Source organism: Scardinius erythrophthalmus, assembly GCF_964197995.2.
Source record: "Scardinius erythrophthalmus genome assembly, chromosome: 25".
In the NCBI taxonomy this organism is placed as follows: Eukaryota; Metazoa; Chordata; class Actinopteri; order Cypriniformes; family Leuciscidae; genus Scardinius; species Scardinius erythrophthalmus.
This window is the reverse complement of record NC_138245.1, coordinates 27,322,387-27,394,475: the sequence shown is the minus strand read 5'-3', so window position 1 is coordinate 27,394,475 and position 72,089 is coordinate 27,322,387. Positions and strand designations below refer to the sequence as shown.

At 38.3% G+C, this 72,089-nt stretch overlaps 2 protein-coding genes across 5 annotated transcripts; both read right to left on the bottom strand.

Moving 5' to 3' along the window:
* Positions 1–40,149: 40,149 nt before the first annotated feature.
* Positions 40,150–51,833, bottom strand: LOC308685457 (uncharacterized protein). Of its 3 annotated transcripts, XM_081357235.1 has the most exons (16): positions 51,710–51,789; positions 49,523–49,819; positions 49,136–49,441; positions 47,320–47,619; positions 46,870–46,920; positions 46,671–46,712; positions 46,516–46,566; positions 45,881–45,931; positions 45,723–45,779; positions 45,267–45,344; positions 44,048–44,153; positions 43,594–43,645; positions 43,398–43,470; positions 41,864–41,959; positions 41,448–41,497; positions 40,262–41,328 (listed from the first exon to the last, which is right to left on the bottom strand). In XM_081357235.1, the coding sequence occupies exons 1-11, from the start codon at positions 51,762–51,764 to the stop codon at positions 44,059–44,061; spliced, it is 1,383 nt and encodes a 460-aa protein (XP_081213361.1). In that variant the 5' UTR covers positions 51,765–51,789; the 3' UTR covers positions 40,262–41,328; positions 41,448–41,497; positions 41,864–41,959; positions 43,398–43,470; positions 43,594–43,645; positions 44,048–44,058. The 3 variants fall into 3 exon arrangements, with proteins under 3 accessions (XP_081213360.1, XP_081213362.1, XP_081213361.1); XM_081357234.1 differs by lacking the exon at positions 41,864–41,959 and having other exon boundaries at positions 40,150–41,328; positions 51,710–51,796; XM_081357236.1 differs by lacking the exons at positions 41,864–41,959; positions 46,671–46,712; positions 46,870–46,920 and having other exon boundaries at positions 40,257–41,328; positions 45,267–45,317; positions 51,710–51,833.
* Positions 51,834–57,911: 6,078 nt separating this feature from the next.
* LOC308685435 (uncharacterized protein) lies at positions 57,912–65,219 on the bottom strand. Of its 2 annotated transcripts, none has more exons than XM_081357207.1 (7): positions 65,095–65,219; positions 63,508–63,807; positions 63,304–63,342; positions 63,098–63,145; positions 59,062–59,115; positions 58,582–58,671; positions 57,912–58,509 (listed from the first exon to the last, which is right to left on the bottom strand). In XM_081357207.1, exons 1-7 carry the CDS (start codon positions 65,147–65,149, stop codon positions 58,412–58,414), a joined length of 684 nt encoding a protein of 227 aa, XP_081213333.1. In that variant the 5' UTR covers positions 65,150–65,219; the 3' UTR covers positions 57,912–58,411. The 2 variants fall into 2 exon arrangements, with proteins under 2 accessions (XP_081213333.1, XP_081213334.1); XM_081357208.1 differs by lacking the exon at positions 65,095–65,219 and adding an exon at positions 64,155–64,500 and having other exon boundaries at positions 58,202–58,509.
* Positions 65,220–72,089: the final 6,870 nt, after the last annotated feature.

Here is a 72,089-nt window from a genome sequence, read left to right as displayed (position 1 = left end):
CATCCCACAACTGCTAGAATCAGCTTCATGTTGCTTCTGACTTCATAGACCAATACCGATCAATACATTTAGTGTATTTGACCTTTCAGTGTTGTAAAGGGTTGTTGTAAATAGTATCCGTCAATACACAATACCATTCAACTTTTCTCATAGGTTTTTATTTGTTGTAAATACTGACTTATCAAACTTTCATGTTCTAATGACCTACATAAATCAAACTGGCTTAAGAATTCTGCAGGTGTCTCTGATTAAAAGTGTTCATATGTTAAAAAATGATTACAGTAAAAAGTCCTCACCTCTGATGGTGTGTGTGTCACTGCGCGGTGATCTGATCTCAGGTTCAGTGTTGATGTAATAATCACAGCTCAGATGTCTGCTGTTCACTGACCGTGTGAAGAGTTCACTATAGCTTGGATAAAACGCACAAAAAGGATGTTCTCCAAACTGACTCTTCTGAATGTGAGAGACACTTCTGTGTAGAAGAACATCCTCAGTGTAGAGACTACAGTTGAAATCAGCTCTGACTGAAGATGGTATTTCACAGGCTATGTTGATCTGGACATCATTGTCACTAACACTGATGATGGGTTTCTGAAGTGAACCTGAAGTGAAATAATCCAGAGTTATTAAAAACATTGTAATAACAGTTTGTAACGCAGAAGAACATCAGTGAAATCTCTCACCTAGAACCGTCACTGTAACAGCAGGAGAATGAGATGATGGTTTATCAATCCTGTGCTCAGTTATTGTGTAGAAGCAGTAAATGTGGACTGATGCAGGAGATTTTACATCTGCCCATCTGAGCACTTCAGCACCAGTGAGATCGAGTTCACATGATGGACTGACTTTTATATTCTTCTGTTCACTGTTTACGTAGAAATGACACTGATGCACTGGTACATCTGCTGGCGTCTCACAGATCATCTTCACTGAGCTGGACTCACTTAGGACATATGGAGATACTTTTACAGCAGGAGCTTCTGAAATAACAAAAATAGATCAATCCCTACATTACATCTTCTTACTGACCACTTTCCAATCAAAGTCCATGTTTTGATTAAACCTTTAAACAAATTGAATCTCATAAATGTCCTTGCAGCAGCACCCAACTACACAATGAATGGAAAATGTAGGGCTGGAGGTGTTTGTTTACTGATTTAAAGTTAATAATTGTATCCCTTAAAATCATCTTAGTTAATAAAAATTATATATTTAAATGTTTTTTACATGTGAAAATAGTTTTCAAGCGTTAAAATAGCTTGAATGTAACTCTAACTGTGTTTTTGAGACTGTCCTCTTTGGTTCACTGCAGTTTTAAGAAGAAAATACTGTTGGCTGGTGAATTTGCACATGCTTTGTCTTAAAATTATATTAAAAACACCCCATAGACATAAACACCATTAAAATCTTATTTTTCACCAAAGGGGCTCTTTAATTTTTTTTGTCACTTTCTCATGCACTTCAAAAATGTCATTCCTCTGATTCTGATAGCTTTTTAACAGGATATATATAGCACCAAAAATAAATTTTATATGAACAAGTGCAGATGTAAATTAATTCTCCTGTACAGTGGATATTCCAAATAGGGTATTTACGTGAATTACTCAAAATTCCAGTTAATGGATTAATCAGGTTATAGCAATCAGCTAAATTAATTTTCATGGCTAAAGTAAAACTTCCTAAAAGCAGAGGTTGTAGGTTCATGTGTTTGCAAATATTTTTACTACAAATGTGGACATTCAGTGTTAAATTAACATTAAATGACAAAGATCACTTACTGTCAGACTGAACCTCCATAAGAAGCTGAAAAGCAATGAAGATGAACAACTCCATTACAGCGAGAGTGAGAAATGAGACAAGACTCACACAATAGTCGAATTAGGAAGTAACACATTAGACCACAACCATTTAATGCTTGTGGAGTCAGTTCTATGAAGATGAACGTACATCATGAGACCACGTGTTCAGCTTTATTCACTGTAACAGAGGGCAGTTCTGGCCACAGGCATTAGAACAGTGGAAGGCAACAGTGTCTTCAAGCGATTCAATCTATCGTGTGAAGGGGCCGTTCACCCAAAAATGAAAATTCGGTCATCATTTACTCACCCTCATGTTGTTCCAAACCTGTATGAATTTCTTTCTTCTGCTGAACACAAAAGAATATATTCTGAAGAATGGCAGTAACCAGAGAGTTGACAGTAGCCATAGACTTTTATAGTATTTTTTTCCATACTATGGAAGTCATTTGGGAACATCAGCTGTTTGGTTACCCATATTCTTCAAAATCGTCCATATTCTCCATAATCGTCCCGGTGTTGCACAAGGCTTTAGTTTTGCGACCACAAGAAGCGCAGGTAATCCCCGTCATTTTCTTGGACATGGAACTGGTGGAACATTTTTTCGATGTCACATATTACAGCTATAGGATACCATCTGAACCTCACAAGCACCTGTGAGATTGTTTATCAAGTCTGGTCCTGATAACAAAAATTTTCATTGAGACTTGAACCTTTAAATTTCGCAGAACAATCAAAAACGACCCGTAATACGGTGTACATTTTAGGACATCGTCAGACCTCAGTCATACAATGACAAGGCGTCATGCCTCAGACTAAAAGGCTTCAGTCACAGGACAAAACGGCATCGTGCCTCAGACTGAAAGGCTTCAGGTCTCAGGAAAAACTACGACAGGTGTCAGGTCTGGTGCAATTAGACATCGGACAAAACGGACTCAGATTAAAAGTTATCAGACAAAAAGACATCAGCCGAAAAGTTATCAGACAAAAAGACATCAGACGAAACGGACTCAGATTAAAAGTTATCAGACAAAAAGACATCAGACGAAAAGTTATCAGACAAAAAGACATCAGACGAAAAGTTATCAGACAAAAAGACATCAGCCGAAAAGTTATCAGACAAAAAGGCATCAGCCGAAACGGACTCGGAATAAAATTTATCAGACAAAAAGACATCAGCCGAAAAGTTATCAGACAAAAAGACATCAGACTAAACGGACTAAGGTGGAGTGTGACATCCCGCCCCATATGACGTCACGGGGTTCATATCAGGCAAACTGGTGTGGAATGGTAGATGATGGCAGATGGAGGTAAGTCGCTCCTGATTTAATTTTAACAATAACTTGTTACTACAGTTTGCCAACGTACAAGCTAACGTTAGCTAATTGCAATATTACAAACTTTTAAACGTGCACACAATACTCATGAAATGCATGTTCTCCTGTGTGTACAACTGAATTAGTTTAGCATTTAATTAAAATCGTTAAAATTAAATATATCAGGAGCGACTTACCTCCATCTGCCTTCATCTACCGTTCCACACCAATTGTTATGAACCGCGTGACTTCATATGGGGCGGGGCAGCGCGACACGTCACACTCCACCTGAGTCCGTTTAGTCTGATGTCTTTTTTTCTGATAACTTTTCGTCTGATAACTTTTATTCTGAGTCCGTTTCGGCTGATGTCTTTTTGTCTGATAACTTTTCGGCTGATGTCTTTTTGTCTGATAACTTTTATTCTGAGTCCGTTTCGGCTGATGCCTTTTTGTCTGATAACTTTTATTCTGAGTCCGTTTCGGCTGATGTCTTTTTGTCTGATAACTTTTAATCTGAGTCCGTTTCGTCTGATAACTTTTTGGCTGATGTCTTTTTGTCTGATAACTTTTATTCTGAGTCCGTTTCGGCTGATGTCTTTTTGTCTGATAACTTTTCGGCTGATGTCTTTTTGTCTGATAACTTTTATTCTGAGTCCGTTTCGGCTGATGTCTTTTTGTCTGATAACTTTTAATCTGAGTACGTTTCGTCTGATGTCTTTTTGTCTGATAACTTTTTGGCTGATGTCTTTTTGTCTGATAACTTTTAATCTGAGTCCGTTTCGGCTGATGTCTTTTTGTCTGATAACTTTTTGGCTGATGTCTTTTTGTCTGATAACTTTTATTCTGAGTCCGTTTCGGCTGATGTCTTTTTGTCTGATAACTTTTCGGCTGATGTCTTTTTGTCTGATAACTTTTATTCTGAGTCCGTTTCGGCTGATGTCTTTTTGTCTGATAACTTTTAATCTGAGTACGTTTCGTCTGATGTCTTTTTGTCTGATAACTTTTTGGCTGATGTCTTTTTGTCTGATAACTTTTAATCTGAGTCTGTTTCGGCTGATGTCTTTTTGTCTGATAACTTTTTGGCTGGTGTCTTTTCGTCTGATAACTTTTATTCTGAGTCCGTTTCGGCTGATGTCTTTTTGTCTGATAACTTTTCGGCTGATGCCTTTTTGTCTGATAACTTTTATTCTGAGTCCGTTTCGGCTGATGTCTTTTTGTCTGATAACTTTTAATCTGAGTACGTTTCGTCTGATGTCTTTTTGTCTGATAACTTTTTGGCTGATGTCTTTTTGTCTGATAACTTTTAATCTGAGTCCGTTTCGGCTGATGTCTTTTTGTCTGATAACTTTTTGTCTGATAACTTTTTGGCTGGTGTCTTTTTGTCTGATAACTTTTAATCTGAGTCCGTTTTGTCCGATGTCTAATTGCACCAGACCTGACACCTGACGTAGTTTTTCCTGAGACCTGAAGCCTTTCAGTCTGAGGCACGATGCCGTTTTGTCCTGTGACTGAAGCCTTTTAGTCTGAGGCATGACGCCTTGTCATTGTATGACTGAGGTCTGACGATGTCCTAAAATGTACACCGTACCCGTAGCTTTTTCGGGTAGATGCTATGATGAGGTATGTACCACTTTCATCCTCAGTTCCTTCATCATTCACTGTTTCCACATCACCTCTCTCAATGACGTCGTTCATGTTAGTAACGTAGTCTGTCATGTATTTCTCGTTTCTACAGAACTTCTTGCTGAAATGATTGAGTCTGACTTTGGCGAGCTCTCTGTTGTCAGGTAAGAATGGCCGTTGTTTGAACGGAAGAGGCATTTCATAATATCCTTGAGCATTTTTCTTTATGCCTTCTTTGAGGTTGTCTAGGAACGTGATATCATTTTGAGAGATTGTCTTGTCATCTGCTGTGAAATACACGGATTGCATCCACAGGTGTCAAAGCTGGTATCTCCTTTGTGGCTATTCTGTGACAAAAACTGACTTCTGTTGATTCATTGATGCCTGGTGTGGAGCAGCCCTCAATACTCCATCCTAAATGTGTTAGAATAGCATAAGGTTCATCATCTTTACCTAGTATGGCTTGCCTGTGAGCTAGCACTCTGGGGCAGTTATAGTCGATTACACAGCTGAGAAGAGGCGACATTTTGTCTCTGATTACCTTCACCGTTTCCTGTGTTGCAGTGTGTGATCACGATTGACAGGAATACACTCTACACTGTACGATTGATATGTACTGAGGAATTGTACCCTCTCACACGATGATCAGATACTCTTTTACTTTTAATGATCATATTGTCTCCCATCATGGTGGTAAGTTTGTGTTTTATTGGTTGAGTATTTACTTGCAGTACATTACTCTTTTCTTCATCAATGAAAGTAGTGTCACTCTGAGTGTCTAAGCTAAGTTCATTGGGTGGATTTTTCACAGACGACACCCATACAGGGACAATCATAGATGCAATGACTCAATGACCTTCACTTGTGATATTACAGTAAGTGACTGTAAGTGACATGGCATCCGTAGCCAGCAGTGGGTGTGATATGTTCCCTTATTTCTATATTAGCTATATTCTGCCTTGGCTTGCTGATCAGTATATTCATTGAATAGCTATACAGTAGCCAACATATTGTATCATTATTTCTGTATCATTTTATTTTTTCTCTTTAGAGGTGCAACAAGTGAAGAAATGAAACGGTTCATCCATGTTTTGAGGAGCATAAAAGAGATGTTGTTTCTTCCTGGCAGGAGGTGTAGATTCTGTTGCTGTTTTCAAAGTTTCACCAGTAGAGGTCGCCACTGAATCAGCAAGAGTTCAACAATGTCCATTTAGTTTGGAAAATATCACTTTAATTATAGCAGGCTATTGGTATCAGTATAAAAGCATAACATCATCGTAAAACATCAGAAACTCTCTACTTTATGAATGTTCCACTTATACTCTGCAGTTCAAATGTTGAGATGGTCCTCACTGCAGAACATGAAATCCAGGGGGAGGAGTTGGATCCAGATCCAACTCCTCCCACCTTACATATACCTAAACCTACCCATCTCCATGTAGCTGTTCTTCAAGTTTCTTTCACACACCTCAACTTTAGGCTTAATCTGTACTGTTAAGCACAGACAAAACTGAGCAGAAATGTTATTTATAGAATTATTATGTGCCTGCTTCTCAGATTGATTCGGCATTTCATTTGAAGTCTTAAGATGCATGATGTAAAAGAATAGGAATATTTCATACACTGTCATCAAAGGATGAGATGTGGATTCTTCACAAACTTTATAAGTTTTGCCTGCCTAAAAAAAGTACTTGGAAAATAACTTTTAATTGCCTAATCCCTTTACATCAAAGGAAAGCCATGTTATGTAAATAAAAACATATTTTCCATCAGTTTTCTATCATTCACTCTCAGAAAAAAAGGTACAAAAGCTGTCACTGTGGCAGTACTTTTTCAAAAGGTACACCAAAAAGTGCATTTAAGTCCCTCAAAGGTACATATAACAAACGTGAACATATTAGTACCTAAATGGTACATATTAGAACCCTTTTGAAGGGTACTGTCCCAGTGACAGCTTTTGTACCTTTTTTTCTGAGAGTGTTTATTTTAATTATCTGAATGCACTATTTGTAATTTATGGGTTATAATAAGGCAGAGATCTCTCATTTCTCTTAGAGGACCAGCAACTTGATTTTTAGCACTAGTCATGAAAGCAATCAAATCTGACAACATTGATATCATAGCTTTTTCAGAAAACTTAAATTTATGGTAAAAGGCGGCAGCATGGTTGCCAGAAATTCACTTTAACTAATACTGTGAGAGTATTTGTTTACAGTATGGCATATTGGTGCCTGTATTTTGTAAAACTGTATATTCAATATTGTATAAAGTTAGTATACCAATTGACTTGAACAACCAAAATCAGATTTTATTTTGTAATGATAAATGTACTGATAACTATGGAAGCTTGTTTCCGCCACTGAATAAAACATTTTAAAAGATAATTGCGACTTTTTATCTCACAATTGCGAGTTTACATCTCGCAATTCTGACTTTATTTCTCAGAATTGCGAGATATAAAGTCAGAATTGCGTGTTTTAAAGTCGCAATTGCGTGTTATAAAGTCAGAATTCTGAGATATAAAGTCAGAATTGCGTGTTATAAAGTCAGAATTCTGACTTTTTTTCTCGCAATTGCGGCTTTATATCACGCAATTCTGACTTTATATCTCAGCATTCTGACTTTATATCTCAGAATTCTGACTTTATATCACGCAATTGGGAGATATAAAGTCAGAATTGCATGATATAAAGTCGCAATTGCGTGTTATAAAGTCAGAATTCTGAGATATAAAGTCAGAATTGCGTGTTATAAAGTCAGAATTCTGACTTTTTTTCTCGCAATTGCGACTTTATATCACGCAATTCTGACTTTATATCTCAGAATTCTGACTTTATATCTCAGAATTCTGACTTTATATCACGCAATTGTGAGATATAAAGTCAGAATTGCATGATATAAAGTCGCAATTGCGTGTTATAAAGTCAGAATTGTGAGAAACTATTCTGAGGTAAAAAAAAAAAAAAGTCCGTCTTTTTTTCCCCCCCTTAGAATTGGACTTTATATCTCACAATTCTGAGAAAATATGTCAGAATTGTATGGAAGCTTGTTTCCGCCACAAAATAAAAAAAATAAAAGATAATTGCGACTTTTTATCTCACAATTGCGAGTTTACATCTCGCAATTCTGACTTTATTTCTCAGAATTGCGAGATATAAAGTCAGAATTGCGTGAAATAAAGTCAGAATTCTGAGATATAAAGTCAGAATTGCGTGATATAAAGTCAGAATTCTGAGATATAAAGTCAGAATTGCGAGATATAAAGTCGCAATTGCGTCTTATAAAGTCAGAATTCTGACTTTTTTTCTCGCAATTGCGACTTTATATCACGCAATTCTGACTTTATATCTCAGAATTCTGACTTTATATCACGCAATTCTGACTTTATAACACATAATTGCGAGTTTATATCTCGCAATTCTGACATATTTTCTCAGAATTGTGAGATATAAAGTCCAATTCTAAGGGGGGGAAAAAAGACGGACTTTTTTTTTTTTTTACCTCAGAATAGTTTATATCTCACAATTCTGACTTTATAACACGCAATTGCGACTTTATATCATGCAATTCTGACTTTATATCTCCCAATTGCGTGATATAAAGTCAGAATTCTGAGATATAAAGTCAGAATTCTGAGATATAAAGTCAGAATTGCGTGATATAAAGTCGCAATTGCGAGAAAAAAAGTCAGAATTCTGACTTTATAACACGCAATTCTGACTTTATATCTCAGAATTCTGACTTTATAACACGCAATTGCGACTTTATATCATGCAATTCTGACTTTATATCTCCCAATTGCGTGATATAAAGTCAGAATTCTGAGATATAAAGTCAGAATGCTGAGATATAAAGTCAGAATTGCGTGATATAAAGTCGCAATTGCGAGAAAAAAAGTCAGAGTTCTGACTTTATAACACGCAATTCTGACTTTATATCTCAGAATTCTGACTTTATAACACGCAATTGCGACTTTAAAACACGCAATTCTGACTTTATATCTCGCAATTCTGAGAAATAAAGTCAGAATTGCGAGATGTAAACTCGCAATTGTGAGATAAAAAGTCGCAATTATCTTTTAAAATGTTTTATTCAGTGGCGGAAACAAGCTTCCATAGAATTGCGAGATATAAACTCGCAATTATGTGTTATAAAGTCAGAATTGCGTGATATAAAGTCAGAATTCTGAGATATAAAGTCAGAATTGCGTGATATAAAGTCGCAGTTGCGAGAAAAAAAGTCAGAATTCTGACTTTATAAGACGCAATTGCGACTTTATATCTCGCAATTCTGACTTTATATCTCAGAATTCTGACTTTATATCACGCAATTCTGACTTTATATCTCAGAATTCTGACTTTATTTCACGCAATTCTGACTTTATATCTCGCAATTCTGAGAAATAAAGTCAGAATTGCGAGATGTAAACTCGCAATTGTGAGATAAAAAGTCGCAATTATCTTTTTTTTTTTTTTTTTTGTGGCGGAAACAAGCTTCCATAGATAACCACTATAATAATACAGATGGTAAAACAGAAAGTCACATGATGAATCAGAGTGGCCTGTCCATAAAATGTAGCCAATACTCATGTTTAAATGGTGCACAGGGTCATACACACAAAGACACTAAAACAATGCAATAAACATTAACTAAATAACTTAAAATGTAACACAAAACATCTCAAATGTACATTATTCAAAGAAAAAATAAGCAAATATAAAATATAGCCCAGACCTAATCGTATAAGAGATGTCACGCAGGGACTTGTCCTTTTACTGTTTTTCACAATAAATACATATAATTCGTGATAATATATGATAATTCATTGTTTTTATTTCCAAAACCCATACATTTGACAGTATTTTACAGTTAAAGGGTCAAGATGACAATGACAAGATTACATCAGATTTGATCTTTTGACATATTTTTGACAAAAGGTATTTGTCTCATGAAAACATCCTGCAAGTTTCATAGCCTAAAACGTCAATATAATTAGGATATTGAGGCGTCACATGGGCGAATTCATTTGCATATAACTGCAAAAAACATCAACGAATCGTTTAGGACCATAGGCCCCGCCCACTGGTGTTTACTTTCTAATTGATCGACACCTGTCTTCACAAGACACAAACACAAACGTCGCGTCATGTCAAAAGAAAATAGAAGCCATTTATAATAACTCACAAGATGTACTCCATGCGCTACTGACAAGGACGAGTAGAGGAACATTGCTTAGACTGTTTAAACAGTATTTGCGTTTCTGTACAGACTTCAGAAGGACATTTTCCACAGGAACAAGTGGATGGATTATTTTTATTGGCATACTGGATTGCGTCAAAGAATTATATGTTTGTTCAGATTCAGAGCATTTTACTGCGTTTTTTTACAGTATAATGGAGAGTTCACACTAAAACTTTTGTTGAAATATGAACTTTCAACTAGCCTATATTAGGGATGCAACGATTATAGATTTTGTTGGTACGATTATAGTCTGAGGAATAATCACGGTTTCACGGTTATCACGATTATTTTGCATTCATTAATTTCACAACACTATTAGTTTATAAAATCACACGAAAACTCCTTATATTTTAAAGTGTTATTTATTGCTGCTCAGCAACCAAATAATACACCACAAAATAACAATACAAACAAACAAGTCCATTTCTCTCTTTGGAATTAAAGAAAAGTGAAAAAAAAAAAGATTTTTGACTTACTTTAACACTGAAAATAAATAACAATAACAATAAAAATAGCCTTTTGAACTAGTTCATAGTTCTTTTTTTTCTCCATGCTTTTTTTTTTTTTTCATTTTTCAAAATGATTGCCACAGCCCATATTGAACCACAGACAATTATTTTATCAGTTTTAACACTGAAGCTATGCGTCAGATGTTTGTTTCCCATCCTCACCGACCTTGTCATAAAACTGGTTTAAATACGACGACTCCTTGCTGCTTTTTGTTTTGATTTAACGTAAGTGATGAGTCGTTCATGAACGATCCATTCATTGCGCCTGTCACGTGACAAATGAACGAAAGACTCTGAAGGTAAAGTAATTATTGATGTTTCCTGTAAACGATATTTGACGGCATTATAATGATTTCTTAATTCAGAATATGATAAAGATTGCAGAGGTGGATATGTTCTGGGAATTTTGCAGTTAATAGTATAACATTTAAAGCCCCTTAAATGAACGAAATGACTCGAAAAAAGATTTGTTCATTTTGATGAACGAGATCGAACAAGAGAATCAGTAGTGGCTGGTGTTGCCAGATTGGGTGTTTTTTCCCGCTACATATTAAGGCCGGTTTATGGTGTGTTTTAGCTGTGTTTTCGCCTGGAAGGCTCTTTAGAAATCTGGCACTCTATTGAAGGAAGTTAAACTGAGAGCGCGGCGTTCACAGACCAGAATGGACGGGACATTCTAAAACGCTTAACGTGAAAAACGCTTAACGTGGCTTACTGTACTAAGACATTAATATTAAATTACCAAACTCAGCACACATCATATTAATAAACCATACTATGTATAAAAAATAAGATAAGCCCAGAAATTGAACGCAACGCGTTTAATTACACGTTAAGCGTTTTCCTCCCATAGAAAACCATTATAAGAAAACGCTTAACGTGGCTTACTGTACTAAGACAGTGATATTACATGACCAAACTCTGCACACATCATATTTATAAACCATACTATGTATAAAAAATAAGATAAGCCCAGAAATTGAACGCAACGCGTTTAATTACACGTTAAGCGTTTTTCTCCCATAGAAAACCGTTATAAGAAAACGCTTAACGTGGCTTACTGTACTAAGACAGTGATATTAAATTACCAAACTCTGCACACATCATATTTATAAACCATACTATGTATAAAAAATAAGATAAGCCCAGAAATTGAACGCAACGGGTTTAATTACACGTTAAGCGTTTTCCTCCCATAGAAAACCATTATAAGAAAACGCTTAACGTGGCTTACTGTACTAAGACAGTGATATTACATGACCAAACTCTGCACACATCATATTTATAAACCATACTATGTATAAAAAATCAGATGAGCCCAGAAATTGAACGCAACGCGTTTAATTACACGTTAAGCATTTTTCTCCCATAGAAAACCGTTATAAGAAAACGCTTAACGTGGCTTACTGTACTAAGACAGTGATATTAAAAGACCAAACTCAGTACACATCATATTAATAAACCATACTATGTATAAAAAATCAGATGAGCCCAGAAATTGAACGCAACGCGTTTAATTACACGTTAAGCATTTTTCTCCCATAGAAAACCATTATAAGAAAACGCTTAACGTGGCTTACTGTACTAAGACATTAATATTAAATAACCAAACTCAGTACACATCATATTTATAAACCATACTATGTATAAAAAATCAGATGAGCCCAGAAATTGAACGCAACAAGTTTAATTACACATTAAGCATTTTTCTCCCATATAACCGTTATAAGAAAACGTTTCGGTTACTCACGTAACCTCTGTTCTCTCTAGAAGAGGGAACGAGTATTGCGTAGTTGCTTACGCTACGGGAAAGCCTTTCTTTCTCGAGATACTGAAGCCAAAAATTATCCTTAATTTTTATAATCTTGTCAACGCAGTGCGGCAGCCTGCAGACCTAGGGCAAGCTTACTAGCGTGCCCATTGGCTGCCCTGCGGCAACTGCAGCAGCCTACCGCTGAGCCCTTGGCGTGACGTCACGACCAATGAGCGCGCTTGGCGCGCTTAATGCGTCACAGCCCGCGAAAAGGGGTGTGGCTTAGTGTATATAAACAGGGCTCGGAGGCTGCTTCTCTGGTTTCTGTCGCATGAAGCGAAATGAGCTCGTGGTGCGAGCACGGCGGGCTACGCAATACTCGTTCCCTCTTCTAGAGAGAACAGAGGTTACGTGAGTAACCGAAACGTTCTCTTACGAGAGGTTCTCTCGTATTGCGTAGTTGCTTACGCTACGGGAACGCCCTTGTCAACGCCGTGCGCGCCCAGCATCCACTGAATGAGTCCCAGGGAGAGCCCGGGGAACGTGATAGCAGAGAGCCGGGCGGCCCGAAGAGGGCTAGCGCCGTACATAAGCACACACTAGGGGGTTAGGAGCGGCACGGCCGGTCCGAACTGACAATTCCCTGCATAGTGGAGCTCAACCAGTAGAGCTAAATCACACAACGTAGCCCGCGCACAGATAGTGGGCTGGCATACACGAGACTTAGACTGATAACACTTTCGCCTGCAAGGCGGGAACATCCAGGTTGTAAAACCTAACAAATGTGGAGGGGGAGGCCCAGCCTGCCGCTGCACAAATGTCATGAATGGGAATCCCGCTGGACCACGCCCACGACGAGGCCATGCCTCTGGTGGAGTGAGCTTGAATGCCCAATGGGCACTGCAGGTCTTTAGACGCATAAGCAGCAGCAATAGCGTCCACTATCCATCTGGACAGGCTGTGTTTCGAGGCGGCGAGACCCTTGGTGCGCCCGCCAAACGAAACAAAGAGCTGTTCCACCACTCGTTTGACTGAAGACAGTGCTATCAGAAAAACGGTTTTGAGCGTGAGGTATTTCATATCCACAGTTTCCAAGGGTTCGAAGGGATGCGCTTTCAGGGCCTCCAAGACCAGTGAAAGATCCCACATAGGAACCGAGGGGGGTCGCGGGGGGTTCATCCTCCTGGCTCCTCTAAGGAAGCGGATGACGAACTCGTTCCTTCCTAATGCGCGGCCCAGCTCTGAACAGAGAGCGCTGAAATGGCCGTGACATAGACTTTGAGCGTGGAGGGGGACCTGCCCGCGTCCAGTAACTCTTGAAGGAAACACAGTACTCGCGATACCCCACATGTCTGTGGATCGAGCCCCTTAGCAGTGCACCATCTGTTAAACACTGACCATTTCGACATGTAGAGCCGCCTCGTAGAGGGGGCTCTAGATTGTATGATCGTGTTCATGACCCCGTCTGGCAGATCAGCGTGTAATCGTTGAGGCTCCACGCATGCAGAGACAGCGCTCTGGATGGGGATGCCATATCGAGCCGCGGGCTTGAGAGAAAAGGTCTCTCTTCACCGGTATCGGCCAGGGGGCTGAGTCTGCCAGCTGTATTAGATCCGGGAACCAAGCTTGGTTCTCCCAGTATGGGGCTAAGAGGAGCACTGTGTGGCGCGCTTCCCTGATTCTCTTGATGACCTGAGGCAGCAGAGAGACCGGGGGAAAAGCATACAGCGGGCCGCTGGGCCGGGTCTGGGCCAGCGCGTCCTCGTTCTTCGAGAAGAACTCTGGGCAAAGAGCGTTGTCTTTTGACGCAAAAAGGTCGACTTTCGCTTTGCCGAAACGGCGCCACAGTGACTGGACTGTTTGGGGGTGTTGAAACCACTCCCCAGGGGGAACGCTGTCCCTGGACAGTCTGTCGGGGCCCTCGCTCAGGTGGCCAGGCACATGCGCGGCTCTCAGCGAGCGCAGAGAGTGCTGAGCCCACACGAGGAGGCGTTCCGCCAGGGTGCAGAGCGTCTGATCTGACACCGCCCTGGCGATTCACATAGGCCACTACCGATGTATTGTCCGTGCGGACTAGAACATGGTGACCGTGGAGGAATGGGAGGAAGTGTTTGAGAGCTTTCTCGACCGCGAGCATCTCTAGACAGTTTATGTGTAGGAGATTCTCCTGGTCTGACCAGCGGCCATAGACCGGTCTGCCTTCGAAGAGCGCTCCCCAATCTAGGTTGGAAGCGTCTGTCGAGACAACTTTCCGGTGTGAAATCACTCCCATAGTCACTCCTGTGTGATACCATTCGGCTGCCAGCCAGGGCTGCAGGGCTGAAAAGCAGCTCTGATTCACTCTGACTCGCAAGCCGCCGGCCGCCCAGGCTCGGTGGGGCACGCGCGCTTTCAGCCAGCGTTTAAGCGGGCGCATGCGCAGTAAGCCCAGCTGGAGCGCTGCTGCAGCTGAGGCAATATGCCCCAGGATACGCTGGAATGTCCTCAGCGGAACCCGGCTGCCTATTTGGAGGGATGTGGCGAGGAGGCGGATGCGGCGCGCGCGCTGCTCCGACAGTCTGGCCGTCATAGCCACCGAGTCCAGTTCTATTCCAAGAAGGAAATTGACTGAAGGGGCGATAGCGAGCTCTTGGTCAGTGACCGAGAGACCCAGATCCTCCAGATGGCTGAGAAGCGCTGTTCCGTGAGACACAAGTTCCGTCTCTAATAACAGTTTGTAACCCAGAAGAACATCAGTGAAATCTCTCACCTTGAACCGTCACTGTAACAGCAGGAGAATGAGATGATGGTTTATCAATCCTGTGCTCAGTTATTGTGTAGAAGCAGTAAATGTGGACTGATGCAGGAGATTTTACATCTGCCAATCTGAGCACTTCAGCTCCAGTGAGATCGAGTTCACATGATGGACTGACTTTTATATTCTTCTGTTCACTGTTTATGTAGAAATGACACTGATACACTGTAACATCTGCTGGCGTCTCACAGATCATCTTCACTGAGCTGGACTCTCTTAGGACATATGGAGATACTTTTACAACAGGAGCTTCTGAAACAACAAAAATAGATCAATCCCTACATTACATCTTCTTACTGACCACTTTTCCATGCATCATTTTCCAATCATGTTCCATGTTTTGGTGAAACTTTTAAACAAATTTCAATTCATAAATGTCCTTGCACCAGCAGCCAACTACACAATGAATGGAAAATGTAGGCCATCCCATGAAGGTATTTGTTTACTAATTAAAGTCATACACTCAATAATTGTATCCCTTAAAACTCATCTTAGATAATCAAAATGACATAATTTCTTCAACCCTTAAAATTTTACTTTACACCCATGCTTAATTTAATTTACGCATATCTATAAATATGCAAATTAGCCCCGCCTCCACTCAATCACATCAGCTCAGGCTACCTGATCCACTCTGTCAACTTAAATGCAACACAATGGCAAGTGGAAATATTGGTTTAATTCAGCCATACATGTTTGAAACAGAAACTTCAGAAGAAGAAGAATTTACAGGGTTGTCTACAAGACAATGTATCAGAATGGTAATGCGTTTTATGTATCGCTCTCTACAATGTTGGACATATAACAGTAGGCTAATTGAAATCCCTAGTAAAAAAAAACCTGTTCCAAAATGTATTTAAAATAAATTCATTCATACTAAGTTTACTACAAATTCATTAACATATTTACTGACATATCGCTTGAGACTTACTGAAAAAAAAAATTGTGATTAAACTTTATTTGGAGTATTTTTTATTTTTTACCAATGCACATTTCTTAATATTAAGCCTAAAATGTGTTTTAATATCATTATTAGTAGATCTCTGTATAATATCAGTTTTTAAATGCAAGATATTTAAAGTGTCCTTAAAGTACATTTGCAATAGTTCCATTTGAGCACAATCAAATATAAGTATATCTTTATTTGAAACTCATTTTGCAGGATAACTAAAGTGCATTAAGTACAGAAATAGTTGTACCAATGTAGCAGACTTTTAAGTTTAGTATAGCAAGAGTTGAATTGCAATGTATGCAGCGTATTTATATTAAGTAAATAAATATTTAAATGTATTTGTACTTGGCATAAAATAAATGTATTTCAAATAAATTTTAATATATATATTTTTTCACTAGGGGTGATTAGCCTTTGGCTTCACTACGTTATTTAACAGCTAATAATGTGATCCATATTTTACACAAGCCATGTTCCTGTTCACCATCTCAGAGTCAGACAGCTGCCTTCTAACCATCAGTGTCCTTAGAAACGCTTTGAACAACTCAGAACGTCAGTGAAGAAAGAGTTCATCAGAACATACATCATATACATAACTCACCCACTATATTGCTACATGTACACTCTTTTTCCTGTCCTGTCTTAAAGGTGATTTTGTGCTCACTGAGTTAAAATACCAGCTGAGCATGATAGAAAAGACAGGCCAGCACTGCACTTTGACAGGATTCATCACGTTTGTGACGCTAGGAAACGGGTTTCTAACTGTGTTTTTGAGACTGTCTTTGATACACTGCAGTTGTAAGGAGAAAATACTCAGCAATGAATTTGACTTTAACTTTTATGTGCAGATGTAAATGAATTCTCTTGTACACAATATAAGGTGTTAACGTGACTCATAATTCTAATTAATGGATTAAATAGGTTATTGCAATAATTTTCATGAATTTTGATGGCATATCTAAAGTAAAACTGCTTTAAGGTTGTAGGTTCATGTGTCTGCTGTGTTCTACTAAAACACAAACGTCCTGATCACACATGCTATATTTTAGACAAATGTTTTTTCACTACAAATGTGGACTTTTAGTTTTAAATTAACATTAAACGACAAAGATCACTTACTGTAAGACTGAACCTCCATAAGAAGCTGAAAAGCAATGAAGATGAACAACTCCATTACAGCGAGAATGAGAAAAGAAACAAGACTCACAAAATAGTTGAATTAGGAAGTAACACATTAGACCACAGGAAACAGTCAGTTCTATGAAGATGAATGTAGATCATGGGACCACATGTTCAGCTGTATTCACTGTAACAGAGGACAGTTCAGGGCCACAGGCATAATTTACGTGTGGGACATGATGTCTTTTTTGGGGGAAAGCTCCACAGATTCTGCCTTGTCTTGCTGATCAATATGAATTGAATACAGTAGCCAACATATTCTATCATTATTTCTGTACACACAAACACATATAGAAAAGTTTTTTTTCTCTCTCTCTCTTTAGAGGTGCAACAAGTGAATAAATGAAATGGTTCATCCATGTTTTGAGGAGCATAAAAGAGATATTTCCACCTGGCAGGAGGTGTAGATTCTGTGGCTGTTTTCACCAGTAAGAGGTCGCCACTGAATCAGCAAAGAGAATTCAACAATGTCCATTTAGTTTGGAAATATCATTTTAATTAGCAGGCTACTGTTGGTATTAATATTGCAGCGTATAAATATCAGAAACGCTCTACATGAATGTTGGAGGAGGAGGGGTTGGAGGAGCTATTATACTCCACACAATGTTTCTGTGACTGTCTAAAGGACACGATGAATAAGACAAGTGCCATTCACTGATGACATCTAGCTCCAGCTCCCCCTCTCTGGACGTAATATGGGTGGAGCTTGCCCTAGTTAGGTTTAGGGTTAGGGGTGTGCGTAGGGTTAGGCTGTGGCTGGACCTCCATTGTCTCTGCAGTGAATCCCAAGCACTTCTCACAAGGCAGTATTGGGCTAGAGAGCCTTTCCAGAGAAAGTCTTCTGCGTGGTCACAGAGGTCACAATGCATTTCATGGCAAACACTAAATGATGAAAATAAAAACCTATTTGACAGCAAGTAAAGATAGTTTATTTATAATGAATGTACATAATGAAACACGACTTGAGGCTCATCAGTGCATCTTCACCAAACTGTAGACTTGATCTCCTGTGTTTGAGTGAACTGGTTTGTCAGGGATCGTGCAGTACAGGTGGTAAACATTCTTGAGGAAGACAACAGAAAGATTGATAAGACAGACAAGATCAATGTTTGTAATTTGTTCATTATGGACTTCTCGTTTGGTTGTGTGGGTTTGTGGTGTGACTGTTCACATATTACCTCATTTTCCTCTGTATTACTCTCTTTCTGTCGAGTATTGACCAAAACTTCTGTAAAGAAGAAGCGTCATTTAACTTTTTTTAACTGCAAATGTGGACATTTAATATTTAATCAGCATTAAATAATAGCAGAGATCACTTACTGTATGACTGAACCTCCATAAACAGCTGAAGAGCAATGAAGACGAACAACTCCATTACAGCGAGAGTGAGAAAAGAGACGAGTCTCACACAATAGTTGAATTAGGAAGTAACACATTAAACCACAAGAAACCATTTAATTGCTTGTGCATTCAGAACTATGAAGATGAACGTATATCATGAGACCACATGTTCAGCAGATCTGGGTCACTGGTAACGTTTCTTATAGGCTCACAGACTACAGGCACATAATGTCTGTCACACTCTGCCTGTTTTACTTTAGTTTTCATGGACTTTTAGTTTGTTTCTCTTATTAACGTGTTTCCTGTGTTCCTTTGTTCCCGTCAGTCCTTAGTTGCTGGATATTCATTTAATTATCACACCTGTCAGTTTGAGTTCATCACCCTGTGTATTTAAGTCCTTCAGTTTCCTCACTTCATTATCTGGTGTTGTTTGTGCATTGCACGCTGTTTGTGTTATCATATTGGACTGCCTGAGTTTTGCTTTAGTTAATAAAAAAGCTGTTATTTTGATTTACTTTTTCTTCTTCTTAATTCTCCTCCATCTTCGGACTAAAACGTTACACAAAGTCAAGCATTGCTCATTGAATAGACAGTTGTTTAACAGAAAATAACACTGCAAAAATCTTGTCATAATGACTAAGCAACGGTTGCCATAATTCTGTAAAAATGCAGTAAAAATGTTAGCACATTTATAGAACAACCTGTAAATTGTATCATTTAAAACTAGTTTACAAAAAAAACATTTTAAACGTAAATACGACAGCTCTTTTCTGCTGAATTATCAATGTCACTCTGATACTAAAATATGTTTTGTACTTTGAACATATACTGACAACTAACACAATAACACTAGCAGTAAAGAGGAAGTCACATGAATTATAGTTCAAGTAGTATTCGATATAGCACTGAAAAAGGTTGGACTGTAATAGGTGATGGTTTATATAGCTTTCCTCTATGGGGTGTCGATCAGAACACACTGGATTCGATCAGTTCCATGCAAAGGAGGTTTATTGTTCACAGTCTTTGGCTGTACATATTATAACACAGTAGTAAACAGGCTTTACATCTTAATAGGGTATTTAGATGTGTGTGTGGTCTACAAAGGGAAAGGAATATATATATATATATATATATATATATATATATATATATATATATATATATATATATATATATATTAACAAATGTCTTGAGTATTATTACACAAACATTATTTCCAAAGCTGCCAATCTCTCAAATAAAGAATTATCAAGTTCAGTTCTAGAATAAATAAAGAAATCAATATACAAGCAAGCAACAAAATGGTATATGAATTCAGTAGCTCTGAACTATCATTCTTTCTGTACATAATTGTTTCTCTTTAAATTAGCAAGAAGTGAAGAAATTAAACAGTTCATCCATGTTTTGCGGAGCACACAGAGGAAGTTAACAGAGATGTTGTTTCCACATGGCAAGAGCTGTAGATCACCTCTGTGAGAACGTCATCAGAACCTGCACAGATACAGACTTTATTATATGTTTCTATATCACACAGCTCAGTTTATGCATATGTAAACTTACTGTCAAAGTGGCAGAGACAGATGAATCTCATGAGTCCAGACAGAAATAAACCAATACCAGTGAAAACCAGCACTACTAAAAGCCATGAGACTGTCAAAAGACAAAAAGAATTATCTCACTCTCAGGAAAAGGATTCTTCTTATTTTACATTTAAAACAGATTTAATATTCTCTTAAAAAAATAAATACGCAAAAATCCACTTCCATGTTTCTGACTCTCTCAGGCAGAGCAGAAGCTGGTATGAAAACAGCTGATAGAATCAACAGTGTGTCAGAGTGAGATATGAGAGATATTAAACTACCCAGCAAACATTGGTCCGACGGCAACGTCGTGTCCCTGGCCAAAAATAGTCGTGGTATGACGGCATAAATCGGTAAAAATATGTAACACAGAACATTTCCTAAAAATGCATTCAAATACATGTGTGCATGTCTACAGTTATCTGGTTGCATGTATAATTGTTATTTTGACTTTTAGCTACGTGTAGTTCAATATATACCATGTTGTGTTTCGGGTGAGAGAGGACGTCACCATGGCGACGTCTTTTACACGTGCATTTATAGTCCATCATGACCCTCTATGAAATCAATTGTGATAAAGCTGTGCTTAATCCTTGCGTGGTTAATTCTGCAATAATTAATTAAATTTTTTATTAAATTAAAGTTTTAATAAGTTGTGTGAATACGTCCACTGACGTCCTCGGCGTCGTCTTTTACACGTGCATTTATAGTCCATCATGACCCTCCATCATGGAATCCTTGTGAAATATGCAAAAGCTGTGCTTAATCCTTGCATGGTTAATACTGCAAAAATTAATTTAATTGCCCAAGTAGTTTTTAAGAGGTTGTGAAGACGTCCACTGACGTCCTTTACACGTCAAGGCTGTGAATACACGTCCACTGACGTACACGTCTAGTCAAGCAAGACAGAGGAAAAAAAAAACCCCAGGAATTATCTTTATGAAATACACGAATTGTATACAAAGTAAATATATTTACTTTATCTTGTTTAAATAAATTATAATCACACAGTTCCCAGTGTGGTTAAGTGAATGCAAAGCCTCTGCATTTTAGTCATTATTTCAACCTGTAGCCTACCTGATACGTTGTTTTTTTTTTTGTTTTTTTGTTTTTTTTTTTATGGAATGTATGCATGTAAAACAGAAATATATCTGGTCACCATTTATGTCTGAGTTGGATGTAATTGCCAAAACTGTGCTGCCAAGATGTAACAAAAGATCTCCCGACATTACCAAATCCCGCGATAGGTTAGATTATCTCACGAGATGTTACCGCGTTTTCCCCATAGACTCACTCCGGAACACTGAAGTTTGAATAACCACGAAGAGAGGAGGAATTGAGGTCCATATTGTTAGAAATCTACTGTTGGGTACGTACATTTTGTATTATTAGATTCACGTGCTAGAGTTTTACTTGTTTGACATGAATGAACCGAAAGAAATGATGCCCACATTGTCAACTGAAATTGGCTAACTGAGTTTGGCTAAAATTAGCTAGTAGGCTAAAAGTTGCTTTGAACTTATACAACGGTATACCATAGTATAAAGTATGTTTAATGATACAGTCAAAGTTATTACTGTAAATTATTAATGTAGCCTTTTGAGAGTTTCTTTCAGAAAGTAAATTATCTGAAGTAGAATGAAATGTTTAGCTGGATTTGAACATGCATGTTTTCAGTAACTGCTTTAAAATTTTTGTAATTTTAGAATTGCTAAACATGTCTATTCAGGGGACATCACAGCCCACCTGTCTTTATCAGAAATGTCCTGTTCACTTTCTCACTGTTACACACCTAGTTAAGGGTCTTTCTCAAGGGCACCACAGTGGTATTGAAGAGGCAGGGGACAAATGCTGTTTTGAATTTAGCTGAAGACCATAAAAATATTTTGAAAATAAGTGCATGTCACCTCAAATTTTTAATTTTCATTTATTTTAAAAATAAATATATTCTCTTCCCTTAGATGCTGTGATGAGGTGGAGCCCACATGCTACAGACACTGAAATTGATGCAGCAATGGCAGAACACCTGAAACACACTCCAGGAAGAGCTGGGGGTGGTGGATACAAAAAATGAGCCAAACAATGTGTTTAAGGGATAGTTCACCCAAAAATGAAAATTGTCAACATTTACTCAACCTCATGTTTCAAACCTGTATACCTTTCTATGCTAAACACAAAGATGTTTAGAAGAATGTTTGTAACCAAGCAGATGTCGCTTCCCATTAATAATAATTTTTTCTCCAACAATGGTATGGATGCTCTATTTGCTTGGTTACAAACATTCTTCAAAATATCTTCTTTTGTGTTCAGCAGAAGAAAGAAACTCATACAGGTCTGGAATTTGGTGAGTAAATTACATAATTTTCATTTTTGGGTGAACTATCTTTATATAATAATTCAGTATTTTGCAATTGGTATTTTAGTTTGGTTAACAAATCGAGAGCTTAGAATTATAAGGTTCTATCTCCGTTTATTGTAGTTTATTGAGCATCAAAGTTTTTAAACTCGGTTTATGTTTTGTGAGATGGAACCTTTTATTTTATTAATAACTACTAACAATTTTTTTTTTTACAAAAATAACACCACACAGGCATTAATAAACACCTAATGGATCAGATTGTCAAACTCAATTTCAACCAAAAGTGGAGATAGAACCTTAAAATTCTAAGCTCACGAAATGTTAAACATTGAAAAAAATAAAGAGAAATTTTGGCTGTTCAATATCAATAAAATGTTGTGCTTAATCAGAACATGCTTCTTTTTTGCTTATGTCCACAAATAATGTGTTATTGTTTTTGATGTACACGTGATTAAAACGTTTTATTGACGTTCAGGTCTGACTGGACCAATTTTGGACCTTTTTAGAACCTTTGTCAAGATGTGTAGGCTAAACCTCAAGATTTAATTGTCTTTCACGATGTTACACAATAGGTGTGTGATTATTTTATATGCAGGCTTATATATACACTTAAATTATGCAGCAACACATTTAAACACATATGACGACGCATTTAGACGTCCAGGGACGCGCAGAAGAGACGTGGAATTCACGGCCAGAAGAGACGTGGAATTCACGGCCAGAAGAGACGTGGAATTCACGGCCAGAAAAGACGTCGGTTCAACTTCCATTTTGGAACTATTTTTCAACCATGACGGGACGTCTCGGACGGACGTCTTTTCAACGGTCATTAAACGTCCAAATGTTTGCTGGGTATTAGCCTACAGCTAGTATGTAGTAAATCAGTTGCCAGAATAGAATAGAATAGAATAGAATGAGGCATTTATATAGCGCTTTCATATGTACTACTGTACACCCAAAGCGCTTTACAATCATATCAGGGGTCTCTCCTCAACCACCACCAGTGTGCAGCATCCACTTGGATGATGCGACGGCAGCCACAGTACAACGGCGCCAGTGCGCTCACCACACACCAGCTATAGGTGGAGAGAGGATAGAGTGATAGAGCCAATTCAATGTAAGGGGATTATTAGGAGGCCATGATTGGTAAGGGCCAACGGGTGGAATGTGGCCAGGACACCGGGGTTACACCCCTACTCTTTACGAGAAATGCCATGGGATTTTTAATGACCACAGAGAGTCAGGACCTCGGTTTTACGTCTCATCCGAAGGACGGTGCTCTTTGACAGTATAGTGTCCCCGTCACTACACAGGGGCGTTAGGACCCACACAGACCACAGGGTGAGCACCCCCTGCTGGCCTCACTAACACCTCTTCCAGCAGCAACCTGGTTTTTCTCAGGAGGTCTCCCATCCAGGTACTAACCAGGCTCAGCCCTGCTTAGCTTCAGTGGGCAACCAGTCTTGGGCTACAGGGTGATATGGCTGCTGGAGACAATGATCAATAATACAGTTTAGCTGTAATTTTACAATAACAATATTTAACTGCTAAATCCTGCAACTGACTAATCATAGTCACATAGGAAAGCTGTGCAATAAACACAATCATTTTTGAAGCAATTTAAAGTGAAGTGAGAAAAATGCCTGTGCTTGTCAAGTGTTTTATTTTCAAAATAAAATTAAATCAAATTTTGGCTGTCAAAGTTTCACCAGTAGAGGTCGCTGTTAAAGATGCAAAGAGAATTCCTCGATGTCAAAGGAAGCATTTAGTTAGGAAATACAACTATTTGGTTTCGGTATTAATACAATATAACATACAATATTACAATATAAATATATTTTAAAAACTGAAAAGTAAGCTGGGAAGAATAATTTAATGTAATAATCATTATAAAATAAAAAAACATCCACCTATCATTGGTTTCATTTCCTTTTCATTTGCATGTTTCAACTCATTTATAATACACAGCAAACAGCAGAAATGAATATGCAAAGGTGTTTTAAATGCATAGTAAAATCTGTGATGATGTGTATGTTGTAAGGTGTATGTCACAGATATGTTTAATTAAAACAAACAAACAAACAAACAAACAAACAAATAAAATAAACGCCACTCACAAGTTTTTATGGCTGTTGTCAAATATACAGTAGATGAGGTGGCTGTTGAGACGGAAAAAAGATATCAAGAGAAAAATCCAACATATTGAAATGCTATTTAAACTTTTTATTATTATTCTTCTGAGACAAAATTGAAAGACTGCTACTCCTCCTAGGACTGTAATGCTATAAGCACCAAACTCGCCACAGACCTTGGGCCTGTTCTGAAGTTTGTTGCTATATCTTTTCAAACTGTTCAGACTTACAGTTTTCGTATAATTAATAATCAAAAGTCAAAAAATTCCCATAGACTTACATTGGCTGAGCAAAAATGCCCCCTCTAGTGGATCAGTACTACTGGAGTGAGCCCTATAAGAAATCCCAGAAATCCTCCCCCTTACATTCATTACCCATCCGTTGAAAATGACAAATAAATGCATACTCCGAGAGCGCTCAACAAGTTATGTTTGCTTATACCATCTGGATGCTTAATATTGATCGGGTCCATGCTTGCCAGTTTGAACATTCAAGTGATTTAAGAGAATTTAAGCACAGTAGAATAGAACCTTTTTATCTCCAGACCTTGTACGAAAAATCTATGCTGAGGGAGGCATATAAGATTTTACATGATGATACAACACACACCCTGAACTGTGAGTTTGAAATGTTGCCATCGGGAAGGAGATTAAGAATGCCAATGTGTAGATTTGAAGGGAGGGGTGTGTTTCTTTTGAGTAAGGGTTTGTTTGTTTGTTTGGGTGTTGATTTCTAATATTAACAGGGTTTTTTTTTTTTTTTTTTAAAATCGCTTACCACACCTTTAATTTAACATGTATTAATTTCCACCACCACCCACCACCTCCTTAACTGCTGACGATTTTGCGATCTTCTTCACCAACAAAACAACATCTATCAGCAGTCAGTTCGCAGCTCCACACACGCAGGAACCCAGACCGACCCCTTCCACAGCCAACATCCCTCTGCCCTCTTTTTCTCCACTAACCGAGGAAGAAGTATCTATACTTCTCCTCTCCAGTCACCCACCTGCCCTCTTGACCCCATCCCCTCACACCTTCTACAAGCCATCGCTCCCACACTTCTACCAGCACTCACACACATCATCAACTCATCCCTCCATACTGGCATTTTCCCTACAGCATTCAAGCAGGCTCGGGTTACTCCACTGCTTAAAAAACCAACGCTAAACACATCATTTGTAAAACATTACAGACCTATCTCTCTCCTACCATTCATTGCGAAGACACTTGAAAGAGCTGTTTTCAACCAAGTAACATCCTTTCTGTCTCTCAACAACCAGCTGGATGTCAACCAATCCGGCTTCAAGAAAGGGCATTCTACTGAGACTGCATTACTGTCTGTCACAGAAGCCTTACGGATCGCAAAAGCTGCTTCCAAATCCTCAGTCCTCATCCTCCTGGATCTGTCTGCTGCCTTCGACACTGTGAATCATCAAATCCTTCTGTCCAGCCTCTCAGCACTGGGCATCACAGGAACTTCACTCCACTGGTTCAAGTCCTATCTCACAGGTAGGTCCTTCAAGGTCGCATGGAGAGGCGAGGTATCCGGAGCACATCAACTGACCACTGGGGTTCCCCAGGGTTCAGTTCTTGGTCCCCTCCTCTTCTCCATCTACACCACATCACTGGGACACATCATACAGGCACACGGCTTCTCCTACCACTGCTATGCTGATGACACACAGCTCTTCCTCTCGTTTCAACCAGATGATCCCACAGTAGCTGCACGGATCTCAAGCTGCCTGGCGGACATCTCGACGTGGATGAAGGAACATCACCTGCAGCTCAACTTGGCAAAGACTGAGCTTCTCGTCCTCCCTGCCAATCCGTCTCTACAGCACAACTTCACTATCCAGCTAGAGTCATCATCAATCACCCCATCAAAGTCGGTGAGAAATCTTGGAGTAACGTTTGATGACCAGCTGACCTTCACAGATCACATTTCAAAGACAGCTCGATCATGCAGGTTTGCTCTACACAACATCAGGAAGATCAGGCCTTTCCTAACTGAGCATGCAACACAACTTCTCGTCCAGGCCCTGGTCATTTCTAGGCTTGACTACTGTAATGCTCTTCTGGCCGGACTTCCAGCATGTGCAACTAAACCCCTACAGATGATCCAGAACGCCGCAGCCCGTCTTGTCTTCGACGAGCCAAAGAGAACCCACGTCACTCCTCTGTTCAGCTCACTGCACTGGCTACCTCTCGCTGCTCGCATCAAGTTCAAGGCATTGACGCTTGCTTACAGATCTATCACAGGCTCAGCTCCCTCCTACTTTCACTCACTCCTACGAGTCTACATCCCTACCAGAAACCTACGATCGGCCAACGAGCGACGTCTCGTGGTTCCATCCCAGAAAGCCACAAAATCACTTTCCAGAACATTCTCATTCACAGTTCCATGCTGGTGGAACGCTCTCCCCACCCTCATCCGGAATGCAGAATCCCTGACAACATTCAGAAGACAGCTCAAAACCCATCTCTTCCGGGAGCACTTAACCTCATAAAAAAAAAAAAAAAAAAAAAAAAAACCTCCCCTTTCCCTCTAAACCTCGCTTATCGGGCTTATGCTACTCTGAATAATGCCTGAACTTTGTATCTGGAGCACTTCTTGCGCTGCTTTTTGTTTTTGCCTCTTCATGATGACTCGCTTAATCTAGTCCTACTTTGTAAGTCGCTTTGGATAAAAGCGTCTGCTAAATGACTAAATGTAAATGTAAATTTTTGTAGTCACAAAAGGTTCCGTAGAACAGAATGACCCAATCAGCTTCCATAGATTTGATCACATGATCAGCTCATGACTCCTCCTTCCTGCCTAAATTGTTCCCTTGCCAAAGTCTCACTGTGGTCACAGATCTCTGTCTACTGACTATCTTACAGCATCCCACAACTGCTAGAATCAGCTTCAATATGTTGATTCTGACTTATAGACGGATATCAACCCATGTTGAGTGTCAACGCACCACAGGGATTATGATCAATCATATTCAACTCTTTCTTGTATTTAGTATATTTGTGTTTTCAGTGTTTTGTTATACAGCCTACGGTCTTTATAAATCATAGCGGAGCCATATAGGTGTAACATCATCGTCACTATTACTGATAAGATTCTCAAGTGAATCAGTTTGAAGTGAAATAATTCATAGTTACTAAAAACACTGCAATGACAGTTTCCAAAATAGCAGGGAAATCTCTCACCTTGAACCGTCACTGTAACAGCAGGAGAATGAGATGATTTATTATTGCCCCACTCATAGAAGCAGTAAATGTGGACTGATGCAGGAGATTTTACATCTGCCCATCTGAGCACTTCAGCTCCAGTGAGATCGAGCTCACACTTAAAACTGGCTTTTGTATTGTTCTCTTCTCTGTTTATGTAGAAATGACACTGATACACTGGTACACCTGCTGGAGTCTCACAGATCATCTTCACTGAGCTGGACTCTCTTAGGACATATGGAGATACTTTTACAGCAGGAGCTTCTGAAACAACCCAAAACAGACAAATCAATCACTACATTACATATCGACCACATTTCAATCATTTTCCAATTATGGTCCATGTTTTGGATTAACCTTCAAACAAATTTAAACTCATAAATATATTTGCAACAGCACCCAACTACACAATAAATAGGCTTAATTGAAAACAGTTTAATGTATTTTTTCATGACGAAGTAAAACTAATATACCTCACACATAGAGGATCATGAGTTTGTAAGTTCATGTGTTCGCTGTGTTCTACTAAAACATACTGATCACATGCTGAAATATGTTATGACGATTAAACTTTTTTCATTACACTTTTTTAACATACTGTATTTTATCAACATTAAACCGCAGAGAACACTTACTGTAAGTCTGAACCTCAATAAGAAGCTGAAAAGCAATGAAGATGAACAACTCCATAACAGCGAGAATGAGAAAAGAGGCAAAATGAGTCTCACACCATAGGTGAATTAGGAAGTAACACAGGAAACCATTTAATGCAGTCAGTTCTATGAAGATGAATGTAGGCTACATCATGAGATGACATGGGGGAGAGCGGGGGCAGTTGTAACATGGCTTATTTCTCCAATCAGGAATGAGCTAGAGAGATGATATTCATATTACACATGCTCAGTTAGCCCCTATTCCTTCATGGAAGAAAACAGCCACATGTGACCATTCCTTCTGCAAAAAAAACCCCAAAACATTTCAAGTTAAAAAAAGTTTGTTTTTTTTATGATCAGATTTTTTTGTCATAAACTGTTTGCGTGAAGCATTGTAAAGTCATATCATTTTAATCAGTGTTTTCTTAGCTTCTAAAAAGCATCGCTGGCATGTGTCAAAGCTACTGTGTCAAGCTAACATAGCAAGTTTTACTATGGATGTCAGTATTGCAACATGCTTTTGCAACTGTCCCTCATCACAACACTGATGTAAAACCTTGTCATAAAATAACAAGATTATAATTTTATGTATGAATAAAGAACCCCTGTTAATAGTCAGGTATCCCCCCCCCCTTTTTTTTTTTTAAGTAAACGTTTTTTAAATAAAATTCAGACTAGGCATATTTGATCTGTTCTGTGTTTTCAGTACGCCACAAGAGAGGAAATGCACAACAGATAGGGATGTCCCTCTGTTCTGATGTTAGCAGCAAACATTGTGAAGCATAAAGAACACTGAGGTCTGAGGCAAAAGACTTTGCCATTTTCCACATAACCTTGCAAAAATATATAAGAATATATTCCAACATTCCCTTAAACACAGAGTTCTGTAAGATTCTGCAGAATTTCACAGAAGTATTATAAAATTTCAGTTGATTCTGATAAAAATAAAAATAAAAATGTAGTTAAAAACATGAACATGTTAAAATGTATTGTAATAATTTACCAAAACCTGATTGTTACTTAGAAATTATATTTTTTTTCATAGGCTACATATCAATGCTTTGTCTTTATACAGCCAATTTAAAGGGGACCTACTATGCCCCTTTTTAAGTCTCTGATGTCCCCAGAGTGTGTCCCCACATATATTTTTTATACCACTTTATAAATAGATAGATAATAGATCCCCTTTAACTTAGTGGAGACCCTGACTGTGCACAAGTTAAATAAATTTGAAAATTATGTTAAAAAATTATTTCATAACACTTTAATGAATGTTGCAACTGCCCCTGTGGACTACTGTGGGCTCAGTTGCAAAATTTGACTTTGTCTATTCAAGTATAAATTGCACATATATATAATGTATATATATATATATATATATATATATATATATATATATATATATATATATATATATATATATATATATATATATATATATATATATATATATATAATTTGGACTCTGTGCATGCTCTTTGAGACAGTGACCATAGACCTGCATTAAATGACTGACAGAGAAGAACGGTTTGACCTAAAAATATCAAAATTGAAACTACTGTGGGAAAAAAAGACACCTACATCTTGGATGCCCTTGAGGTAAGCTAAAACATACCAAAATTTAATTTCAAAGTGAACTATCCCTTTAATATTTTTTTCTTTTCTTTTTTTTTAAGAAAATTTTTTCTGTTGTAAATAAATCAAGAGATGCAAGAACTTGTGACAGCTTCGCAGTGTAGTAGCAGGTTATTCTCACAGATGAACTCTGATCTTCTGACCAAATACTGATCTGAGATCCAGTGAGTGAGAGCTGACATGATGAGCTCTGTTCTGAGTAACTGCCTCTTCCATTTATGTTAAATACACACATCTCCATCTTCAGATTTTCAGTATTCTCACAGCTCAGCTGAACTGTGTCTGTTTCCTTAATAACTGAAGCAGATGCTGTTAACTTGGCCGGCCAAAGAGCTAATGAAGAAGAAAGGAAAAGACAGAGTAATGATCTAAAAAGCAATGGGACATCTTGATTGCTTGGTTTCTGTTTTTAAAAATAGCTGGCAGAGAAACCTCATTGATCCAAACAGTCTCATTGCTATTTTCAGGATTCACCGATTTTTGACTATGAATTTCCATGACTTTTCCATGATCTTCCCTGTCATTCATGATTGTTAGATTATTGTATTATTACAGAAATATTTGGAGAGATTTGTAAATGACTTTCACATTTCACTTTGCAAGTAAATTTCACTCACAAGCTCTCGCATATACGGATATCCAGTTGCATGATGACAGGCCATGGCAGATGTTCACAAGTCTTGCACCTGGAGTCCGAGTCAAGCCTGAAGTCTTTGTCACTGGAGTCCGAGTCAAGCCTTAAGTCTTTGTCACTGGAGTCTGAGTCAAGTCTGGAGTCGTTTTTCACGAGTCCGAGTCGAGTAGCATATAGCTTGCAATCCAAAGGAATATGCAGCTACACCACAGCATAATATGTAATGTGATTAACCTTTGTGGATGCGATGTCTCATCAAATTTGAAGTTGTCATTCCGGTATCTTTAATTGTTTTCTCACATTCTTTGCATCTAGCCGATTTGACGAATGAAAGAACATATGGTTTCTCCCGTCATGTTTCATGCGACTTTCATTATGACATTTCGGAGTTTACGCGCAATTTACGGACATAGTCTACTACGTAATCAAATTCTATGACAAAGGGTCCGAACTACCGCGACACTGCGAAATATATGTGACGCATGTAGCCTATTATAAAACCATTCAAATAAAACACAAAATTATTTCTTTAGTAGTAGGATATTAAGAATTAAAGACTTGAGTCGTTTTTAAAATATTCACAAGTCTTTTTGTCGAGTCCTCCTGGTCAAGTCAGAAGATCATTTCAGGTCGAGTCCAAGTCAAGTCTGAAGTCTATTAAAATGCGACTCGAGTCAATAATTTGACTCAATAATTTGGCAGCTAGGGAGTCGAAATTTGGCACAACACCTGTGTGTACCGGCCCAATTGAACCAATAAGCTTTCCATTGATGACTGGTTTGTTAGGATAGGATAATATTTGGCCGAGATACAACTATTTGAAAATCTGGAATGGGTGCAAACAAATCTAAATACTGAGAAAATCGCCTTTAAAGTTGTCCTTTTTTGTTCGCGATTTTGCTGCCAGCATCCACTATAAATATGGACTTATTTTAAAAGACATTAAACAGCATAAATCACTTAGGCTACTGGTCGACTGAACCTCCATAAGAAGCTGAAAAGCAATGAAGATGAACAACTCCATTACAGCGAGAGTGAGAAAAGAGACGAGACTTCAAGTAACACATCAAACCACAGGAAACCATGTATTGCACTGAGCGGTTTTAAGTAGGCCTAGATGAAATAGATAAAAAATACTAAACTTATAGCCATGTGCAAAGAAACGTGTATCAGTGTGCATAAGAATTTCTCATATAGTTTTATAATGTCCAATGAATACTGACAACCTACTGGTGACTTATTATCTAAAGCTATCCATTCTCTGACTAATAAATCCTCTTGTTAATGTTTTGCATATTAAATATAATAGAACTTAGTATTTTTTGTAAACCCCCTGAATAGAAAACATATAGGCCTGGTTTCACAAACAGGGTTTACATTAAGCTGGGATTAAGCCTTAGTTCAATTAGGAAATTTAAGTAGCTTTTATATATGCTTTAGAAAATAAACATTACTGGTGTGCATCTTGAAACAAAACAATGGCACTGCCATATGTTAAGATATATTATTGCAAGTTGCTTTCAGTTAAAACAGCTCAAACATGCATTGAAGTCAGGGACTAGGCTTAAGGCTTGTCTGTGAAACCGGGGGATAGTGTACAGATCTTATTGTCCTTATTGTAATGTACATCATGATCAGTAGGAAACAGAAGTTAAAATGTTCATGCATGATATAAATAGACAAACAATATCTGACATGCATTTTAATGAATTGAATATGACCCCCCCCCCCCATACACGCACACCCCCACACACACAAACACACAACAAATTTTGCTCCAAACTATATAAAAACTATATAATCATAACTCCAAAACTGTAGCAAGGAGAGTCAAAAAGGTAGTAGGGTCATATATAGCAATTCCGTGACCTCCGTGACGTGGAGAGGGAAGGTTCATTTCTCACTGGATTTGTCATCTATAAAGGTTAAAGAAAAAAATTAGTCGGGCTGCCCCTCACAAAAATGTGGGGAAAATCTTTGAGAGCCCTATATCCAAAATGGCTGCCGTCAGCCAAGCTGGAAATTAACTTTTTAATGGTTTTGGCCACAGTTTTGCATAATACATGGTTTCTGAGGCTAAATTATGTAGATTTATTGATTTGATCTATTTTTGACCTTCAAATTCAAGATGGCCACCAATTTTTGGCTCTTTAAGGAGAGACACTACAGGTGAATAGGGTAAATTTTTTAACTTGCAGATATCACCATGAAACTTTGCCAGTTGATTACTCACATGAATAGGAGAAAAAAATGTATTGCAAGTTTTCTGTAATTTTTTGTTTAAATATGCTAATCGGGCTATATCTAATTAAATATGCGCTAATTTGAATATATTTTGAAGTGATGAATCTGACCATTGAAAAAAACAAGGTTCAAAATTATTTGTGCATTTTGTTGATATATTCAATGAAAAGACATTACAAGATACATTACAAGAATATCTCCTTTTGAACCCTGTAAATCAGAAAATACTGCCAATAGCCTTAAATTCATTTCGGCCCTATTTTTAGCCATTAAATGTCATATAAATCAGGCCAAGAATGATGTATCAACAAATCCCTGTAGACAAACCACAATATAGTTGCGAATACAACTGTAAAGTTTGGTGTATGTATATTCACCTATAAAAGACAAAGGAGATTATTTAGCTTGGAGTTGTTTTTTATTAACATTTTAACAAAAAGACTCTTCATCTGAATCTGTTGAATCTCCACACTGACTCCTCTCATCATCACTGCTATTCTCATCTGAGCAGTCATGAGGTGCGAGCTGCTGGGGCAAGGGGGGCAGGGTGTGACGCACTGGTCGACACTTTCCGTTCACTAGCTCCCAGCCGTGACCAATGGGAGAAAGATGCTCTTGCAGGTTGTAATGGAGCTGGCAATATGTAAGGTAGTTTGTCCTTTCCATATGAAGATTCAAAGAATCCTCATCAGGTGGGAGACGGATTGTATACTTATTCTTCAGTTTGTGCCATTTGGAAAGCATGGCCTGCATGCCCGCAGCTCACATCTGCACTCTCATCATAAATGATGGAGAGGACAAATGCCTTCATATCTGCTCTGACTTCATGTTTTAATTCCAGACTCTCACCCACTCGTCCCAGGAGCTCTCTTGCCTCAGAATTGATCTTCATGAGAAGATCATAGCACAGATTTTATCCAAGTAGTCACCCCAGTGGTACTCTGAACCGTCCCGCTTCCGAGACTCGCGGTCTTCAGGTGTGGGGGTGGCAAATCTCAAAAGCTTACAATGACTTCAGTCAATATTAGGTAGTTATCATGTTTTTCACTTTAGAATACTGATCCAAATAATTAGTAGTTCCTTTAAAATGATGTAGTAATACTTGAGTCATTACTAGTGGGTTACCATTACCTTTTATTATAAATTATGCATTATTCATGTTAATTATGAACCTGTAGATAGTAGTTCTCTGGGAGGTATGAAAAAAAATAGTAGTTATTGATTAGCTAATAATAAACTACTACTACATTCATCTGAGCGCTATTACTTACTAATTTGTTAATCAGAGTTTCTTGTTAATTAATAGTAGTTACTGGAATGTTAATAATACATTACTCGTTTGTTCCTGTGTAATTATTCATTAATGAAGGAACAGTATTCTAAAGTGTTACCTACAACTTTATTATGCCATATGATGTAATTCTGCCCTGTACTGGTTTAAATCCAATAAGGATACATTTTTAAACATTATCAATATATAAATCTCAAGACTTACTCTGGATTGTTATTGTCACTGGATCGAAGTGAGGAGATGGTATGAGAACTTGTGACTTCTCCACAGTGTAGAAGCAGGTTATTCTCACAGATGAACTCTGACCTTCTGACCAAATACTGATCTGAGATCCAGTGAGTGAGAGCTGACATGATGAGCTCTGTTCTGACTTTCTCTTCCATTAATGTTAAAGACACACATCTCCATCTTCAGATCTTCAGTATTCTCACAGCTCAGCTGAACTGTGTCTGTTTCCTTAATAACTGAAGCAGATGCTGTTAACTTGGCCTGAGGAAGACCTAATGAAGAAGAAAGGAAAAATTGATGTATTCATCTAGAGATCTCAGATTAGAAGCAGGTGACTATTCTGAAAGGTACAACAACTAAATAAAAAAATAAAAAACAGTGTCCTAAACTTTCATCATTTTAGCATTTTGTAATTTTAAACTATTAAAACTATTAAAAAACAGTTTTTTTATAACATCATCCTTGAGGAAGTGACATTATTTTTGGAGGGGAAACTACAGCACAAACATCAGCATTAGCAATTGACGTATTTTCTGTGATTACTTGTGTATTAGTTGTGTATCAAAAATCTGTTTGATAATATCAACACGTCAAACGTTGTTTTAAACTGACTGTCAATCACTCACTGTGCAAATCATAATTAATCCAGTCATAATGTCATGTGATGAGTTTAACCAGATCAGAGCATATTTCTGAATATAGGCTTCAGCACAAGTTTATTAATATGTGTATTAATAAAAAGAGTTCAAGAAGTGCTGCAGAACAGGAATGACCCAATAAGAACTTGCAAAGAAAGTTTTAAAATATTAAATAATTTGCTTGCCGTTTCTCCTCTCTCCATCATATGAGATGTAAACAAGCTTCTTTCTATAGATGTGTCAGATGTTGTCTTGCTCTCTGACATGATCAGCTGAAGCGACTCTTCCTTCCTGCCTAAATATATCAGTTCACTTGCTGAAGTCACACTGGTTAAGCGTTTGTCTGAGAAGAACCTGCAAGTTATTCAGTGTAAGAAGATTTCACAGATCTCTGTCTACTGACTCACTCTTACAGCATCCCACAACTGCTAGAATCAGCTTCAGTATGTTGATTCTGACTTCAGATACCGATCAATACATTTAGTGTATTTGACCTTTCAGTGTTGTAAAGGGTTGTTGTAAATAGTATCCGTCAATACACAATACCATTCAACTTTTCTCATAGGTTTTTATTTGTTGTAAATACTGACTTTTTCTTTTATTGATCAAACTTTCATGTTCTAATGACCTACATAAAACTGGCTTAAGAATTCTGCAGGTGTCTCTGATTAAAAGTGCTCATGTGTTAAAAAATGATTACAGTAAAAAGTCCTCACCTCTGATGGTGTGTGTGTCACTGCGCGGTGATCTGATCTCAGGTTCAGTGTTGATGTAATAATCACAGCTCAGATGTCTGCTGCTGTTCACTGACCGTGTGAAGAGTTCACTATGAGTTAAATAAAACACACAATGATTCTCTCCAGACTGACTCTTCTGAATGTGAGAGACACTTCTGTGCAGAAGAACATCTCCAGTGTAGAGACTACAGGTGAAATCAGCTCTGACTGAAGATGGTATTTCACAGGCTATGTTGATCTGGACATCATCATCACCAACACTGATGATGGGTTTCTGAAGTGAACCTAAAGTGAAATAATCCAGAGTTATTAAAAACATTGTAATAACAGTTTGTAACGCAGAAGAACAGCAGTGAAATCTCTCACCTAGAACCGTCACTGTAACAGCAGGAGAATGAGATGATGGTTTATCAATCCTGTGCTCAGTTATTATGTAGAAGCAGTAAATGTGGACTGATGCAGGAGATTTTACATCTGCCAATCTGAGCACTTCAGCACCAGTGAGATCGAGTTCACATGATGGACTGACTTTTATATTCTTCTGTTCACTGTTTATGTAGAAATGACACTGATGCACTGGTACATCTGCTGGCGTCTCACAGATCATCTTCACTGAGCTGGACTCACTTAGGACATCTGGAGATACTTTTACAGCAGGAGCTTCTGAAATAACAAAAACACATCAATTAATCATCTTCTTACTGACCACTTTCCAATCAAAGTCCATGTTTTGATTAAACCTTTAAACAAATTGAATCTCATAAATGTCCTTGCAGCAGCACCCAACTACACAATGAATGGAAAATGTAGGGCTGGAGGTGTTTGTTTACTGATTTAAAGTTAATAATTGTATCCCTTAAAATCATCTTAGTTAATAAAGTTATATATTTAAATGTTTTTTACATGTGAAAATAGTTTTCAAGCGTTAAAATAGCTTGAATGTAACTCTAACTGTGTTTTTGAGACTGTCCTCTTTGGTTCACTGCAGTTTTAAGAAGAAAATACTGTTGGCTGGTGAATTTGCACATGCTTTGTCTTAAAATTATATTAAAAACACCCCATAGACATAAACACCATTAAAATCTTATTTTTCACCAAAGGGGCTCTTTAATTTTTTTTTGTCACTTTCTCATGCACTTCAAAAATGTCATTCCTCTGATTCTGATAGCTTTTTAACAGGATATATATAGCACCAAAAATAACTTTTATATGAACAAGTGCAGATGTAAATTAATTCTCCTGTACAGTGGATATTCCAAATAAGGTATTTACGTGAATTACTCAAAATTCCAGTTAATGGATTAATCAGGTTATAGCAATCAGCTAAATTAATTTTCATGGCTAAAGTAAAACTTCCTAAAAGCAGAGGTTGTAGGCAAATATTTTTACTACAAATGTGGAAATTCAGTGTTAAATTAACATTAAATGACAAAGATCACTTACTGTCAGACTGAACCTCCATAAGAAGCTGAAAAGCAATGAAGATGAACAACTCCATTACAGCAAGAGTGAGAAATGAGACAAGACTCACACAATAGTCGAATTAGGAAGTAACACATTAGACCACAACCATTTAATGCTTGTGGAGTCAGTTCTATGAAGATGAACGTACATCATGAGACCACGTGTTCAGCTTTATTCACTGTAACAGAGGGCAGTTCTGGCCACAGGCATTAGAACAGTGGAAGGCAACAGTGTCTTCAAGCGATTCAATCTATCGTGTGAAGGGGCCGTTCACCCAAAAATGAAAATTCGGTCATCATTTACTCACCCTCATGTTGTTCCAAACCTGTATGAATTTCTTTCTTCTGCTGAACACAAAAGAAGATATTCTGAAGAATGGCAGTAACCAGAGAGTTGACAGTAGCCATAGACTTTTATAGTATTTTTTTCCATACTATGGAAGTCATTTGGGAACATCAGCTGTTTGGTTACCCATATTCTTCAAAATCGTCCATATTCTCCATAATCGTCCCGGTGTTGCACAAGGCTTTAGTTTTGCGACCACAAGAAGCGCAGGAAATCCCCGTCATTTTCTTGGACATGGAACTGGTGGAACATTTTTTCGATGTCACATATTACAGCTATAGGATACCATCTGAACCTCACAAGGACACCTGTGAGATTGTTTATCAAGTCTGGTCCTGATAACAAAAATTTTCATTGAGACTTGAACCTTTAAATTTCGCAGAACAATCAAAAACGACCCGTAGCTTTTTCGGGTAGATGCTATGATGAGGTATGTACCACTTTCATCATCAATTCCTTCATCATTCACTGTTTCCACATCACCTCTCTCGATGACGTCGTTCATGTTAGTAACGTAGTCTGTCATGTATTTCTCGTTTCTACAGAACTTCTTGCTGAAATGATTGAGTCTGACTTTGGCGAGCTCTCTGTTGTCAGGTAAGAATGGCCGTTGTTTGAACGGAAGAGGCATTTCATAATATCCTTGAGCATTTTTCTTTATGCCTTCTTTGAGGTTGTCTAGGAACGTGATATCATCTTGAGAGATTGTCTTGTCATCTGCTGTGAAATACACGGATTGCATCCACAGGTGTCAAAGCTGGTATCTCCTTTGTGGCTATTCTGTGACAAAAACTGACTTCTGTTGATTCATTGATGCCTGGTGTGGAGCAGCCCTCAATACTCCATCCTAAATGTGTTAGAATAGCATAAGGTTCATCATCTTTACCTAGTATGGCTTGCCTGTGAGCTAGCACTCTGGGGCAGTTATAGTCGATTACACAGCTGAGAAGAGGCGACATTTTGTCTCTGATTACCTTCACCGTTTCCTGTGTTGCAGTGTGTGATCACGATTGACAGGAATACACTCTATACTGTACGATTGATATGTACTGAGGAATTGTACCCTCTCACACGATGATCAGATACTCTTTTACTTTTAATGATCATATTGTCTCCCATCATGGTGGTAAGTTTGTGTTTTATTGGTTGAGTATTTACTTGCAGTACATTACTCTTTTCTTCATCAATGAAAGTAGTGTCACTCTGAGTGTCTAAGCTAAGTTCATTGGGTGGATTTTTCACAGACGACACCCATACAGGGACAATCATAGATGCAATGACTCAATGACCTTCACTTGTGATATTACAGTAAGTGACATGGCATCCGTAGCCAGCAGTGGGTGTGATATGTTCCCTTATTTCTATATTAGCTATATTCTGCCTTGGCTTGCTGATCAGTATATTCATTGAATAGCTATACAGTAGCCAACATATTGTATCATTATTTCTGTATCATTTTATTTTTTCTCTTTAGAGGTGCAACAAGTGAAGAAATGAAACGGTTCATCCATGTTTTGAGGAGCATAAAAGAGATGTTGTTTCTTCCTGGCAGGAGGTGTAGATTCTGTGGCTGTTTTCAAAGTTTCACCAGTAGAGGTCGCCACTGAATCAGCAAGAGTTCAACAATGTCCATTTAGTTTGGAAAATATCACTTTAATTATAGCAGGCTATTGGTATCAATATTACAGCAAAACACCATCATAAAACATATCAGAAACTCTCTACTTTATGAATTTTCCACTTATACTCTGCAGTTCAAATGTTGAGATGGTCCTCACTGCAGAACATGAAATCCAGGGGGAGGAGTTGGATCCAGATCCAACTCCTCCCACCTTACATATACCTAAACCTACCCATCTCCATGTAGCTGTTCTTCAGGGGTTCTTTCACAAACCTCAACTTTAGGCTTAATCTGTACTGTTAAGCACAGACAAAACTGAGCAGAAATGTTATTTATAGAATTATTATGTGCCTGCTTCTCAGATTGATTCGGCATTTCATTTGAAGTCTTAAGATGCATGATGTAAAAGAATAGGAATATTTCATACACTGTCATCAAAGGATGAGATGTGGATTCTTCACAAACTTTATAAGTTTTGCCTGCCTAAAAAAAGTACTTGGAAAATAACTTTTAATTGCCTAATCCCTTTACATCAAAGGAAAGCCATGTTATGTAAATAAAAACATATTTTCCATCAGTTTTCTATCATTCACTCTCAGAAAAAAAGGTACAAAAGCTGTCACTGTGGCAGTACTTTTTCAAAAGGTACACCTTTGTACCTAAAAAGTGCATATAAGTCCCTCAAAGGGGACCTTTACCTTAAACTTACCTTTTTTTCTGAGAGTGTTTATTTAAATTATCTGAATGCACTATTTGTAATTTATGGGTTATAATAAGGCAGAGATCTCTCATTTCTCTTAGAGGACCAGCAACTTGATTTTTAGCACTAGTCATGAAAGCAATACAATCTGACAACATTGATATCATAGCTTTTTCAGAAAACTTAAATTTATGGTAAAAGGCGGCAGCATGGTTGCCAGAAATTCACTTTAACTAATACTGTGAGAGTATTTGTATTAGTATACCAATTGACTTGAACAACCAAAATCAGATTTTATTTTGTAATGATAAATGTACTGATAACCACTATAATAATACAGATGGTAAAACAGAAAGTCACATGATGAATCAGAGTGGCCTGTCCATAAAATAGCCAATACTCATGTTTAAACGGTGCACAGGGTCATACACACAAAGACACTAAAACAATGCAATAAACATTAACTAAATAACTTAAAATGTAACACAAAACATCTTAAATGTACATTATTCAAAGAAAAAATAAGCAAATATAAAATATAGCCCAGACCTAATCGTATAAGAGATGTCACGCAGGGACTTGTCCTTTTACTGTTTTTCACAATAAATACATATAATTCGTGATAATATATGATAATTCATTGTTTTTATTTCCAAAACCCATACATTTGACAGTATTTTACAGTTAAAGGGTCAAGATATTGGATTATTGGATAAGTGGATGGATTATTTTTATTGGCATACTGGATTGCGTCAAAGAATTATGTTTGTTCAGATTCAGAGCATTTTACTGCGTTTTTTTACAGTATAATGGAGAGTTCACACTAAAACTTTTGTTGAAATATGAACTTTCAACTAGCCTATATTGGATGCATAGACTGTAAAAAAAAGTTGGTTTAGGGTTTAGTTTTAACGATGCCGGATTGGATCTGACAGCAGCTACATCACAAACTGTAAGTAAACAATTTATTCTTTCTGTATGATGGTTTTATATGGATAATGTTTTCAAAGCAATAGCGAAGGACTGACGTTACGGTGACAGTTTACTGACAAGCCTTAAAGGAGCCGCCCATTAAAAAATGGATCATTTCAGACAGAGAAATGGTTAAAAATAAATTGTATTATGTTTAATATTTTAAGTTCAATATTATAAGTGGTTCCACACTTAACACTGAATACTGAAAGTAATCACAATTTATTTCTGCAAGTAAAGATCCTAGATATACTGTAGCCTATAGTGAAACGACAGAGACTCATCAGTCATTCACCAAACTGTAGATTTGATCTCCTGCCTTTGAACGATCTGGTTTGTCAGGGATCGTGCAGTACAGGTGGTAAACATTCTTAAGGAATAAAACAGAAAGATAGAAAAGAAACACAGGATAAATATCTTGGCATTCAGTTCATGATGGACGTCTCATTTGATTATGGGTTTGGTGTGTGACAGTGTGTTTACACATACCTCATTTTCCTCTGTATTTCCCTCTTTCTGTTGTTTATTGACCAAAACACCTGTAATGCAATGCAGAAGTCATATCACTTGGTGGCCTTCATGAACAAGCTCTTTGTCATAAAACTTGAATGTATTTTATGCTTTGACACTTTGCATAATTATGCAGCAGTATTATCTCTTCTCAGACTCAATCTGTGCAACACTGTTGTGATGAATTTAATATTTGTCCCACTCCCTCTGTATGAGCTCATCGTGACTGAGTGGGCCAAGTTTCACAGTGCTTATATGTGAGCATCAAAAATGCTGTTTTTGGACTAGTGTGGAAATTTTGAGTTTGAAACCAGTGTGTTTTCCTAGGTTTACTACTATTGGTAGATTTGATTCCTCATGATATGATCACGTTAATGAAAGAAACATTTTATTACATGAGGACTGGTAAATTGACTTTTCAGACGTTATGGAAGAGTCTGTTGCTGTGGGATCTGGTGTGCTGTCCTGATGGGACTCTGGGTGTCTGAGGCCTTTGAAAGAACAGCATGATGAAGAGGGTCAAACAGAGTCAATAGAAAACCATCCAAAACAAGAGGACAAATGTCAAATGGCTTCTCCTAAAGCTTCAAACGTGGTGTGTGAAGACAGTGACACCAAACACAATGCATGTCTTGATACCAAACATGATGCACCATAATTGAATGAGTGCATTTGCAAAATAGATGTGAGAGCTACACAAGTGCTGCAGCGGTAATGTATTTTTGTCGCCAAAACCCAGAAATGAAAATCAATGGAGTTTTTTTTATTTATGTTTTTTGGTTAAATGCCTGAAATAAGGTCTTTGGTTAACACAAGCCCAAGATTTTTTCACATTTTATTTATGACATATTATGTCAGTAAACCCCCTTGGGATTTTTGAAGCTTTTGAAGCTTTTTTCTTGTCTTGAAAAAAGGCATTTGCTAACAAGCGATTAAATGGGAATACAGAGGTTTTTGGGGCACATTAAGGAGCCGTTTACATGCATTTTGGCTTTTTGGCATGTTAACATAACGTTTTGGGGGGCTAAAAACAAACTTTTGAAAATAGATTTCAAAGTGCAAGTGGAAAATTATACCATTACTGTCTGTGTGAAAATGCTAATTTGTGAAAACGGTGACATCATGTGTAGCTTATAACGCATCTTTACAAAGTGGCATTGCCAACTACTGGCCTGGCAGCATAATAAAGTGTTTTTAACTGTTTCGCGGATCCATGTGAACGGGGATCTTTTTGACAATGTTGTCATCTGTACACAAAAAACACAAAGGAAAAACTTTTTCGTTTTTAGCACATTGTTGCATTGTAAATGTATCCTTAAACTGTAAATAAAGACTGAGGCTCGACAGCCCTTTAAAAGTGCTGATTTTACTGTATAGGCAGAGTAAACATTCTGCAAAAAAAGCTCAATTTGTGTTCCACAGAAGAAAGAAAGACTTATGGGTTTGGAACAGCTGGAAAATGAGTAAATTATTTTAATTTTGTCATGAACTGTTCCTTTAAAGCTGCAGTCCTCAACTTTTTTTTGTATTCAAAATGTACAATATTTATATAATAAGCGAGTACATCATGAATCCATTTTCCAAACTGTGTTTTTGTCTTATCCTGAATCACTGGTACACCTATAATAAGTGTTTGTATTCGGACTATTTTAGACTGATATGGGTTGTACCGCAGCGAAGTAGCCCAGACCTGCGTGACTCATCATAGACATATACAGAGAGAAGTAGCTCCGGCTACAAGATGCATGCAGTTCTGTTTATTAACCGCTAAAGAGACAAAGGTTGCGGACTGCAGCTTTAAGAAAAGATGTGGCTAATAATGCTGAAGACTTGAAAGAGGAAATGGTACTAGTTTCTGAGAAGCTGGTGTCACTATATTGTGTTTTTGGCGCTAACTGAAATCATCAACTGAGAATGATGTTCTCTCACCTATAGAGATGGGCTGAGATGTGTCTGGTACAGAAGTGATCAGAGAATATGTCTCTGCAGGTCCAGAACAACTCTAAAAAACAATGAATAATTAATGAATAAAATGGCTGTCCCTTTCAGCCATTCTTACTCATTATGGTATTATAAATATTTATTACCATGTGATTTTAAAGATTGTTGATGCACAGATACTCACCAAACCAGTTCCTTGATTGGGTACATCTGATGTTATTAATCTCATTTTATTGCTAGGAATCAAATATTGATCTTTATGGCATCTTTTCATACATAAATCAGATAAAGTGCTAAACATTTACACTCATAGTTCCTAGATTACAAAAATATACAACAGGACATTGTATCACAGACTACTGAGAATGATTTCATGCAATGCAGAAGTAGTCTGCATTAAATAATCATATCACTTTATATAAAAACATTTTTTAACCTTCATGAACAAGCTGTCTGTCATAATTCAGACTACTGAATTGAATGCAATGCATGAAACAACTTACCGATGTCTTCTTTTTTTACCTACAAAACAATGAATGAGCGTTATATGTTCGGTTTTAGCTTGCATGATAAATTCTATATTGAACAACATAAAACCCAGTATACACCAGAACAAACTTAGAATATATGTAGCCTACATGTGAAAGCTTTACTTACATGCAAACCAGCACAGACAGATGAGTCCAGAAAAAATGACACCAACACCAGTGGAAACCAGTAATATAATCACTATAATCAATAAGCCTGTGATAAAACAAAACCAACACTTTGATACATGTTTATGTGCATTATGGTAAAGATTAATTTGGTTGTTTGTCAGTCCACCTGACAATTGAAGTGATACACAAACGATTGAGAAAATGTATAGGCCTATAGATTTGTTTTTTGTTGTGTGCATGTAAATGTTTTACAGAGATTTGAAAGTAAACTTCTAATTCATGCAACAGTCAAAAATGTATGGAAGCTTGTTTCCGCCACAAAAAAAAAAAAAAAAAAGATAATTGCGACTTTTTATCTCACAATTGCGAGTTTACATCTCGCAATTCTGACTTTATTTCTCAGAATTGCGAGATATAAAGTCAGAATTGCGTGAAATAAAGTCAGAATTCTGAGATATAAAGTCAGAATTGCGTGATATAAAGTCAGAATTCTGAGATATAAAGTCAGAATTGCGAGATATAAAGTCGCAATTGCGTCTTATAAAGTCAGAATTCTGACTTTTTTTCTCGCAACTGCGACTTTATATCACGCAATTCTGACTTTATATCTCAGAATTCTGACTTTATATCACGCAATTCTGACTTTATAACACATAATTGCGAGTTTATATCTCGCAATTCTGACATATTTTCTCAGAATTGTGAGATATAAAGTCCAATTCTAAGGGGGGGAAAAAAAGACGGACTTTTTTTTTTTTTACCTCAGAATAGTTTATATCTCACAATTCTGACTTTATAACACGCAATTGCGACTTTATATCATGCAATTCTGACTTTATATCTCACAATTGCGTGATATAAAGTCAGAATTCTGAGATATAAAGTCAGAATGCTGAGATATAAAGTCAGAATTGCGTGATATAAAGCCGCAATTGCGAGAAAAAAAGTCAGAATTCTGACTTTATAACACGCAATTCTGACTTTATATCTCAGAATTCTGACTTTATAACACGCAATTGCGACTTTAAAACACGCAATTCTGACTTTATATCTCGCAATTCTGAGAAATAAAGTCAGAATTGCGAGATGTAAACTCGCAATTGTGAGATAAAAAGTCGCAATTATCTTTTAAAATGTTTTATTCAGTGGCGGAAACAAGCTTCCATAAAAATGGAAGCATAACAGGAAAAGGAAAAACCTTTGTGGATGTACTGTGGATGCTGTGTGGGGGTTGGACAGTCAGTTTGATCTGTTGAAGTGTGAACATTAGGAGCATCTGCAACAGAAAATACCTCAAATGAATTCACATTTGACCAAAGCGTGATGATTATACACAGCAGTATTAAGGCCAATTCACACCACACAGAAATACATCAACCAATGCCAACTATCACCAGATTAAAGACTTCACTTCTCAGACATTCCACGATCCGACAAACACTCAACATGTTAAATCGGCAAAAATAAGAGCTGACCAATGGCAGAGGCGACAGACGCCAACTGGAGTAACATAGTGATCCGACAAAACAAAGTGCATGTTGCCATTTTGTTGGCATTTGTCAGTGCAGTGTGAATGGGCCTTTACAGTGTTTGATGAAGTCCCGTTAAAGGGAGAATCTTTCTATGACATTCTACTGATATTTAGTAAAGTTACCAGTTCTGGTGGATGTTGGGGTTTCAGTAGTGGAAATAGCAGCCATTACTGCTGAAACTACATTGCAAAATAATTAGCTAGTATATGAGTAATAAACACACTATGAAAGAATTGTAATATTTGGTACGTGTTTTAATTTAACACTAAACTATACTCACATGTTTTTGTGTCCATTTGTGAAGCTCTTTGAGTGGATGTCGCTGTTAAAACTGCAGTGAGAACATTATAAGGTGTATTTAAAATTATAATTTTTTTAACAAAGACTGGTGTACATCCCTATAAAAGTAATAGCTGTAAATAAACAGTATAAAAAAAATAAAAAAATATGATAAACAAACAACTGGAATGTGGAAGACCAATCCAAAATGAACTAAAATGTTTTTGAATTAAATTATGATGCTACAGGAGAAAGTGTTCAGCTCATAAGCAATACAGTCTCATCTTGAGTCATGTGACTTCCCATTTGCATCTAAGTACTAGGTAACTATATGACATTCTTCTTTTAACAGGCAGAGTAGAGGTTGCCATGGAAACTGAAAAAAAAACAATGCGTGCCACAAAATGTAGATGCATTAGCCTATTGAACTTCAATGTTTGGCGAGTGCAATTCATAAACAGTTAAACATTGAGAAAAGCAGCAAAGCAAAGTAAAGAGACCTTTCATGCTGCTCAACATTTGGAAACTTTACCTGTGTAGAGTTGAGCCTTGGTTGAGTAAATGGATCCCACATATATTTTTTATTTCAACATAGGCCTAGTGATTTTACCAATGAGGAAGAGTGGATGCACTTACGTGTGATTTTCTTTGTTTTGCTGTTTGGCAGTTTTGACTTGGAAAGTAAGTCTACAAATATAAAAATAAATTACAAATTGCAAGGAGAATCACCTTTGAATCATGTTTTCAATTTTAATTCAGAATAACCAGAAAGGGTGTTGTCAGTAACTTACCAGTTGTACTGTACATTTCAGAAGTGGACATTAAAGGTAAAGCTGTTAAAAAAACACATTGTAAAATTTGCAGTGATGTATAATAAAATGTTTCACCGCAACAGATAATAATGAGCCTGACAGAACAAATGCCACATCATTCAATGTGGAATAAGAATTAGGCCTATGTATTTTTGATTTTACAAACTCAATTACTCACAGGTTTTCATGGCTGTTGTAACATGTGCAGCTGGTGTTGAAACTGTAAAGACTGTATAACAGTATTACAGGGAGAAATTGCAATATTTAATTTTAAAGCAAATGTCAATATAGTCTGTTAAAGGTACAGAGCCTTCAAATACAACTTTTTTCCCACATTATGCTGTATGATGTAATTCTGGCCTGTACTAGTTTATACCCAATAAGGATATTACAGAACCAAAGAACCAGCACTGTAACATTTAAGAATGAGAATGAGTTTATATACTAATTTTGTTTTCAATAATCCTGCTGTACAGAGAAACATTACAAGAATGAACAACCCATATCTTAGATTGATAAAGTAAATCACAGTGGATAGATGTATGTAAAGGACTTTGGTGTTTGTTTTTTGATAGAAATAAATAACTTTTTAAACAGATTATCAATACATAAATATCTCAAGACTCACTCTGGATTGTTATCGTCACTGGATCGGAGTGAGGAGATGGTATGAGAACTTGTGACTTCTCCACAGTGTAGAAGCAGGTTATTCTCACAGATGAACTCTGACCTTCTGACCAAATACTGATCTGAGATCCAGTGAGTGAGAGCTGACATGATGAGCTCTGTTCTGAGTAACTTTCTCTTCCTTTTATGTTAAAGACACACATCTCTCTCTTCAGATCTTCAGGATTCTCACAGCTCAGCTGAACTGTGTCTGTTTCCTTAATAACCGAAGCAGATGCTGTTAACCTGGCCTGAGGAAGACCTAATGAAGAAGAAAGAAAAATTTAAATGTATTCATCTAGATTCATCAGATTAGAAGCAGGTGACTCTTCTTTCTTGCAAAAACTAAAAAAAAACACAACAAAAAAGTGTCCTTAACTTTCATCATGTTAGTCTTTTGTCATTATAAACTATAAACTATTAAAAAGCAGTTAATGACATCATCCTTCAGGAAATTACATAATTTTGGAGGGAAAACTACAGCTCAAACATCAGCATTAGCATTAGTTCGACAAAATCGTCAATAGACAAAATACAAAAATTGGTAACATTTGTATTTTCATGGTTCCTTTTGCATGATAATATATCAACATGTTTTAAACTGACTGTCAATCACTCACTGTGCGATGGTTCTTTATATGTAAAAATCCTAATTTATCCAGTATCAATGTCATATGATGAGTTTAACCAGATCAGAGCATATTTCTGAAAGATACTTAAATTGAAATACTTCTACTTCAGCACAAGTGTATTAATATGTGTATTAATAGAAAGAGTTCAAGAAGTGCTGCAGAACAAGAGTGACCCAATAAGAACTTGCAAAGAAACTTAAAATATTAAATAAATTGCTTGCCGTTTCTCCTCTCTCCATCATATTAGATGTGCAGAAACAAGCTTCTTTCTATAGATGTGTCAGCATTAGCAATTGACGTATTTTCTGTGATTACTTGTGTATTAGTTGTGTATCAAAAATCTGTTTGATAACATCAACACTTCAAACGTTGTTTTAAACTGACTGTCAATCACTCACTGTGCAAATCATAATTAATCCAGTCATAATGTCATGTGATGAGTTTAACCAGATCAGAGCATATTTCTGAAAGATATTTATATTGAAATATAGGCTACTTCAGCACAAGTGTATTAATTTGTGTATTAATAGAAATAGTTCAAGAAGTGCTGCAGAACAGGAATTACCCAATAAAAACTTACAAAGAAACTTTTAAAATATTAAATAATTTGCTTGCCGTTTCTCCTCTCTCCATCATATTAGATGTGCAGAAACAAGCTTCTTTCTATAGATGTGTCTGACGTTGTCTTGCTCTCTGACATGATCAGCTGAAGCGACTCTTCCTTCCTGCCTAAATATATCAGTTCACTTGCTGAAGTCACACTGGTTAAGCGTTTGTCTGAGAAGAACCTGCAAGTTATTCAGTGTAAGAAGATTTCACAGATCTCTGTCTACTGACTCACTATCTTACAGCTGACTTCAATACCGGTCAATACATTTAATGTATTTGACCTTACAGTGTTGTATTATACAGCCTATTGAAAGGGTCGTTATAAATAGTATCCGTCAAGAAGTGCCCTAGATGTAATACACAGTATCATTTAACTTTTCTCATAGGTTTTTATTTGTTGTAAATACTGACTTTTTCTTTTATTGATCAAACTTTCATGTTCTAATGACCTACATAAAACTGGCCTAAGAATTCTGCAGGTGTCTCTGATTAAAAGTGCTCATGAGTTAAAAAATGATTACAGTAAAAAGTCCTCACCTCTGATGGTGTGTGTGTCACTGCGCGGTGATCTGATCTCAGGTTCAGTGTTGATGTAATAATCACAGCTCAGATGTCCGCTGTTCACTGATCGTGTGTAGAGTTCACTATGAGTTAAATCAAACATACAAAGATGATTCTCTCCAGACTGACTCTTCTGAATGTGAGAGACACTTCTGTGCAGAAGAACATCTCCAGTGTAGAGACTACAGGTGAAATCAGCTCTGACTGAAGGTGGTATTTCACAGGCTATGTTGATCTGGACATCACCATCACTAACACTGATGAAGGGTTTCTGAAGTGAACCTAAAGTGAAATAATCCAGAGTTATTAAAAACATTGTAATAACAGTTTGTAACGCAGAAGAACATCAGTGAAATCTCTCACCTTGAACCGTCACTGTAACAGCAGGAGAATGAGATGATGGTTTATCAATCCTGTGCTCAGTTATTGTGTAGAAGCAGTAAATGTGGACTGATGCAGGAGATTTTACATCTGCCCATCTGAGCACTTCAGCACCAGTGAGATCGAGCTCACATGATGGACTGACTTTTATATTCTTCTGTTCACTGTTTATGTAGAAATGACACTGTTTCACTGTAACATCTGCTGGCGTCTCACAGATAATCTTCACTGAGCTCGACTCTCTTAGGACATCTGGAGATACTTTTACAACAGGAGCTTCTGAAACAACAAAAATAGATCAATCCCTACATTACATCTTCTTACTGACCACTTTTCCATGCATCATTTTCCAATCATGTTCCATGTTCTGGTGAAACTTTTAAACAAATTTAAATTCATAAATTTTCTTGCACCAACAGCCAACTACACAATGAATGGAAAATGTAGTCCAGTCCATGAAGATATTCGTTTACTAATTAAAGTCTTACAGTCAATAACCGCATCCCTTAAAACTCATCTTAGATAATCAAAATGACATGATTTCTTCAGCCCTTAAAATTTAACTTTACAACGTTGCTTAATTTAATTTACGAATATCCATAAATATGCAAATTAGCCCCGCCTCTACTCAATCACACCAGCTCAGGCTACCTGATCCACTCTGTCAACTTAAACGCGAATGCTACTGCGTTTTATGTATCGCTCTCTACAATGTTGGACATATAATATTAGGCTAATTGAAATCCCAAAAAAACATTCCAAAATGTATTTAAAATAAATGGATTCATACTAAGTTTACTACAAATCCATTAACAAAGTTGCTGACATATCGCTTGAGACTTACTGAAATAAATATTGTGATTAAACTTGATTTGGAGTGTTTTTTTTTGTTTTTTTTAAACAATGCACATTTCTGAATGTTAAGCCTAAAATGTGTTTTAATATCATTATTAGTAAGGTTAGTATGATATCTGTATGATATCAGTTTTTAAATGCAAGATATTTAAAGTGTCCTTAAAGTACATTTGCAATAGTTCCATTTTAGCACAATCAAATATAAGTATATCTTTATTTGAACCTCATACTATTTCCAGATATCTAAAGTGCATTAAGTAAATAGTTGTACCAATTTAGCAGACTTATACCAATTTAGTATACCAAAAGTTGAATTGCAGGGTATGCAGCGTATTTATATTGTAAATGTATTTGTACTTGCCATAAAATAAATGTATTTCAAATAAATTTTAATATATATTTTTTTTTTCAATAGGGATGATTAGCCTTTGGTTTGACTACGTTATTTAACAGCTAATAATGTGATGCTAGTGTTACACAAACCATGTTCCTGTTCACCATCTCAGAGTCAGACAGCTGCCTTCTAACCATCAGTGTCCTTAGAAACGCTCTGAACAACTCAGAACGTCAGTGGAGAAAGAGTTCATCAGAACATACATCATATTCATAATTCACCCATTGCTACATGTACACTCCTCCTTAAAGGTGATTTTGTGCTCACTGTGTTAAAATGCCAAACTGAGCATGATAGAAAAGACAGGTAAAGCCCAGCACTGCACTTTGACTGGATTCATTACGTTTGTGACGCTAGGAAACGGGTGGTTTCTAACTTTGTTTTTGAGACTGTCTTTGATACACTGCAGTTTTAAGAAGAACATACTCATTAATGATGTTGACTGATGAATTTGCACATGATTTGGCTTTAAGTATATTAAAAACACCACATAGACATGAACAACATTAAAAATTTGATTTTCAAGTCCATTTTCTTTTCTTTTAATGTTTGGCAAAAAAAAAAAAAGGAAAAGAAAGTCTCTTTTTCAAAAATGCATTCCTCTGATTCTGATAGCTTTTATCAGCATATACAGTACAGTAGCTCCAATAACAACTTTTAGATGTGCAGATGTAAATTAATTCTCTTGTACACCAAATGAGTGTAAACACAAAGGTGTTTACTTGACTCATAATCAAATTAATGGATTAAATAGGTTATTGCAATCATTTTCATGAATTTTAATGGCATAGCTAAAGTAAAACTGCTTTAAGGTTGTAGGTTCATTTGTCTGCTGTGCTCTACTAAAACACAAACGTACTGATCACACATGCTTAAATTCTGTAGTGTTAAATTCAAATTTAATGACAAAGATCACTTACTGTAAGACTGAACCTCCATAAGAAGCTGAAAAGAAATGAAGATGAACAACTCCATTACAGCGAGAGTGAGGAAAGAAACAAGACTCACACAATAGTTGAATTAGGAAGTAACACATTAGACCACAGGAAACAGTCAGTTCTATTAAGATGAATGTAGATCATGAGACCACATGTTCAGCTGTATTCACTGTAACAGAGGACAGTTCTGGGCCACAGGCATACTTTACGTGTGGGACATGATGTCTTTTTTGGGGGAAAGCTCCACAGATTCTGCCTTGGCTTGCTGATCAATATGAATTGAATAGCTAGCCAACAAATTGTATCATTATTTCTGTACAAATATTTGCAACAAGTGAATAAATGAAATGGTTCATCCATGTTTTGAGGAGCATAAAAGAGATATTTCCACCTGGCAGGAGGTGTAGATTCTGTGGCTGTTTTCACCAGTAAGAGGTCGCCACTGAATCACCAAAGAGAGTTCAACAATGTCCATTTAGTTTGGAAATATCACTTTAATTAGCATGCTACTGTTTGTATTAAATATTGCAGCGTATAAATATCAGAAATGCTCTACTACATGAATGTTGGAGGAGGGGTTGGAAGAGCTATTATACTCCACACAATGTTTCTGTGACTGTCTAAAGGACACGATGAATATGACAAGAGCCATTCACTGATAACATCTAGCTCCAGCTCCCCATAAATAACGTAATATGGGTGGAGCTTGCCCTAGTTAGGTTTAGGGGTAGGGGTGTGGGTAGGGTTAGGCTGTGGCTGGACCTCCATTGTCTCTGCAGTGAATACCAAGCACTTCTCACAAGGCAGTATTGGGCTAGAGAGCCTTTCCAGAGAAAGTCTTCTGCTTGGTCACAGAGGTCACAATGCATTTCATGGCAAACACTAAATGATGAAAATAAAAACCTATTTGACAGCAAGTAAAGATAGTTTATTTATAATGAATGTACATAATGAAACACGACTTGAGGCTCATCAGTGCATCTTCACCAAACTGTAGACTTGATCTCCTGTGTTTGAGTGAACTGGTTTGTCAGGGATCGTGCAGTACAGGTGGTAAACATTCTTGAGGAAGACAACAGAAAGATTGATAAGACAGACAAGATCAATGTTTGTAATCTGTTCATTATGGACTTCTCGTTTGGTTGTGTGGGTTTGTGGTGTGACTGTTCACATATTACCTCATTTTCCTCTGTATTGCCCTCTTTCTGTCGAGTATTGACCAAAACTTCTGTAAAGAAGAAGCGTCATTTAACTTTTTTTATCTGCAAATGTGGACATTTAATATTTAATCAGCATTAAATAATAGCAGAGATCACTTACTGTATGACTGAACCTCCATAAACAGCTGAAGAGCAATGAAGACGAACAACTCCATTACAGCGAGAGTGAGAAAAGAGACAAGACTCACACAATGGGTGAATTAGGAAGTAACACATTAAACCACAGGAAACCATTTAATTGCTTGTGCATTCAGAACTATGAAGATGAACGTATATCATGAGACCACATGTTCAGCAGATCTGGGTCACCGGTAACGTTTCTTATAGGCTCACAGACTACAGGCACATAATGTCTGTCACGCTCTGCCTGTTTTACTTTAGTTTTCATGGACTTTTAGTTTGTTTCTCTTATTAACGTGTTTCCTGTGTTCCTTTATTCCCGTCAGGCCTTAGTTGCTGGATATTCATTTAATTAGCACACCTGTCAGTTTGAGTTCATCACCCTGTGTATTTAAGTCCTTCAGTTTCCTCACTTCATTATCTGGTGTTGTTTGTGCATTGCACGCTGTTTGTGTTATCATATTGGATTGCCTGAGTTTTGCTTTAGTTAATAAAAAAGCTGTTATTTTGATTTACTTTTTCTTCTTCTTAATTCTCCTCCATCTTTGGACTAAAACGTTACACAAAGTCAAGCAGTTCATTTGCTCATTGAATAGACAGTTGTTTAACAGAAAATAACACTGCAAAAATCTTGTCATAATGACTAAGCAACGGTTGCCATAATTCTGTAAAAATGCAGTAAAAATGTTAGCACATTTATAGAACAACCTGTAAATTGTATCATTTAAAACTAATTTACAAAAAAAAAAAAAAAAAACATTTTAAACGTAAATCCGACAGCTCTTTTCTGCTGAATTATCAATGTCACTCTGATACTAAAATATGTTTGTACTTTGAACATATACTGACAACTACCGTAATAACACTAGCAGTAAAGAGGAAGTCACATGAATTATAGTTCAAGTAGTATTCGATAGTAGCACTGAAAAAGGTTGGACTGTAATAGGTTATGGTTTATTTCTAGCATTCCTCTATGGGGTGTCGATCAGAACACTCTGGATTCGATCAGTTCCATGCAAAAGAGGTTTATTGTTCACAGTCTTTGGCTGTACACAACACAGTAGTACACACTTTACATCTTAGGGTATTTAGATGTGTGTGTGTGTGTGTGTGTGTGTGTGTGGTCTACAAAGGGAAAGGGATAAATATATATATAAATATATATATATTAACAAATGACTTGAGTATTATTACACAAACATTATTTCCAAAGCTGCCAATCTCTCAAATAAAGAATTATCAAGTTCAGTTCTAGAATAAAGAAATCAATATACAAGCAAGCAACAAAATTGTATTCTTTCTGTACATAATTGTTTCTCTTTAAATTAGCAAGAAGTGAATAAATAAAACGGTTCATCCATGTTTTGCGGAGCACACAGAGGAAGTTAACAGAGATGTTGTTTCCACATGACAGGAGCTGTAGATCACCTCTGTGAGAACGTCATCACAACCTGCACAGATACAGACTTTATTATACACTGTAAAAAATTTCTAACCCTCCCAAATCAAAAATTTCATGTGACCGATAACATCTAAAATTTTCAATTGGCCCAAGTGAAAATCTGTAAATTTAATTTTATAATTTACAGAATTTCACTTGGGCCAATTGAAAAATGTAGATGTTATCGGTCACTTGAAATTTTAGATTTGGGAGGGTAAGCAATTTTTTACAGTGTATGTTTCTATATCACACAGCTCAGTTTATGCATATGTAAACTTACTGTCAAAGTGGCAGAGACAGAAATAAACCAATACCAGTGAAAACCAGCACTACTAAAAGCCATGAGACTGTCAAAAGACAAAAAGAATTATCTCACTCTCAGGAAAAGGATTCTTCTTATTTTATATTTAAAACAGATTTAATATTCTCTTAAAAAAAAAAATACGCAAAAATCCACTTCCATGTTTCTGACTCTGTGGTTTCAGGCAGAGCAGAAGCTGGTATGAAAACAGCTGATAGAATCAACAGTGTGTCAGAGTGAGATATGAGAGATATGATACTATTAGCCTACAGCTAGTATGTAGTAAATCAGTTGCCAGAGTCAATGATCAATAATACAGTTTAGCTGTAATTTTACTGTATAACAATATTTGACTGCTAAATCCTGCGACTAATCATAGTCACATAGGAAAGCTGTGCAATAAACACAATAATTTTTGAAGCAATTTAAAGTGAAATGAGAAAAATGCCTGTGCTTGTCAAGTGTTTTATTTTCAAAATAAAATAAAATGTAATTTTGTGTCAAAGTTTCACCAGTTGAGGTCGCTGTTGAAGATGCAAAGAGAATTCATCGATGTCAAAGGAAGCATTTAGTTTGGAAATAAAACTATTTGGTTTTGGTATTAATACAATATAACATACAATAATACAATATGAATATATTTTAAAACTGAAAAGTAAGCTGGGAAGAATAATTTAATGTAATAATCATTGTAAAATAAAATCATTGGTTTCATGTCCTTTTCATTTGCATGTTTCAACTCATTTATAATACACAGCAAACAGCAGAAATTAATATTCAAAGGTGTTTTAAATGCATTGTAAAATCTGTGATGATGTGTATGTTGTAAGGTGTATGTCACAGATATGTTTAATTAAAACAAACAAACAAATAAAATAAACGCCACTCACAAGTTTTTATGGCTGTTGTCAAATATGCAGTAGATGAGGTGGCTGTTGAGATGGAAAAAAGATATCAAGAGAGAAATCCAACATATTGAAATGCTATTTAAACTTTTTATTATTATTCTTCTGAGACAAAATTGAAAAACTGCTACTCCTCCTAGGACTTTAATGCTACAAGCACCAAACTCGCCACAGACCTTGGGTCTATTCTGAAGTGTGTTGCTATATCTTTTCAAACTGTTCAGACTTACAGTTTTCGTATAATTAATAATCAAAAGTCAAAAAATTCCCATAGACTTACATTGGCTGAGCAAAAATGCCCCCTCTAGTGGATCAGTACTACTGGAGTGAGCCCTAGGATAAGAAATCCTTTTTATCTCCAGACCTTGTACGAAAAATCTATGCTGAGGGAGGCATATAAGATTTTGCATGATGATACAACACACACCCTGAACTGTGAGTTTGAAATGTTGCCATCGGGAAGGAGATTAAGAATGCCAAGGTTTAGATTTGAAGGGAGGGGTGTGTTTCTTTTGAGTAAGGGTTTGTTTGTTTATTTGGGTGTCGATTTCTAATATTAACATGGTTGTAACATGGCGTATTTCTCCAATCAGGAATGAGCTAGAGAGATGATATTCATATTACACATGCTCAGTTAGCCCCTAACAGCCACATGTAACCATTCCTTCTGCAAAAAAACCCCAAAACATTTCAAGTTAAAAAAAGTATTTATTTTTTTATGATCAGATTTTTTTGTCATAAACTGTTTGCGTGAAGCATTGTAAAGTCATATCATTTTAATCAGTGTTTTCTTAGCTTCTAAAAAGCATCGCTGGCATGTGTCAAAGCTATTGTGTCAAACATAGCAAGTTTTATTATGGATGTCAGTATTGCAACATGCTTTTGCAACTGTCCCTTAACATTGATGTAAAACCTTGTCATAAAATAACAAGATTATAATTTTATGTATGAATAAAGAACCCCTGTTAATAGTCAGGTACCCAGACTAAAATTCAGATTAGGTGTATTTGATCAGTACGCCACAAGAGAGGAATTGCACAACAGATAGGGATGTCCCTCTGTTCTGATGTTAGCAGCAAACATTGTGAAGCATAAAGAACACTGAGGTCTGAGGCAAAAGACTTTGCCATTTTCCACATAATCTTGCAAAAATATATAAGAATATATTCCAACATTCAGTTAAACACACAAGAATTATGTAAGCTTCCACAGAATTTCACAGAAGTATTATAAAATTTCAGTTGATTTTGATAAAAAATAAAAATGTAGTTAAAATGTATTGTAATAATTTACCAAAAACCTGATTGTTACTTAGAAATTATATATTTTTTCATAGGCTACATATCAATGCTTGGTCTTTATACAGCCAATTTAAAGGGGACCTACTATGCCCCTTTTTAAGTCTCTGATGTCCCCAGAGTGTGTCCCCACATATATTTTTTATACCACTTTATAAATAGATAGATAATAGATCCCCTTTAACTTAGTGGAGACCCTGACTGTGCACAAGTAAAATAAATAAATTTGAAAGTTATGTTAAAAAATTATTTTATAACACTTTAATGAATTAACTGCCCCTGTGGACTATTGTGGGCTCAGTTGCAACATTTGACTTTATCTATTCAAGTATAAATTGCACATATATTATCATACACACGTTGCAGCAGTGGGTGGGTATTTTTAACCAACAGCTCTTTTCTGCTGAATTAGCAAGGCCATGCCGATACTAAAATCTGTTTTGTACTTTTAACATATACTGACATCCACCATAATAACACTAGCAGTAAAGAGGTCACATGATGAATCAAAGTTTGATTTTTCCACAAGCTGAGGTAAATCCTATATATATATATAGAAGGTGCACAATGTCATGCAAACCCTAAAATAATGCAATAAACATCACTTAATAACATAAGAAAAACCTAAAAAGAAACGTAATTATTACAAATAAAAACATCACATGAAGTGTCACAAAGGGTATGTCAGTTTATGGCTATTTACTGTAAATTTAAAACAAAAAGATTTGTTCTTTATTACTTTTAAAATGTGTACATTTAACAGTATTTTACTTGATTTTAATGTTAGATCTATTAAAATTTTTTCCTTGTAGTAAGGGAACTTACTGTTAAACGGGTTTTTACTGTTATGACCGTCTAAGGCCAGCCGTAACATAAATGAATGTGCTCACTCATAATGTAAATGTTAAACAAAAGTGGATTTATTAAGAAGAAAATAGTGGAAACAAGAATCAAAGGGATCAAATTCAAACAAACTTCCCTCTAAATTCTATAAAGAAACAAACAATATATAAAAAAGAAATGGTGTCATGCTCTTTTCCTCCCTTAAACTGCGTATTTACAAATAATATTTACACAATATATAGCTAGTGATTAAGTGAAAACAAAGTAATCCAAAATGGAAATCTAAGAATTGTAAGTCGAATGGACAATGCAAGTTTTACAAAGTAAACACACAATCACAGAGGAAGACAAGTGGCACACATGCAGCTTTAATAGAGTGTGTTTGGGACCAGATCAATCAAGATTTCTGCTAGATCATGCTGCAGTTAAATGCAACTTTATTGTTAGCACTCAATAGTTGATTAAAAAGCTGAATTAGATTTCGGCTAATACATTTAACATATGTAACATATCATTTTTCTCTTTTGAGGTGCAAGAAGTGAAGAAATGAAGCGCTTCATCCATGTTTTGCGGAGCTCTCAGAGGACGTTAACAGAGATGTTATTTCCACATGACAGGAGCTGTAGATCACCTCTGTGAGAACGTCATCACAACCTGCACAGATACACTTTTATGTTTCAAGGAGCTCAGTTTATGAATAATTATACATCTATATATTGTACTTACTGACAAAGGGGCAGAGACAGATTAATCCCACGAGTCCAAACAAAAGTAAACCAATACCAGTGAAAGCCAGCACTACTAACAGCAATGAGACTGTCAAAAGACAAAAATAAGACTTTAATCCATGTTTATATCTATATCAGATTTATGAAATGTATTTTAAATTAACATGCCATATCATATCATGATGAAAGGAGGAAATTTTAAGGTTTATTTTAGTTTTTGCCAACCCAATCTCACAGCAATTCACGTATTTTACGAATTGGCTAATTCGTACAAATTCATACGATTTTTGCCAAATCGTATTTTCCAAGTTGGCCAATTCGTATGAAGTCGTACGAATTAGACACCTTGTCCTCAGTCGTATACAAATTGGTCATGAGATAGCATTGGTTTTAACAGATATTAAGAATATTAGTTTATATAACATTTAAAACAGATTTAATATTCTCATTATTATCAACAAAGCAAAAATCCACTTACATGCTTCTGAGTCTCTGGTGGTTTCAGGCAGAGCAGAAGCTGGTATGAAAACAGCTGATAGAATCAACAGTGTGTTAGAATGGGATGAGATATGGGAGATATGAAAATATTTGCCTAAAATCAGTTGCCAGAGTCAATGATCAATAATACAGTTTAGCTGTAATTTTACTGTATAACAATATTTGACTGCTAAATCCTGCGACTGACTAATCATAGTCACATAGGAAAGCTGTGCAATAAACAGAATCATTTTTGAAGCAATTTAAAGTGAAGTGAGAAAAATGCCTGTGCTTGTCAAGTGTTTTATTTTCAAAATAAAATTAAATGTAATTTTGGCTGTCAAAGTTTCACCAGTAGAGGTCGCTGTTGAAGCTGCAAAGAGAATTCCTCGATGTCAAAGGAAGTAATTCGTTTGGAAATAAATAAAACTATTTGGTTGTGGCATTAATACAATATAACATAAAATAATACAATATAAATATATTAAAAAAACTGAAAAGTAAGGAAGAATATTGTATTTATATTGTATTCATTCAATATATTTTTAAGTATACTTAATGCAGTCAGTATGCTAATATCAATGTACTAGTAGTTGGGACTGCTTGGGACAAAATTGGTCCACTTAGTAGAAGTATATGTTTAAGTGTAGGCTACTATACAGTAAGTGTAACAGTAGTAAACTTTAATTGCACAACTACGTTTCTCATTTACAAGTGAACTTAGTAGTACAACTGAAGTAGTAGTTTACTATTTTAATACTTGTAGTAATTTTTTTAGTATATGAAAGTACAATTTGAAATAGGGATGCACCGAAATTTCAGCCACCGAAAATTATCGACCGAAATAGCCTCTTCAGAAGATGCACAACTTCGAAGCAAATGCTCAGTGTTTTTAAAGTGACTTTATTTAAAAGTATTGTTGTTAAATATTGTAGACATAGATTCGATCAAAATCCATGTGAAAACAGCTTGTATTTATCAAAAGAAAATGATGTGTATGGGTAGCGCAACTATGACTGTTTAAGCCCCGCCCCTCACTTCCGGTTCTGTGGCTGCGGTTCTGAAACTGGTTCTGGTTCTGAAACTGGTTCTGGTTCTGAAACTGCTGGTGTGCAGCTGGATGCTATTAGGAGATTCAGTCAGTGGTGGGGAAAGAGTAAAGTAGATTTGAAGTAAATTCCTTTATGTAAACTAAGTGAAATAGCCTACACATATATACTCAGAATTAGGAATATATCCGATTTTCTTACATCAATATTTTCAGTTTATAAGATTGCATATAAAAGTATGTGAAAAAAGTATTTAGGCTACTCAATCAAAAGATTAAACACAACTACAAGCATAGTTAGAATACTTAATTATACTTTTAAGTATATCTTGATCAAAGGATTGAGTACATGTATAGGCCAAATACTTGGACCTTTCTGTTAGTATAAGTAAAGTATACTTAAAGGGGTGGTTCGGGATTTTTGACATCGGACCTCATTTTTTAGTCAGCCTGGTTGTTATTCATCAGTGGAGACATTTTTTTTTTTTTTAAATTATCCAGTCCTTATATTTGGATAGTTAGCCGATGCTAGGCTAGCGCGAGTCAAGGGTAGATGTTAGCCAGCCATTAAACACCGTTTTACCCACTCCACAGTGCACCAAACGCAACTCAATTATAACACTAGACTATCGATGCAAATGTACGTTGAGAGAATAATGTTAGAAATCAAACTTACCTTTCATCTCAATGATCCCAAAGGAACTAGTTTCTCAGCAGCTGCGGAATTTTACTTTGCTCCAGTTAGTAATGCGGCGAAAAGTAAACACAGAAAAGAAGCGCACTACAGTGAGTGCAGTACATGTGTGTACCGGCTCACTCGGTTGCCTAGGTAATCAATATCACTCCGCTGCTGCTGTAGACAAGGCTTATGATTACAGGGAACAAATTATAACTAATGCAATGTGATGAAAGGTAAGTTTGATTTCTAACATTATTCTCTCAACGGACATTTGCATTGATAGTCTAGTGTTATAATTGATTTGCGTTTGGTGCACTGTGGAGTGGGTAAAACGGCTGGCTAACATCTACCCTTGACTCGCGCTAGCCTAGCATCGGCTAACTATCCAAATATAAGGACTGGATAATTTTTTTTAAAAAATGTCTCCACTGATGAATAACAACCAGGCTGACTTAAAAATGAGGTCCGATGTCAAAAATCCCGAACCACCCCTTTAAGTGCAATTTCAAGTATATTTCTGAGAAAAGTAGACTGAAAGTAGTATACTTCTTATTTTTAGTTTAAAGTATACAATAGCACACTTGAATAAACTTCTTTTTCGTAAGGGTATATATTCGTCATAGTCACATAAAGCTGTGTAATGAACTAAGAAAGAATAATTTTCACATTGAAGCAATTTAAAGTGAAACGAGCAAAATGTCTCTGTGTGCTTGTCAAGGATGTTTTATTTTAAAGGGGTGGTTGATTGTGATTTCACTTTTTTCATTTTAAATAGTGTGTAATGTTGCTGTTGGTGCATTAACATTATCTGCAAAGTTGCTGTGCTGAAAGTTCAATGTAAGCAGAGATATCGACTTTTAAAAAATCAGGAAGTTTAATGCCTACAAAAACGACTCGAATGGGACTACAACGAGGTACTTCCCGGGTTTTATACGTAACTAACCCATGCAAAAAAGGGGGCATGGCCATATTTCTGCGGCTTTGTCGAAGAGGAGGAGTTATAGTGGAGAGCTGTAGCCATGCTGTAGAAAGTGTGTTATTTTCACCCAGCTGTCAGATCTTCTGTGTTCGGGCTTCATACGGACGCTGTAGTTCGTCAACAATGGCTAAAATTTATGTTTGATTATGTTCCTGAAAATTTCAATCGTAATAGCTCTCTGTGCTGCGCATTTTACGGAAGACAGCTTCCAGAATCTCCACGAATTCAATGCCGGATTCAACAAGAAACTGTTACTAAAACATGAAGCAGTTCCAACTTTACAACCAGAGACAGCAGTTGTTGGGCCACAACCTGTAAGTAAGACTTAGTAATTTGAAATGTATTTGCATGTATCATTTCAGACGTAATGTTTTAGTTTTATCAAGGAAGTAAACAAATGCCAGCTCTGGCTTTAGTAGCCACTTACACGTACAAACGCGTACGTTTTGAACATTTTGAACCTGAATTTGTAATTATGCACTAATTTTGAAAAATGTATTTTCCATGTATATTTTATGACGATCGACTTGATCAAGAACGTAAACCAATGCCAACGCTGTTTGTTTATAGCCAGTTAATTCGATGCTATTTTGTGTGTATAAGACAAACGTGTATAAAGTTAAAAAAAATATATAGGCTATATGTAGCCTAATCGCAACAGCAAACTTCAAACTGCTGAAGTTAAAACAATAACTTTAAAAAATGGTATTACTCAGTCATTTATTCAGTTATATTAAAAAGAAAACCGTATCTCAAAAGCTAACAAGCAGCAGGAGCATTTTCAAGTAACAGCATATCGAAATACATATATAATAATAGTAGTAATAAATAATAATAAATAATTATTATAAAAAATGTAATAATAATATAAATAATAATAATAATAATAATAATAAATGTACCATTCAGAAACGTTTTGTAAGAGCCGTGTTTGCGGAGGTTGCTTGACTCTCTTCATTGCCGCTTTCTGGGTCTGATATTTACATTTGACCGGAGCACATGCAACTTTCGCCCGTAAAGGTAATGGGCGTGAAGTTTCCGGACAATATGCACTACGCAGTTTAGCCAATTACAATACACTGGCCGAACTAACCAATCTGAGCCCATTGCCTGTTTCCGAGGGAGTGTTTTCGTAGAATCAGGAAGTCAACCGGTCGTTCAAATGACAGAGGAGAAAGCGGCTTACAATAAAGGTGAAATTTATGAAAAATAAGACTTAAACAAAAAACAAAAAAACAAAAACAAAGACATGTTATATTGCACCCCATAAACACAATCATGCAAAGAAAAAAAGCAGCAAACCACTCCTTTAAAAATGAAACTTCACTCACAAGTTGTTTTGGCTGTCAAAGTTTCACCAGTAGAGGTCGCTGTTGAAGCTGCAAAGAGAATACGAATTATGCATTTAGTTTGGAAATAAAACTATAATTACAGTAGTGCTGGTATTAATATTATAGTATGACATACAATATAACATAATATCAGAAATACTCTATGAGAATCCTCTACAGGAATATTGAGACATAAGGTTACTCACTTGTTTTTGTGGCAGTTGTCAAAGTTTGACCAGTAGATGCTATCACACATTGGACAAATAAAAGTAGATGTAAAGTAATTAATTTGTTTTTTTGTTTGTTTGTTTGTTTGTTTGTTTGTTTGTTTTTAAAAAAAAGTGATTAAGTTTTTCTGTTGTAAATAAATCAGTTATTTCAACATACCGGTATGCATTAAAAAAACTTACTCAGGATTGTTATTGTCACTGGATTGGAATCAAGAGATGCTACAAGAACTTGTGACAGCTTTGCAGTGTAGTAGCAGGTTATTCTCACAGATGAACTCTGATCTTCTGACCAAATACTGATCTGAGATCCAGTGAGTGAGAGCTGACATGATGAGCTCTGTTCTGAGTAACTGCCTCTTCCATTAATGTTAAATACACACATCTCCATCTTCAGATCTTCAGGATTCTCACAGCTCAGCTGAACTGTGTCTGTTTCCTTAATAGCTGAAGCAGATGCTGTTAACTTGGCCGGCCAAAGAGCTAATGAAGAAAAAAGAAAAAGACAGAGTAGTTACCTAAAAAGCAATGGGACATCTTGATTACTTGGTTTCTGTTTTTAAAAATAGCTGGCATAGAAACCTCATTGATCCAAACAGTCTCATTGCTATTTTCAGGATTCACCAATTTTTGACTAATGAATTTCCATGACTTTTCCATGATCTTCCCTGTCATTCATGATTGTTAGATTATTGTATTATTACAGAAATATTTGGAGAGATTTGTAAATGACTTTCACATTTCACTTTTCAAGTAAATTTCACTCACAAGCTCTCGCATATACGAATATTCAGTTGATTAAAAAAAAAAATTGTAGACATATTCGATACATTTGTACTCATCTGCATGATGACAGGCCATGGCAGATGTTGTTCACAAGTCTTTCATCTGGAGTCCGAGTCAAGCCTGAAGTCTTTGTCACTGGAGTCTGAGTCAAGTCTGGAGTCTTTTTTCACGAGTGCGAGTCGAGTATAGCTTGCAATCCAAAGGAACCATGCAGCTACACCACAGTATTATAATATGTAGCAGCTAATGTTATAACCTTTGTGTTTGCGATGTCTCATCAAATTTGAAGTTGTCGTTCCGGTATCTTTAATTGTTTCCCCACATTCTTTGCATCTAGCCGATTTGACATGTAAATAAACCCAAATCAAAGAACATATGGTTTCTCCCGTCATGTTTCATGGGACTTTCATTATGACATTTCGGAGTTTACGCGCAATTTACGGACATATAGTCTAGCCAATAGCCTATGACAAAGGGTCCGAACTACCGCGACACGTAGGGAAATATGTGACGCATAAAACCATTCAAATAAAACACAAAATTCTTTCTTTATTAGTAGGATATTAAGAATTAAAGACTTGAGTCGTTTTTAAAATATTCACAAGTCTTTTTGTCGAGTCCGAGTCAAGTCAGAAGAACATTTCAGGTCGAGTCCAAGTCAAGTCTGAAGTCTATTAAAATGCGACTCGAGTCAATAATTTGACTCAATAATTTGGCAGCTAGGGAGTCGAAATTTGGCACACCACCTGTGTGTACCGGCCCAACTGAATCAATAAGCTTTCCATCGATGAATGGTTTGTTAGGATAGGATAATATTTGGCCGAGATACAAATTTGAAAATCTGGAATGGGAGCAAACAAATCTAAATATTGAGAAAATCGCCTCTAAAGTTGTCATTTTTTGTTCGCGATTTTGCTCCCAGCATCCACTATAAATATCGACTTATTTTAAAAGACATTAAACAGCATAAATCACTTAACTTACTGGTAGACTGAACCTCCATAAGAAGCTGAAAAGCAATGAAGATGAACAACTCCATTACAGCGATTGTGAGAAAAGAGACGAGACTTCGAGTAACACATCAGACAACAGGAAACCATTAATGCACTGAGCGGTTTAAGTAGATGAAACGTTTTGATAGTTTGTTTTCCAATTTGAAAGTAAATAAGCAGAAACGATAAAACGGCCCCTTTATTCGTTTTTTTTTTTTTTTCAAAAAAAAAAACGAAAAAACGAGATTTCGGATAGTTTGTTTTCCAATTTGAAATGAAATAAGCAGAAACGTACTCGGTTACTAACGTAACCTCGGTTCTCTCTAGAAGAGGGAACGAGTACTGCGTTTTATCAAAACGCTACGGGAAAAGTCTCTTTTCACGAAACACTGAAGCAAAAAATTATCCTTTAATTTTCATATATGTAAAACGCGTTGCGGCAGCAGCAGACAGCTATGGCGAGACGGCTTGCTCGCTCATTGGCTGCTCTGCGGCAACTGCTTAAGCCTATCGAGCGAGGCCTGGGATGACATCAGGCCAATGAGGGCGCTTCGCGCCCTCCTCGCCACTTCCCGCCGAAACGGGCGTGGCTTACCTCTATAAAAGGAGCTCGAGAAGGCTGACTCACTTGATTTTGATCGCCGAAGCGAACCAGAGTGAACCGTACGCACGGCAGAGAACGCAGTACTCGTTCCCTCTTCTAGAGAGAACCGAGGTTACGTTAGTAACCGAGTACGTTCTCTTACGAGAGTCCTCTCGTACTGCGTTTTATCAAAACGCTACGGGAACCCCTTGCAAAACGCCGTGCGTGCTGGGATAAAAACACTGATCACCGGAAGCTTTTTCAGGCATACAGTGCATAATCACCAGATTGACTCACACAGAGTCAGGGAATAAGGGTGAGAGCCTTAATTCCCTAAATTTTAGCGTCGTAGAAAAAACATGTCCACAGACGCAAGTATAATCATCACATAGACAGGGTAGGGAACCTGAACTAATGTGGAAAATGTGGGTCTTACACAGTTCTGCCCAAGATAGTCGAGTTTCAGCGGTCTGATTAGACGGCTGAACAGATTACACCGACAAAAGCTTAGCCTGCAAGGCGGGAACCTCTAGGTTATAAAACCTGATAAATGTAGACGGCGAGGCCCAACCTGCCGCCGTACATATATCCTGTACGGAAATCCCGCTGGACCAAGCCCACGAAGAAGCAACGCTTCTCGTAGAGTGCGCTCTGACTCCCAAAGGGCATGGAATGCCCTTGGCAGTATAAGCCAGCGCTATGGCGTCAACTATCCATCTGGATAGACTTTGTTTCGAAACAGCCATTCCTTTGGAACGTCCGCTGAACGAGACTGTCTGAAGACAGCAGAGCGGGACATATAAGCTCTTAAAGCCCTAACAGGGCAAAGAAAACTCGAGTCCCCTTCCTCACTCGATGCCGGCAGGGCAGCCAGGGATATAACCTGAGCCCGAAAAGGCGTGTTGAGGGATTTCGGCACATAGCCATGCTTAGGTTTGAGTATGACTTTAGAGTCATTAGGACCAAACTCCAAGCACGCCGGGCTCACAGAGAGCGCGTGCAGGTCGCCTATGCGCTTCACTGAAGCGAGAGCCATCAAAAACACTGTTTTGAAAGACAAATGTTTGAGGCTAATAGACTGGATAGGCTCGAAAGGGGCACCTTTCATGGCCGCTAGGACCGTAGAAAGGTCCCACAAAGGAACTGAAGGAGGTCTGGGCGGATTCAGTCTCCTAGCTCCCCTGAGGAAGCGGATGACTAAATCATTCCTTCCCAGCGACTGACCCAGCGTTGAACCAAAGAACGCTGAAATAGCCGCCACATACACTTTGAGCGTGGAAGGGGATCTGCCCTTATCCAACAGCTCTTGTAGGAAGGAGAGAACCTCCGTTACCTCACATTCGAGGGGTGAAATGCTCCGAGCTGCACACCGGCCGGAGAAAACCGACCACTTCGAAGCATAAAGCCGCCGTGTCGACGGTGCTCTAGCCTGAGTGATGGTATTCACGACTCCCTCTGTGAGACCAACGGGTATCCGTTGAGCACCCACACGTGAAGGGACCACAGTTCCGGGTGTGGGTGCCAAATCGAGCCCCCGGCCTGCGAGAGGAGATCTCTCCTCAACGGCAGCGGCCATGGAGCGATATCTGCCAACTGCATCAGAACTGGGAACCATGTCTGGTTCTCCCAGAACGGAGCTACAAGCAGGACTGGGCATTTCGTTTCCCTGACCCGTTCCAGCACCTGTGGCAGGAGGGAGACGGGGGGAAAAGCATATAACGGGCAGCGCGGCCACTTCCGGGACAGCGCGCTGTCGGTCTTTGAAAAGAACGCGGGGCAGTGCGCGTTTTCGCGGGACGCGAAAAGGTCCACCTCCGCTCTGCCGAATCTCTCCCACAACAGCCGGACTGTTTGTGGGTGTAGAGACCATTCGCCCGGGGGAACATTGTTCCTGGACAGTCTGTCTGGGCCCACATTCTGAAGCCCAGGTACATGCACTGCTCTCAGCGAGCGTAAGTTGTGCTGAGCCCATAGCAGGAGGCGTTTCGCCAGCCTGTACAGGGATATGGATTTCAGACCGCCCTGGCGATTTATGTAGGACACCACAGCCATGTTGTCCGAACGGACTATGACGTGTTCGTCCTTGATGCGGGGACAAAAACGCGTCATCGCGTTGTGCACTGCCAGCATTTCTAGGCAGTTTATGTGTAGGAGCTTTTCTCGTTCCGACCACAGGCCGAAGAACGGTCTGCCCTCGAGCAGAGCTCCCCATCCCGAGGTGGATGCGTCTGTCGACACCATCCTCACTCTCGAGGAAGTCCCCAGGCTTACACCTGATTGGTACCAGTCGTCCGCCGTCCAAGGCGCCAGGGCTGAAACACAGCTCTGATCGACCTTGAGGCGTAATCGACCGGTCGCCCACGCTCTGCGCGGTACCCGCGTTTTCAACCAGAACTGCAGCGGGCGCATGCGGAGCAAGCCCAGCCGGAGAACTGACGATGCTGAAGCCATGAGACCCAGCATCTTTTGAAACTTCCTGAGCGGGGTGACAGCGCCGCGGCGGAAAGACCTCGCCGCGCGCTGAATGATCAACACGCGCTGTGGTGACAGCCGCGCTGTCATAGACTGTGAGTCCAGAACGACGCCCAGAAACAAAATCGTTTGACTGGGGTTCAATGAACTCTTTGTCCAGTTGACTGTGATACCAAGATTCTCGAGGTGATCGAGTAAAATGGTTCTGTGCTCCACGAGCTCTGATCGTGATTGAGCTAGGATCAACCAGTCGTCCAAATAGTTCAGCACTCGCATGCCTCTGAGTCTGAGAGGAGCGAGCGCTGCGTCCATGCATTTCGTAAATGTACGGGGTGCTAGGGACAAGCCGAATGGCAGGACTGTATACTGGTATGTCTGACCCTCGAAGGCGAATCTCAAGTATCGCCTGTGGTGTGACGCTATTTGTATTTGAAAATACGCGTCCTTCAGATCTATTGACATGAACCAGTCTTCTCGGCGAACATGCGCGAGAATTTTGCTGGTTGTGAGCATTTTGAAACTGCGTTTCACCAATACTCTGTTCAACCGTCTTAGATCCAGTATGGGTCTGATACCGCCGTCCTTTTTGGGGACTAGAAAGTATCTGCTGTATAGCCCCCCTTCGCTTAGAGCTGGGGGAACGCGCTCTATCGCCCCTTTGCTTATCAGTTTTGATATTTCGGCTCGAAGTAGGTGAGCTACTTCCAACGAGACCGTAGTTTCGACGCGCGCTATGAAGCGGGGAGGGCGTCGACAAAACTGTAGCGAGAATAATAATAATAATAATACATTTTATTTGGCCGACGCCTTTCTAAATACCCAAGGACATCTTACATGTTTCGGAGGACATAAAAGAATAAAGAAATTAAAATATATTAAAATTCATTGTAGGCTAATACATGATACAAATAAAACAAATCAGAAAAGTGCTAAGACCGCCAGAAGAAAGCACTAAGAAGCCTCTCTTTATAATGCCTAGCACCCAGTCCGAAACCCCTGGGAGCGCTGCCCATGCTTCTGCATGGCTGGCTAGGGGCTGGATACGGAGCGCACTCTGATCGCCGTGCGACAGAGGTGCTTCGGGGGATACAAACATAGGCGTTATGCCTGTGGCATTTGAGGCGGGGCGCGCGCTTAATACAGCGGGCGAGACGCTCGTCCTCGACCTTACTACAGTGCTTAGCTGAGTGAGGGAGGACTGAGAAAGTCTCATAGGACCCATGTGAGCGAGTAGATGTGGCACATTTACTGCTTTGGGCGCGGCGTCTGCCTGAGCAGAGCGCGCGCTCACAGTTCTCGTTTTTACAGAGAGCCTGTGATGTGTTAGACATAGTGTTCGTGGGCACTGGGAAGTGGGCACTCTCACTATGCTGGAAGCGCAACCGACCTGAGTCGATTTTATGTGCGCGGGCCCTACGTGTAGGGCTGTGCTTATGTGTAGTGATGGGCACTGAGGAGTGGGCATCGAGACTACATTTATAGCACCATCGGCCGTGGCCGGGACACCAGAAAATACACTCTTTTCGAGATTTATCTGGGTAGCCGTGAGAACGGCTTTTGTGTGCAGGCAAGCGGGCGGCAGTGCAGGCTTGCTCTCTGCAGAAAACACTGGAACAGTCGCAAACCTTGGGACTGAAACAGCGGGGCGCTTGGGTGGGAGTCCGGCCGCAACGGGACTCACACACCTGCGCTTTCCCAGGCTTGCTAGGACTTCTTCGGCACTTCCGGTTTTACCACAACCCTCGATCGCGGCCCGCGCGACGAGGGGCGCCGGGCGCTGGACCGAGAGCGGGGCCTCGAGCTGCGCTGTTGTGGCTGCTGCGAAGAGGCGGCCGAAGGCGGGGGCTGAGGCTGAGAGCTCCGCGGGGTCCGTTTGTCACGAACCGCTGCAGAACCGGAGCGCTTCGGCAGGAAGTGCTTGAAGGCTTGAGACGCTTTCTGGGCCTCGGTAAATCTCTCCACGAACTCGGAGAGAGAAGAACCAAAAAGGCCGGTGGAAGACAGCGGGGCATCGAGAAACGCAGTGCGCTCGGAATCGGCCATCTCCGTGAGCGTCAGCCATAAGTGCCTCTCAGCGACAGTGGCGGAAGCCATACACCGTCCCATGGCTTGTGCGGCGGCTTTAGTAGCTCGGAGCGTGAGATCTGAAGCGCTCCTCAAATCCGCGATGCAGATAGCGTCAGGTCCCATCTCGTCCAGCTTACGGAGGAGATCACCCTGGTAAATCTGCAGCGTAGCCATGGTGTGTAGCGATGACGCGGCCTGCCCAGCGGCGGAGAAGATTCGCGCGAGCAGCGTCGACGTCATGCGGCAGGCTCTGGAAGGCAACACCGGTTTAGTCCGCCGTCCAGCAGAGGGCGGGCAAAGGTGGGTCGCTATCGCCTGTTCCACCGGCGGAAGAGAGAGGTAGCCTCGGTCACTGGCATTATCCAGAGAGGAAAATGCGGGTGACACAGATGAGCGCGTCCGCGCAGAGTAGGGCGCGTTCCAAGCCTTCGCAACTTCTTCGTGTAACTCAGGAAGAAAAGGAGCGGGCTTAGATTCCGGGGAAGTGCGCTCACCAGGGAGGAAACTACCATCCAGCCGGGTTCGAGAGGGGGGCTCCGGTGCAGACCACTCGAGGCCGAGGCTCGCCGCGGCCAGTGCGAGTACCCGCATGAGCTCCGTCTCAATGTTGGCTCTCGTTGAGGGCTTGCGGGCAGGAGGCGCGAGATTCTCAAAGCTCGCCCAATCCTCGCTGCCTGAAGCTAGCAGAGAGCAGGAATCCTTCTCCCCCGACGCGGCCTCTGAACCGACTTCCTCTGATGAAGCGGCGGCAGACTGCGGGCGCTGAGCATCAGGAAGTGATTCGAGAGAGGCCGGTGAAGCTGGCGGGCGAACCGGCGAGCTTGGTCGGGCTGGAGCGGGTTCCGGGACCCGCTGCGAGCGGCGCTTCTTACGGCGCGGCATCGCGGCGGTGAATGCAGGCTTGGAAAAGGATGCCAGGCGAGTCCTCAGAGTCACCATCGGCAAAAGCTCGCAGTGAGGGCATCCGCCGTCAGCGAGCGCGAGCGCTGCATGGTCCTCACCCAGGCAGGAAACACAGATGACGTGCTTGTCTCCCTCGGTGAGTGGGGCTCGGCACGAGCCGCAGGAAGGCATCTTGAAAAAGACGCAGCTCTTTTAGGGGTGAGTGTTGCGAAGAACACACACACACACACACACAGAAAAGCAATAGTATGAAAAGGATATAGGCGTCGGAAAGCGCAGCAGGTACGGCTGTAGAAGGCGGCGTTGGCCAGCAGCTTCGAGGGCTCGTCCCGCTGATGTGCTTGCTTCAACGACGCTGCTTCCGTGATCCAGCGATGCGTGCGCTTCGCTGAAGAGATTAAAATCAAGTGAGTCAGCCTTCTCGAGCTCGTTTTATAGAGGTAAGCCACGCCCGTTTCGGCGGGAAGTGGCGAGGAGGGCGCGAAGCGCCCTCATTGGCCTGATGTCATCCCAGGCCTCGCTCGATAGGCTTAAGCAGTTGCCGCAGAGCAGCCAATGAGCGAGCAAGCCGTCTCGCCATAGCTGTCTGCTGCTGCCGCAACGCGTTTTACATATATGAAAATTAAAGGATAATTTTTTGCTTCAGTGTTTCGTGAAAAGAGACTTTTCCCGTAGCGTTTTGATAAAACGCAGTACGAGAGGACTCTCGTAAGAGAACGAGAAAACGGCCCCTTTATTCGTTTTTTCTAAAAAACGAAAAAACGAGATTTCGGCTTGATTTTTCGTTTTTTAGTTCACAGGCAAAAAACGAATAAATGACTTCAAAATTCGTTTTCCACATGTGGGCGGCCTGACACGCCCCCTTCCGCCGATTGGTCAAGCAAATCTGAGCATGTGACATCATCAGTCGTCGCTCAGGTCAGGGTCTGTTCAACAAAATAATAGTCCTTTACTATGGCTAG

Bases quoted from the DNA above. Each gene is read 5' to 3' on its own strand.
- LOC308685457 (XM_081357234.1), bottom strand. From the start codon at position 51,764: ATGGAGTTGTTCATCTTCATTTCTTTTCAGCTTCTTATGGAGGTTCAG. The intron at 47,620-49,135 runs GTGAGGACTTTT...CTTCTTCATTAG, and splicing joins TGACACACACACCATCAGAG to GTCTTCCTCAGGCCAGGTTA. The intron at 45,345-45,722 runs GTAACTTTACTA...TTTCTGTTGCAG, and splicing joins CCCAACATCCACCAGAACTG to ATGCTCCTAATGTTCACACT.
- LOC308685435 (XM_081357207.1), bottom strand. From the start codon at position 65,149: ATGGAGTTGTTCATCTTCATTGCTTTTCAGCTTCTTATGGAGGTTCAG. The intron at 63,343-63,507 runs GTAAGTTTTTTT...AATGTGTGATAG, and splicing joins AGTGACAATAACAATCCTGA to CATCTACTGGTCAAACTTTG. The intron at 63,146-63,303 runs GTGAGTAACCTT...TTCTCTTTGCAG, and splicing joins GACAACTGCCACAAAAACAA to CTTCAACAGCGACCTCTACT.